Raw genomic sequence first — 72089 nt, 5'->3', positions numbered from 1 at the left:
CATGCTGGGTTGGATCATAGCTATGCCTGGACGTATGTGTCAAGGGCACGGGTAGGGCACGGGTAGGGCACGGGTAGGCACGGGTAGGGCACGGGTAGGCACGGGTAGCCATGTCTGCCTTGGAGCAGAGCCCTCCCTAGAGTGCTCCAGCTCCACCCAGTGTCATGGATTTCGTCAGGTTTGCGTCATCCCTTGTGGCCATCTCTGACCTCCCTGTCATTCTTGCCTCCTGGCATTCAGTTCTGACAATGGAAGCTCTGATGACGCCATCAGTGACCTCAGTAGACTCACAATTGCTCTGCAGGCTTATCTGTGTCACAGCTGTCTCTGACACCAGGGCCACTCCTCCCTGGGGCTCACTTTCCAGGCATTGTGTTCCTGAGGCTTTGTTCTTAACGCTTTCCTCTCCTGCTCTCTTCCTCCCTCCTGGCCTCTCTGCCTTACCTTAACTACAGATCCCACTGGTGCTTCAGTCTCTCCCCATCACCCAGGAGCTACATGGCCAGGGCCTCTTTGTTCACCTCCATGACTTCCGCAGAGGCCAAGCTCAGTGTGTCCTTTAGGCTTTATTGTTCCAGATCTGTCCCAACACCCCCTTCCCTCATACGCGTGGCCGGGACACTTACCTGCTCGGTGCCCCAAGTGAAGATACCACCAGGGGTTTTGTTCCCCAACAGATGATGATGGAGAGAATGCAGTGCATATGACGACAGAATTTTACATTGCCATAAAGAAGAAAAATAGAATCGTGACATTTGTAGGGAAAGGGATACAAATGGAAATCATTCTGCTGGTGAAATAAGCCAGATTTGGAAAGACAAACACCACATGTTTTCTCTCCCATGTAGAACCTAAATTAAAATTATATGTGTGTATTTTTTAAATTTACATTTATTGAATTACTCTATATATGCCTTTTTAAAAATTATGACTATTGTGTTTGTATACAACAGAACTTGCAGGAGTCAGCTTTGTGGATTCTGGTCAAATTCAGGCAAGATGGTAAGCACCTATACCCACTGAGTTGTATCCCCAGCCTGTGTGTGTGTGTGTGTGTGTGTGTGTGTGTGTGTGTGTATGTGTGTGTATGTGACGTGTGTGTAGGTCACAGAATTAGCAAGCACACCGTATGATGTGAGGAAGAGATCTTGGAGGAGGAGAGAAACAGAAAGGTGACAAAATACACATAGGACTGTGGAGAGAGTGAATCAGCTGAAGAGGGGAGGGGGAGAGGGTGGGGGAGGGGAGGGAGGGAGCTAAATGAGCACAAGATGTGTCTGAAATTGCTGTAGTGGACCCATTGCTTCATACATTAACCTAAAAAGTTAATATAAGAAGCAGGTAGAATATATAATAAAAACTTGGCCCCTTCTTCTTGCTTCCATTTTGTATATACACTTGTCACCAGCCACATTATCACCCACACCAAATCTCTCTCCTGCTTGCCTTATTTCTTCTCCACTTTCAGTGGGTTTCTTGTCATTCAAATGCTGTAAACAGTCTTATAATGAAAACCCTGTACCAGATATTGGGGTGAACGCTGAGAGATCAGAGAAGCAGAGCAAGCCACAGCTAACCTCACCTCGCCAACTCCTCAGCCGATCCTGTTTCCACAAATCCTCAGACTGAAAGCCTCTGAGTCCTCACCCGAAAGGCCTCAGCCAAAAAGAGCCTTAGTTCCTGTCTCCTCACACCTTATATACCTTTCTCTGCCCTGCCATCACTTCCTGGGGTTAAAGGCGTGTATGCTTTCCAAGCAAAGGCATGAGATCTCAAGTACTGGGATTAAAGGTGTGCGCCACCACTACCTGACCTCTCTGTCTAATCTAGTAACTGGCTCTGTCCTCTGATCCTCAGGCAAGCTTTATTAGGTTACACAATTTATCACCACACTTTCCCCAATTCAGTTACCACATTCCCATAGTTGGCTGGAATGGTCCCTAGGATGTCTTTATGTTCATCCAATGAGCAGAACTTTTAACATAAAACTATGACGGTGTGCCCTTTCTGCCTTGATTTCTCCAAGGCTCCCTGTCTCCTGGAGATAAACTCTAAAATGCTTGGCATGAAGGCCAGTATGATCAAGTATAAGTTGAGAGTCCATAGCTTTTCTGACCTCACTTCCTGTCTTCATCCCATCCACCCACACTACACACCAACAATACTGAACCACATCTGAGGGCCAGTCACACCCTCCCTTATCTTCCTCTCTCTGAAACAAGGTCTCACTGTGTATCCCAGGTAGGCCTCACATGCATGATCCTCCTGCCTCAGTCAGAAGGGACTACAGGCATCTACCAGCATGATTGGCTTCATCTCAGAATCTTTACCCCATCTCTCTTCTGCGCGGTAACTGGTCCAGCACCTCCCATGCACCCCTTTTCCTCATCCTCCCAGGCTACCTCTGGTGTCCCTGTCGGCTCATGAGCATTCAGAAGACAACTGTAATGTGTGTTTGTTCCCAGGGCAACAATTCCAGTGCAGGGGCTGGCATGGATTGGCTGTGATTTAAAAAAATTATTACACTCCTTAAATGAAGAATCAACTCGTAGGAGCAGAGGCTCCTATAACTCCCAAACCATTTCTAAGACAGCAGTTCCAACTGTCGGCAGCACTTGGGGTCTAAAGCCAGAGATTTCTGCAAATCCTGGGCATTGAGGCAGACAACAGGATTCACCTCCTCTTGGATCACTGGGCAGGTGCTGAACACCGGTAAAATCACAACTGTTGATGGTAAGCTCCTTAGCGCTTATTGTAAGCATTCGTCCCACAAGCAAGGGCTGGGGGAGCGGAGCAATTTGACGCCCTAATTGGTAGCGGTTGGACTATCCCTTTCTGCTCTGTCTCACTTAAGCAAAAAGGTGATCAAAAATCCGGCTGGGTTAATTTATGTTAGCACCAGCCATTCTGCATTCTCCACAGACACCTTTAGAAAACCTCAGAACAGTCACAGCAGATTAATCCATCCGGCTCCAGGATACAGAGCCTCAACCAGGACCATCCTGAGCTGTTGACGGCAGACCGTCTGTTACCTAAAGTTCCAGCAGACTCTGGATGACCCTGCAACCATTTCCATGCAGACTAGAGGGGCTACCCTTTCCCTGGTGGCCGAGAAGAAACTGGTGTGAGCTGTACAAAGGGGACAACGTGTGTGAGGGATGCTCTTCTCTGGCTGCATAAGCAGCTGTTTGGCTCATTTAGTGAGTGGGCAGGAGACACTGTAATGTGCGGACTCACTCGGTCTTGTAGCAGGAGGCCAGATAAAAGCTTCTCTGTCGTTTGTTTGTCTTGCCTGGTCTTAGTATGGCAGGCGAGCTCATGACGCTCAGGGGCAGCTGGCTGCTGCTGGCGGCAGGTGCGAAGCCGTCCTCAGGCCGGACTGCGAAAGCAGCAAGGAACCTGCTGCTTGGCGGAGACCTTGAACATTCAAGACAGCAGCCCTCGGTGAGAACAGAGGAGATGGCGGAGTGATGTAGGACAGAATCTATAAAGAGCCAGGAAGAAGAAATGGTATGCCATGGCCGCAGAAAGCTAACGGGGAATTGGGCTGAGGGTCTTGGATACCCTGGGCTCAGGAGCCGCACACTGTTGGGTGTGTAGGCCCTGACTCCCTGTGCCTGCACCAAAGGGCTTAAGACCTGGGGCTTGCCAGAGAGCTGGAACACTAGGCGGTGCCATCTGCTGCCGCCACCCTCTGCTGTGGAACACTGGGGGATGCTGAGGAGCTGCACTGGGGGACTTCTTGCCTCTTTGTGATTCTTATCTGAATAGAGCAAAAGAACCAGAAACTTGACTGTAGCAGGAATCTTAAAAGGTCTTATTAATGAAAACAAGCCTGGAGCCAGGTATTGGGTTAAAGCTGGAAGATCAGAGAAGCAGAACAAACCACAGCCACCTCGCCTCGCCAATTCCTCAGCTGATCTTGTTTCCTCAGACTGGAAGCCTCTGAGTCCTCATCCAGACTGAATCTCAGCTGAACTGCTGCTCAAAAGCCTAAAAGCTTAACCAGACTCTAGTTCCTCATCCTCATGCCTCAAATACCTTTCTGCTTTCTGCCATCACTTCCTGGGATTAAAAGCTCTTGTTACCACGCCTGGTTGATTCCAGTGTGGCCTTGAACTCACAGAGATCCAGGCAGATCTCTGCCTCTGGAATGCTAGGATTAAAGGCATGTGTGCCACCATTTTCTGGCCTCTATATCTAGTGGCAGTTCTGTTCTTTGACCCCAGATAAGTTTATTAGGGTGCACAATATTTTGGGGAACACAGTATCACCACACTTGACTCAGTACCTCTCATTCCCAAACCTGTCTCCTCTTCCTCCTTGACAAACCTTGACAGGTCCCAACCAACTGACTGCTGACAATGCCACTCCCCTTCCTCTCCTTTTCTAGGGGTTCTAGGCCCTGGGAAATGCCGCAGTCAGCATTCAAAGGGCAGGAAAGGCTAGCGCGACATATACAAAGGCAGATGAGTCCCGTCCACCAGATATTTAAAACCTTTGGGTTTAGGTGAGAAGTTGAGGCCTGTAAAATGGTCTTGAATGTGACTGTACAGATTTGTGGGCAGCTAGATTCACAGTGTATCTGTTTCATCACCTTCAAAGGAGTTCTGATCCTGGACTCTCCTGGGGAGTGGGATCCTGGTCATGCTGCCAGAGTAACTGGAGTGAGTCCCATCTCAGTAGGACAGACTCTGCAGCAGCTGCCGTATGTGAAGCTGCCTAGGCTGGACTGGTGCAGGGTGACATTTGTCCAAGACATCCCTGTCACCTAGATGGTCACAAACTCATCCCCCAAAGAGGAGCCACCTGAACGGATGGCATGGCCTGCAAGCTCGAGTGGAAACTGGCACCAGATTGATTATCTCATTAACTCCAGCCTAGAGGGTTTGTGTTTATGGCTGTTTGCAGCCACTGATTTGGGGCTAGCAAAGCAGAAGGGTGGGGGTGCAGAGAGTAAGAGACTGCAGAACCCTCAGCCCTAAGTGGGAATACACACATGCGCCTTCTCCTCCAAAGACTCGGGATCCTTGCAGAAGAGGGTCGGAAAGCATGTGAGAGCCAGAGGTGACAGACTGCCACGAGAAACCCGTCTTCTGGGCAGAGCAGGGCAGCTGCGTATGTGACCTCTCAGAGCTGCGACAGCATGCACAGGCCCATGCAAGCCTAAACCAGACCAAGTCCCAGCATGGGAAGGGGAGGGGAGGGGAGCACACGATTCTGCCCCTAACCGAGGCGCTCTTGGCAATGTCAGAGGCTGGGAGAGGAAGTGTCAGTTTTCTGTTAGCATGCGGCCCTGATAGGTTGCCCATGCTCCTGTAGAAGGCCACGCATCCAAGAACATTTGGGCAACAAATTGGCCTTGATGGGGGTGAAAAGGAGCACAAGGTTGGGTGAGAGGGGAAGGAGGTTGGATCTGGGGAGACTTAGGGGAGGGAGGGTGAATATGACCAAAACATGTATGAAATTCTCAAAGAACTAATGCAGTTATGTTTTTAAAAATAAGAAACTAAGCAACAAAGAAACCCCCCCACACCCACACACACACACTCACACACACACATCGGGTAGCAGTATCTGTACTCAGATTCCCGTGCTGTGGCTCTGCAGCTCGTTGGCACTCAAAGGCACAAGGCAACAGGGAGGGAATCCAGGAGTCCTGCTCACAGGTCAGCCAGCTAGAGAGAAACCGTGAACAAAGGAGCGGACTGTTACCCATGAATTCAGAGCTGAGAGTGATGGATAAACAGCTGTGGTCCTGCCTGCAAACACTCCAAACCTCCCTCCATTCCCTTAGGGGCGTCCAGTGCAACCACTCCTTCAGCCCTGTTCTAGGCAAAACAACAAACAGGGTTTTGTTTTGCAGTCGGGGAGGAAGTTCACATTTTTACAGGAAGGTAGCCTGAGTCTGAACACAGAGTGCTTGCTCAACTCGTAGAGTTTAAGGCGCCAAATGGGAACAGTGAGAGAGAGAGAGAAAGTGGAGGTGGAGTGAACCCACGCCGAGGTGCCAGGGTGGAGTGGACCCATGCCGACGTGCCAGGGTGGAGTGGATCCACGCTGAGGTGCCAGCGTGCAGTGGACCCACGCCGAGGTGCCCGTGCCTCCTGTTCTCAGGGGCAGAGCAGGAGAAGCAGCAATTTGCTCTGGAAAGGCCAGGGGACAGAATGTTAAATATTAACAGCTGCCTGCTTTGCAGTGGTCTGGCCGGGAAGGCTCCAGGACAGCGGCAAGTCACAGAATTTTGTGTCTGGCATGGGTCTTGGAGGGTTGTCTTGTGGGAAATCTCTGTTCTCCACTTGAAAGCCTCATTTCAGGTTTACAGTTACATCACATTGTTCAAGTGATACCTGGATATACTGTTGGAACAAAATAGTCAGGAGACAGACATGTGCCCTCTCTGCAGCAAGTGAGCATCCTCCCAGCCTGGCCCCCATTTATCAGCAGTCATCCAAGATGCTGACCCATGTTCACAGACTGACCGCGGCACACAAGGCGTGGTCACGGGAAATAGCATGTTCTCAAACTCTCTTTCCTCAGGACGAGTGTGTTCAAAGTCTCACAGAGGACAAACTTCTACCCAGCACCCTCACGTGCTTGTCCTCAGACATCTCAGTCTTCCTGAGACCAAAGGGAACCACTGGTCACAAGTCTCCCACACCGCCCCACACTCTTGTGGCTTTTCCGGTGTCTTAGAGCGGCTCCGGCTGCCAGGACCTTGGTTAGTTCTTTCCCTCTTTCCCTTCATGTGCGGGTCTTGTTGGCTTCACCTCAAAGCCACATACCATTTGTGTCAACTTTGCTGATAACCACACTACTTTCATTTTGGTAATTTACTTCATCTCCCCCTGGACACCAGCAGCTTCCACGGTGGCCTGACTGCATCGTTCTTGCCTCTAGCAGTCAGGATAAAGTGCATTCTGACTCACAGAAAGGTCCTAGCTGGAGAAGATTCTGTCTGAAACCCAGCACAGAATAATGTTACCAATATGGATGAAGTCTCCACGGGAACCTCCCTGCTGTCTCTTGCCCCCTCTAAAGGTTGTTCCTGTCTTTAATTTGTGGTTGTTATCACTACCCCACATCTTTATGCCTTTATACTTTACACACACACACACACACACACACACACACACCAACACACACACACACTAATATTTACTATCAACCTGATTGAATTTAGAATTGGCCAGAAGACACACGTCTGGGCACACCTGTGAGACTGTTTCCAGAGAGGTTTACTGAGTAAGGAAGACCTCACTTGAATGTGGGTGGCACTATACCATTGGGTGGGGTCCCAGACTAAATTTTAAAAAGTGAAAAGGAAATGGTAGCTGAGCACCAGTGCTCAATACCCCTGCTTCCTGGCTGAAAGTGCGGTGTGACCAGACACCACATTCTCAGCACCATGATTCCCCATCACAATGGACTGTACCCCCAAACTGTGAGCCCAAATAAACCATTCCTTCCATATATTGCTTTTGTCAGGGATTTGATCCAGCAGGTGCACAGGGGTGACATGATACACACATGTTGCACACACAAATACAACATTTTGTTTTCTCTGCATTACAGCTCTCTGAATATACCACATGGCCAGTCTGATCTGACTTTGCATGACTTAGGATTCCCAAGGTTAGACCTCTGTCAAGTCGCCTCCCATCCTTCCACCTGACGGTTTTCTGTGTGGCTGGGGTTTTCCTGGGTGGCTGTGAGGTGCTCTTCCCACTGGCCCTGAGCTGTCTGCATCTGTACCTGTAATCTTCATCAGCTGAAGAGGGCCTTTGAGCCTCACTCTGGGTTGACCTCATTCTGGCCTCTCTGGCCTTTTCCTTGGCTCCTCCCACTGCTTTCTCTTTGACTTTATATGAACTTGTGTTCATGTGTCCGTAAATTATTACATTTTAAAAAATAATTGGGCAAGGTATAGGTAAACACATAAATGACATTTTCCAGAGAAAAGAGGAGAGAGTGATAGACTCCTCACATGGTGGTAAACTGAATTTTTTTTTTTTTTTTGCATTCAGAATTCTCTGCAACAACTGGCCAGGTCACCTTGGACTATCACAGAGGCTAATCTGATGTTTTAATAACATTTTAGGATTAACTGCATTACTCAAAACTGCTTTAAAGGAGAATGAACCATAAACCAGCTGCTCAAACACCTTATCATACAATGTCATCATAAAGACATCCCTACTCTGCATTTGCACTGGGGTAACAGGAGGATCGGGGACGCAGAACGCTGCTCTCGGGATTCATATTTAGGTTGTAGCATTTTTAAAGTCATCTCTCTAAGACCATTAGTTACTTCAAAGGACTCGGCTTTGATCTTCAAGGAGAAAAGAGGCACCATGTTGAGCTGAACCAGAAGACAGCATCTCCACAGGACAGAGACTATAATAATGGGTTTTTGATGGGACAGCGGCCAATACCGGAGGAAGATGAGGCTTCTTATCTCTACATTGCTTCAAGAAGAGGGCTTGGCAGGAGGGCTCACTTCAGTGACAGCAGGAACTTGCTCTCAGCCGTGTTTGGGCAAAGATGCACTTTTTGGCTGAACTGGGTGCTTTGCAATTTCGTTCAGCCTTTGTCTTTCAGCAGGGGATTCCCACTCTGTCTGTGAACTCTGCCTTAGGCCTCTCTCGAACCATAGGAGTATGCACAGCTCTTACATAGAGGCTCCAGAAGTGCTCAGGAACCAATATTACAAAGACTGCACACACGAACACACATGTACATACTCCACATGTGGACAAGCACATAATAAATAAATAAAATATGGGCGGGGCAGATGTTGCATGAACATATGGTCCTGAGTAGTGCCCATGTAAAAAGCCAGGTGCAGCAGCTTAGTGTCTGTAATCCCAATGCTGGGGTGGTGGATCCCCAGAACTCAGCTGCTTTGCTAAATCGTAAGCTCCAGGTTCATTTGAAACACCCTGTCTAAAAAAAAAAAAAAAAGTGGCCAGGTGGTGGTGGCGCATGCCTTTAATCCCAGCACTCAGGAGGTACAGGCAGGGTGATCTTTGTGAGGTTAAGGCCAGCCTAGTCAACAAAGTGAGTTCCAGGAAAGATGCAAAGCTACACAGAGAAACCCTTGTTAGACCCCAAAGTTTAGGGTCTCAAGTGGGTGCCCCAAGAACCCAGACTCTAGTCCAGTTGATGCAACAGCACGAGGTTTTTATTGAGGCTTCTGTACAGACGGGCTACTCTTGTCCTGAGAGCAAGAGTCGCATCTTACTGCAGCCACATGGGGGCTTTTAAAGGAAAAACCCACAAAACCACAAGGTTACAGTTCCCGTACAATTTCGTTTCACAAGATCATGGTCTGATCACAGAGTGGGTACAGTCACGTCCGCATGTACTTTCTTCCAGAAACCTCAAGGGGGGTATCAGGGCAGGAGTGGAGTTTACACAAAGGTCACAGTGGTCCTTCCTGGAACACCTGCAACTATCCCAGTCACAGTTGAGCACATCTCTTAACAGAAATCTTTTTACATTATTGCAGGGGTGGTTGAATAATGGCTGAGTCAGGTTGCCCTTGGAACTAGATTTCTTTTTAGTTCCTTATTCTCCTGGGGCTTGGGGAGTGTAAGCCCGAAAGGTTAGGGTCTTCCACCCTGTCTTGGAAAAACCTAAATAAATAAATAAATTAATTAATAAATTTTAAAGTGAAGAGCAGCTCAGGAAGACAAATAATGTTGACCTCAGCCACATGCATGTGCACACACATGTACACACATACACCAATAAATAAATAAATATTAGAAAATACTAAATAGAGTAAAAAGTGTTTGGGAATTGGTGGGTAAGCACCCTGTCTTTCCTGTGCCAGAGTCAGTACAAAGCCACAGTAGGGTCCAGCCTTTGGACGTTGTCGTCTAGGAGCCCACATACCATGAAATTAGAGTCACACAATCGGATAACGCTCTAAGGAAGTTCACCATTTTGTCATGGGCTGCATTTGTAGTCATCCTTGGCTACATGCAGCCCACTGGCCACACCTGGACGATTCTCCAGAGGTCCCCAGCAGGACTGCATTCTAGAAGCCACAGTGGCTTCTTCTCCTTCCCTGTCTCACTCCTTTTCCCCACCCACTCTGAATCCTAGGCTTACCTCCCAGCTAAACTTCCGGACTAGAACCCTCGTCTTCCTGTCTGCGTGCAGAAGGACCTACACCTGTGCACACCCCGTGACTGCTCGTTTTTGTAACCTGTTTGTCTTAGTCACTGTTCTATTACTGCAAAGAGATGCAATGACCAACTCAACTTTTTAATTTTGACATGGGGGCTTTCAAGACAGGGTTTCTCTGTGTAGCCCTGGCTGTTCTGGATCTCTCTCTGTAGACCAGGCTGACCTTGAACTCAGAGATCTACCTGCCTCTGCCTCCTGAGTGCTGGGATTAAAGGTGTGCGCCACCACAGCATGATTAATGTCCCAGGTAGATACTCTTCTGTTGTTGTTATTGTTTTGTTTTCAACTCAACTCTTGTAAAGGAAAGCATTTAATTGGGAGCTGGCTTAGAGTTTCAAAGGTTTAATCCATTATCATCATGGCGGAGCAGGGCAGCAGGTGGGACGACATGGTGCTGGAGGAGTAGCTGGGAGCCACATCCTGATCCACAGGCAGAGAGAAAGTGGGCCTAGCATGGGCTTTTGAAATCTCAAAGCCCACCCCCAGTGACACACTTCCTCCCACAAGGCCACACCCACTCCAACAAGGCCACACCTCCTAATCCTTATAATCCTTTCAAACAGTTCCACTCCCTGGTGACTCAGTATTCGAATATCTGAGCCTGTGAAGGCCGTTCTCATTCAAACCACCACATTGCTCTAACCTCTTAGGGGAAGTTGGTACCTGGCTATAGGAAGGCTGTCCTCAGTTTACCTCCGTAGATGGCGTATATTTATATAATATCTACATGTGGAGGCTCTGACATGGTAACCAGGCTCATCTCTCTGGAGGCAAAGACAGTCATCCAAGTCTCACACTCTGCCACGTCATCATTTGGTCCCCTGAGGAGACAGAGTTAGTTTTGGTGGGAACATCCCTGGGGGAGGGATGTGTGGCTTTCAAGGGCAGCTTCCTTATCTTCATTTATTCTACTTGGGCTTTTTTCTTTATTTTTTTAAGTTTATTTACTTTTACTATGTTTGAGTTTATTTCACCTGCATATATGTAAGTTCATCATACCACATGTATGCCAGAGAGAGTGTCAGATCCTCTGGAACTGTTACAGGTGGTTGTGAGTCACTATGTGTGCTGGGGTCCAGACTCCTGTCCTCTGCAAGAACAATGGTGCTCTTAACCTCTGAGTCATCTCTCTAGCTCATGTTTGATTTTTTTTCCTAAAGGGCTGGAATAGAGTCTTGATGCTAATTAAGAGAGCCACCAGCTACACAGGCTTGAGGACTCTGACTGTTGCCACTCAGGCTCTCAGCCTTCCTCCTGAATGAGTCAGTGGAAGGAATTGAGCAAGACTGATCCATTCTGGCATCTTAAGAGTTAACTGGAGTGACATTCACAAGAAGTGAGCAGAGCAGCACAGCATCTGAGGTACCAGATGACTGACTGCTGCTAATACAGTCCATTTTGCCTTTCATATTAACTGTTAAATATGCACCTTATCCTTCACAGTTCTGAAATTCTGGCAGTCCTATTTGAAAGGCAATATTTTTTAGCAAGCATTAATGCTCATGAGTTTGGATTCCACATTCTACTGTTCCTTCTTACACAGATTTCCAGAGACCTCAACTTCCCATTGGCCAGTGATGGGCAGGGTAAGTAGCCTGTCTTCTTGCTCACCAGGCTGCATATTCTGAGAGAGCAGGGATCACACACTTGACTCTCCTCTGTATTCTTAGATATACAGACAGTGCTTGAGGCTTCATAGGTACTCAGAGAACATGGGTTGAGTTTGTTGACTTCCCTCAAGGTCAATCAGCCATCTGCAGAGGGCATCAGAGGCCTTGAAAGAGAGGGCACTTCTGGAAGGGACAGAAGAACTCTTTCTGAGTCTGAAGAACCCCAAGTCTAAAGTGTGGATGGAGAAGTGAAGATGTGCAGATGTCCCTATTCTTGGGAATTTATTCCTGTGACATTTCATATGCAGAAAGAAGCCATGGAAAATGGGGAAGATCTCCTAGCTCGTGTCTGCAACTACTCAACACAGTGGACCTTAATGCTAGGAGTCCGGGTAGTTCTTGAGCTAGGAGGAGGAGGGCCACAGCCCCTGTGCTCAGCATCCTCCTGTCCCCTCTCCAGCCCAGCTCAACACTGGAGATGCTGGGAAGACAACAGCGGGTGGCTGGACACAGAATTGATGAGGGCAGCAACCATTTGACTCGACCTTACCACCTGTCTGGGGAGGCTGTGCTGAGCCAGCTTGGGAGGGGTCTGTCAGGAAGCAGAAATTGTTGCCCCAGGACCTGGGTAGGCTCACTTTTCATTTGGATCAATGAGAAGGTAGGCATGATTTATGTGGAGGGAGTGGAGCTTGAAGAATGGGACAGATGTTCAGGTGTGTTGGCCCTTTCATGTTCACATCAAATGCTACTGGTGAGTTCTGGGACATGGGTTCAGGGAGGGGGAACCAAGGGGTGGGCAGCTGCTGCTCTGAATCAGAGGTAGAGCATGTGGATGGAGACAAAGCTCAGCTTGTCCAGCAGACAGCTGGCTGCCAATTCTAGGCTGGGATTCCCTAGGGCAGACAGGTAAGAGTGTTCCTAGATGAAAGAGGCATGGCCGACGAGACACAGGGCAGAAATGTGGCGGGGGCACCTGTTCCTACTTATTTGCTCATCCATTACCTTCATAAGCATCTACAGCCTTGTCCCTGGAATCCTTGCTCACGGGCCAGCAGAGATCCACCTGTCAAGCCCGCAAGCCCTGCGGCCCACCCCAGCCCTGCCGAAGCACGGTCCACCTCACTGCGGGTGGCTGGACACAGAATTGTCCAGAAGAACCCGTGTCCCAGAAGCTCCAGGGGCTCTCAGCCACGTGGAAAGCAGAAGACCTGGTCTACAGGAGAGCTTTGGCCCCTGAGTAGGGCTGCCCACAGGGACACTGGCAGGAGCACCTGGCAGGCATTGCACTCCACTGTGAGTTGACTGGAGGGGGCTGGGCCAGGTGTGCCTCCTGCAGGTGCCACCTCTTAGAAAGCCCCACTGATGGATGTCCTTCAGTGTCATCTGCCCAGGTCAGGACTCATGACAACAGCCTGTGCATTGAAAATGCTGCCAGGGAGACTGGAGGAATCCCTCTCCTTGGAGTCTTGAGAAATGGAGTAGTGAAGGGTCACAGTCCCTTCTCTGGTAGCCTCCCTTGGGCCTTGAATCTCCCAGGATGCTTGAAGGCATGAAAACCTTCTCTCTCTCAAGGGGCTCTTCCAGGAATGTCCCCTCCCCAGGAATGCCAAACAGCAACTGCCCAGAAGTGGTGCCAACTGGAATGTGGATCCGATGACAACCCTCCCAATCTGGAGCCCCGGGAGTCTGCAAGTCTCCTCAAGTACCTGCCTCCTGGATGAAGAGACAGACACCGAGCTGCTGTGGGAGGTGAATTCGCTGCCGAGGGCTGCATGGAGCATAGTCATCTGGGGGTGACTCTCTCTTCCCCTGGGGAATCCTGCTCACCTAGCTCTCCCCACTTGGAAAGTTCCAGCTCTCCCTCTTGGGAAGTACCTCAAGTCAACTCCTCAGCCTGAAGTGTTAGTCAACGAAAGCATCATGATGGTCAGAACAGAGGAAATGCTCTCTGACCCTTTAGTCTCCCCTTAGGGTCTTCAGGCTGCAGGTGCTATGTAGCCTTTGAATGATCTATTTTGTTGACAGAGGACAGACACTCTGACACAAAGTGTGCACATCTCATGGACCAAACTGAGAAATAGAGAGCGAGGTTACCCACTGTCCATGCTGACGATGCTCCAGGTCAGGGATGCACAGAGCCCACACACAGTCCTGGTAGCCTCGGATGCAAGGATCCTCCAAGCCGCACCATGGGTTCAGGCTGGGACACCACCTACTGCTTGACAGAACCCACTCAGGCTTGGTAGGTCAGAAGCCCATTCCTGGTTCCAATCCCTGTTCTCTTAGAAGTCTCTTTTCTGGGTTCCCAGGAGGCCCCAGAGCCCTGCCATCTCTTCTGGCAGGTTGCTCTTCCCCATTGGCCCCGGCTCTGAGTGTTCCAGATGGGAAATGTACCCCTTTGATAAACGCCCATGTTAAAAGGAACTTGGGAGTGAAGCCTTGGGGTGGGGCAGTGACAATGTTCAGCCGAGTGTCCCTGGGATGGAAATGGCAGGCAGAAGGGCAGAATGGTGGAGTTTGCCTAGCATACATGAAGTCACAGATTCCATCCTCAGCATCCCAGAAACAGTATGGCAGCACACACCTGTGGGAGGGTCAAAGTTCAAGACCATCTTTGGCTACATAGAGAGTGTGAATCTAGCCTGGGATCCATGAAAGCCTGTCTCAAATAACAGAAGGGGTGAGAGAGAGAGACAGAGAGACAGAGACAGAGAGAGACAGAGAGAGAGAGAGAGACAGAAAGACAGAGAGACAGAGACAGAGCACTTTGTGGAGGGAGGAGGCTTGGGAGTCTGTCTTCTTCCTCAGATTATATAAGAGTAAAGGTCGGCTGTGGGAGGAGACTCTCCAGTACCGTAGCTCTCCAGAACTTTTGAGAACCTAGGAGGAAGTTTTCAAGTGACAGCTGCCTGAGTGTCCCCATGCTCCTGTGAGTGACCCCTTACTCATTGTCTTAGTTAGGGTCTCTATTGCTGCAATGAAACATCATGACCAAAGAGCAAGCTGGAGAGGAAAGGGTTTATTTGGCTTACACTTCAGCATAGCTATTCATCACTGCAGAAAGACAGGACAGGAACTCAAACAGGATCTCGGAGGCAGGAGCTGATGCAGAAGCCATGGAGGGGTGCTGCTTACTGGCTTGCTTCTCATGGCTTGCTCAGCCCACCTTCTTATGGAAACCAGGACCGCCAGCCCAGGGATGGCAACCCACCATGGGCTGGGCCCTCCCCCACTGATCACTAAATGAGAAAATGCCTTACAGTTGGATCTCAAGGAGACATTTCCTCAACTGAGGCTCCTTCCTCTGATGACTCCAGCTTGTGTCAAGTTGACACAAAACCACCCAGTACACCCATGTTTCTGCAGGTAACTCTAGTAAACTCTCTGCCCCACCAAGCTGGGCTTAGATGGGATGACTTCTCTGGTCTAACTGTGCTGTGTCGGGGGTGAATAGGCACTCAGTGTGTCTCCTGGGAAAAGTCGCACAATGCTGTGTCATCAGAGAAGTGGCTGAAAGGCAAACCTCAGAACCACTGGACCCCCTCACGGATGCCTTCCTGACTCCTTTCCCTTACCCCAAGAGGATATGAAGACAGCATCTCTTGTACCGAGTCAGGCAGAGCTCTCTCTGAAGATCTTGCCAGTCTGGTCTATTATATATTTTCCCTTTTTCTTTCTAAAAACAAATGTTTTTACTACTTTATTTTGGAGGAAGAAGTATGTGCTTGTCACACACATGAAAGTCAGAGGGCAACTTACAGGAGTCAGTCTTCCACCAGTGGGTCCCGGGGATTGAACTCAGGTTGTCAGGCTTGGCAGCAAGCACCTTTAAGCACTGAACCATCTCACCAGCCCTTCCCCCTTTTCTCATGTATCTTCCATTGGTATTGAAATCGCTGCTTCCAAACTGTCAAGATGTTATTTATTTATTTATTTTTAGTAAAAAGAAAAAATTAAACAATAAAATCTGACACATAAGAAAACATTCATTCCCATTTCTGAGACACTAATTGTGGATTCTCCAAGAAGTGTAGGTAGGTCAAGATGTAGCCTCAATCCAAACATAACACAAATGCTATCAGAGCCAAAGCCACTGGCCATCACTGGGGGAGAGGAAGTGGGTGGAAATTTCCAGGGATTCCCTTGGTGAATCCTGCAGAGGCTTTGCCTGGAGGAGACTGACCCCAAATATAGCAGGTGCAGCTGGCCCCAGGCTGGAAAGCATTCTGCACCTGTTCCTCACCCCAGGCCAAAAGGGGCTCTGCCTGACACTGTCCTCTCTTTTCTGCTTTCTGGATCGTCAGGGTGACATAGTCCAAATCGTCCCTCCCACTTTGTTAAAGCAAATTGCTGAGCATCCTCACTGTTCAGCTCCCCTGATGATTGCCAAGGACACTTTGGGCTCCTCTTCTGTAAGTCTGATCCGTGCTAAATACTCTAAAACTCCAAGCAGAAGGCTGCTGTCACAAGAGCCCACCAATTAAAGCCTGCCTAGTCAGGGCCGCTGAGGATAACTGTCACCAGACGCCTCTGCTACAGAGATGAAGATGGCTCAGAGCAGCCCTCCAAGGATGTCCCTCCCATCGCTTCTGAAGCACCCTGGGCATGGTCCTTAATAAACGAAGAGACAACAGCCTGAGGTCAGTTACCAATCAATGTAGTTAGCATTGACGTGTGCGGTGGAAGTTCAGAAGGGGGGCCAGTGCAGTGCATTGAGCACCGTATGTGAGTCCTGCTTAACAAGCTTCTCTGGAAAATAGAAAAAGATTGGCTTAGGTATGAAAACGTTGTTAGAAATAAAGGACATTTTATGTGTATATCACACATGCTCATATGTGTGCGCACACACATGGGGCGGGGGTGGAGAGAAGTGGAGAGAAAGACAGAGGAAGAAAGAGAGGGGGAAAGACACACTTACTGACAGAAAGACGGCTAAAATGAGGGGGAAGGAGAGAGGCAGAGAGAGACCTGAAGAGAACTAAGTCAAAACTAACACAGAAGAGCACAGATGGTCCTCTTTTTAATGACAACAGCAACACTTTTGCTGGGCTTAGAGATATCACAAGACACAGTTCTCTGTCTTGTGGGCCTGACTGACCTTGTTTTGATGAATGCTTGGAATTATTTGCCATACAAAACAACCCACAATGTTTGGACATGACATTTCTGACTTTATCCTTGTGTGAAGCTTACCCAGACCTTCACTCTGTTTTTCCCTTTTCATGCAATATTGGATAAATCACAGGAGATACTCATTAACTCATGAGCTGTCACCCAACTGACTGCTAAAATAAATACTCAGCATATCGAGCTATGCTGTTTGGTGACATAAACAGATTCAATTAATGTTCAGCTTATGAGCTGGAGAAATAGCTCAGTAGTTAGAGCTGGCTGCTCTTGCAGAGGATCTGAGCTCAGTCCCCAGCACCCACATCTGGCAGCTCATAACCACCTGTACATCCAACTCCAGGGGATCTAATGCCCTCTTCTGGACACTTCAGGCACTGCACACATTCATGGCATATACAGACACACAAGTGTACACAAAATTAAAATAAATATTTAAGAATAAAATTTCAACTTACAATATTTGCAAAGAATGAAATATGAGTTGTTCAGAATGTAGCCCATTGTAAGTCAAAGAGTGTCTTCAATAGTAATAGATGATTGAAATTAAAAGCAGCATTTAAATACCAAAATGTAAAATATTTTAGGTACAAATTATAAAAAAAATGTTCAGAATATGTATCCTAAAGACTACAAAACACTGATGAAATAAAGAATTCTAAATAAACAGATACATTGTATTCATAAACTGAGATAACTGGAATTAGTTTACACAAAAATTCTATCCAAATGGATCTATGCATTCAGTGCAATATCAGCAGACAAAACAATCTCAGAATACATTTTTAAATGTAAAGAGTCTAGAAAGGCCAAACTGATTTTGTGAGAGAACAAGACCTGTCACTCACCCACCAAATGCAGTACTGTTCTAGCTTTGCTCAGTTGCTGGGATAAACACTCTGACCAAAGCAACTCAAGGGAGGAAGGGTTTGTTTCAGCTTCGAGGTCACAGTTCACCACTGAGGGAGTTAGGGCAGGAACTCAAACAGGAACTTGAAGCAGAAAGCATGGAGGAACACTGCTTACTGCCTCCCTCACAGACTCTAGCTTCCTTATAGAGCCCAGGACCACGGCCTAAGGTCCAGTGCCACCAGAGTGGGTGAGGCCTTCCTGCCTCAATTAGCAATCAAGACAATCCCCCGCAGACATGCTCTCAGGCCAGTCTGATTTGGGCAACCCCTCAGCTGGGACTCCCTTCTCAGGTAGCTTTATGATGCCTCAAGCTGACAGCTAAGCTAACTAGGTCAGACAGTGACGATGAAACCGCAGTGCGTGTTTGTGAATATGTAAGCCTGGAGATCAGTGGGACAGAACAGCAAGACCAGAAATATATCCAAATGTGGCTGTCAACAAACCTGGTAGTCTTCTCAGCAAAGGGTGCTGGGACCATTGGACACTCATAAGCAAGCCAATAAAGCCCATGATCCATACCGCACGCCATAGGTGAAGGAATCCAAAATAGATCACTGTCTCAATTGTAAAACCTAAAACTTCTAGAAAAAATACAGAACCATCAACCACATGTGAGTGGATCTATTCCTGGACATTTGGGGGGAGGTGGGGCATGTGGTTTAGACAAATACTTATTAAATTCAAGTCCACCAAAGAAAACCATGCAGGTCTGTGAAGATGGACACTTGCTCTGCTCTTGTGGAGGATCTGAGTTCTCCTTGGGCACCTGCACACATGCATGCTCCTACACACAATATACACATATGCATGTGATTAAAGCATAAAGATCTTGAATGCTGAGTGAGAGACCAAAGGAATAAGGAATGGGACAGAGCACATTTAACTACAACAGGCAACATTCATAACTTAACACAACTAGAGTCACTTGAGAAGAAGGAACCCAGGGTGAGGCATTGCCTCCGTTAGGTCGGCCTGTGATGTGTCGGGGAGGCATTTTCTTGATTGTCAGTTGATGTAAAAGAGCCCAGCCCACTGTGGAGAGTGCCATGCTGGGCAGGTGGGCCTGGAGTGTGAAGGAAGCAAAGCAGGCTGAACAAGTCACGGGGAGTAAGTCAGACAGTTGTGTTCCTCCAGGACCCCTGCTTCGGCTCTTGCCTCCAGGGTCTTGCCTTGCTTCCCTTTATGATGAACTGCAAGTGTAAGCGTAACTAGATCTTTTCCTTCCAAGTTTCTTTTAGTCATGGTGTTTATCACAATGAGAGAAACCAAGCTAGGAGACAGAGTAGAAGGAATCTAGAGGCACTATGGGCACTGTCGGGCAATTCTGCAAGATATGTCAAACACAAACAGACACGAAGTGTGTTCTCCTTAAAACAAACAATTCTGTGTCTGGGAAGGTGTCTTGTGGGCACCCATACAAAGTGCATACACACGAAGGGAGCAGGGAGTTTGCAGGCACCTGTGGCTGGCACGTTTGCTGCGGATATTGGTGAGACAGACCACAGATGCCCTGCTCATGTCTTTTACTATGTGAACACCTGTCAGACCAGGTTTCTTCCAGTCTGAAATACGATGCAGCTTTGAAGGTTGCCCTCTCTATACTTGGGTCCAAATATCTTATTGGGTCTGAGTCCCTTATTGGGATTAAAATTCAGTTACCAAGAATGGTGATAAGCTTTATGACATAGCTGTCATTCACTCCTTTCCTGTGGCACTTATTCTTCATTGTCAACTTGATTTTTGAATCACTTAGGAGACACACCTCTGGGCAGGGATGTGAAGGTGTTTCTAAGGAGATTGAATTGATGGGAGCAGACTAACCTTCACAGTACATGGCTCCTTCCAGTGGTTAGCCCAGATACACAGAGGTTTGGAGAAGAAGCAACATCACTGTCCTAGTCAGGGTTACTGTTGCTGTGATGAAACACCATGACCAAAAAGCAAGTTGGGGAGGAAAGGGTTTATTTGGCTTATGATTCCACATCACTGTTCATCATGGAAGGAAGTCAGGACAGGAACCCAAACAGGGCAGGAACCTGGAGGCAGGAGCTGATGCAGAGGCCATGGAGGGGTGCTGCTTACTGGCTTGCTCACCATGGCTTGCTTAGCCTGCTTTCTAATAAAACACAGGACTACCAGCCCAGGGTTGGCCCCACCCACTGTGAGCTGGTCCCTTCCCCATCAATCACTAATTTAAAAAATGTCTTACAGCCAGATCTGATAGAGGCATTTTCTCAATTGGTGTTTCCTCTTTTCAGATGACTCTAGCGTGTGTCAAGTTGACATAAAACTAGCCAACATACTCACCTGCTGGCCTTTGCTTCTTCTTCAGCACATGTGTCTGTTGCTGCTACTGTTGCAGCTGCTACCAGTACCCTTCCCTGAAATCAGACTCCAGCATCTTCTGTCTTCCAGTGTGCACTGAAGACCAAAGACTCCCTAGGAATTGTTGGAGGCCTCCAGTGCCTGGTTGGGACTACTGAGGGATCCAGATTTGTGGACTGAACAGCTACAGTGTTCTCAGCCTTCACATCATGTATATGGCCATTGTTAGACTGACTATCCCCTACTAGAGAACTTTCTCTAAGCCAAAACTTTCTTCCCCTCTTGATCCTTCACTCCTGGGATTACATCTTAAAGGAGGCAATTTTGCTTGCATGCAGGTCTTGAGAGATTTCTTCTGTGAAAGACAAATCAAGACAATTGATTCTCTCTTGAAGAAGGTGCTGATTCTCAAGGACCTGGTGAGGACCACCATGGAAAAGCTTCCTTTTCTGTGACCATTGATCATGGGGCCTTGGCAAGTTTTAATGTCTGTTGCTATGATAAAATACCCAGAAAAGTAACTTAAAGGCAATTATTTCATCTTATAATTTCAGATTACAGCTCATCATTGTGAGGAAGTCAAGGCAGGAACTTCAAAGAGCTAATCACATTGCATATGCAGTCAAGAACGTGAAATGAACACATGTGTGCTCACTCGCTTGTATGTGCCCAGCTCAAGATTCTCTGCCGAGGGAATGGTGCTGCCCACAGTGGGCTGAGTTCTCCCACATACATTAACTTAAGATAGTCTCCTACAGACACACTCAGAGGTCAACCAAATGTAGACAATCCCTCATGGAGACAGTCTTCCCAGGTGATCCTACACTGTGTTGAAATGACAAAGCTCACACTCACGGGACCATAGATGAGGGAAACATAACTGTTTGAGCACATATGTGGAACAAGCAGAATGTGGAAGAGCAGGATGTAGGCAGGTCTTGCTGATGCCCGGGATGTTAATCAGTGCTGTCATTAGAGTACCTACTTCATTTACACTGCTGCTTAGTGTTTCTCACTGTCCCTGCCCTAAATTAGACAAGGACCATATGGGATTCCTGGAGGCAGACTCTCTCAGGCACCACTGGTCCTTGCTTGGAGATTGAAATTTCACATTGGAATCTGCAGCTTGTGAGCAACTGCCACATAAGTTGGGTATTAATAATTTGTGCCCCTTCTACGACCACAAAAGAGGCCTGAGAAATTGCTGCTTAGGTTATGAATTTTAGAACACAGAGGGTCAATTTATCTTCTAGAGTTACTTGGTCAAAGCAGCTGCTGTTTGTAACAGGGAAGATAAGATTTTTCATAACCCAGAGCAGGCACGGTTCCAAAGACACACCACGAGTTTGCAGCATCTGTGGGTCTGTTGATTTAAGATCTTACCTTCCCAGACACCGCAGGATTGGTTTAATACGGGCTGTGGAGACCCTTTATTAGGAGAGTGATGCAGGGTCAGCGCGGTCACAGAAGACACCGTGAACCACTGCAGCATCCCTGTGTCCTCACCATCAGCCACGTCTGGGGAAAGGCATGTCAGAGGTTGTCTATTAGAAGTGGGCTTGTCCCAACTGAATGGAATGTCACCAAGCCACCTGCCAGGCCAGCCCCACATTGCATTGAGATAGCTTTCTAAGACATAGCCCGTGGAATGATTAATGAGCACCATTAGCTGTGTGGCTTGACACCGGAGGCTGTGAGGACTGACGGCAGCCATGGCGGGTGTGGGTAGGTGGCAGGCACTCATCTCAGACATTCAGTTTATTCATGAGCTGCAGAAATGACTGTCTGGAAGAATTGACTTAAAAGGGAAATTGTGATTATAGGAGATAATTTCTGTGACTTATTGGCCCCACGTTACCCAGACACGTGCCACCTGATAGTATTCTTGGAGTTTGGAATAGTTTCTGCAATATGTAGAGTGCCCTGCAAGGGTTTTGGTCACAGATCGACACAAGTTCTTGCAGAATGAGTTCCTGTAGAAAGCTGCATGGACACAAATCACTTGCACATTTGTAGGTTGTGTGGTTTGAGCAGGTCCTGTCACTCATCCACACGCTGGAAACAATCTCAGAAGCAACCGTGTTGATAGGGGGGGGTCTGTGAGAGGTGCTTAGCTCTCCTGGGCTCTGCCCACATGGATGCATGAGTGCTGATGTTATAGGAGTGAGTGGGCTTGCTACAGAAGTCAGTTCAACCGACTCTCGCTCTCTCCGGCTCTCTTGGCCCTACGTCTGTGGGGTCGTGAGGCAGGAAGGCTTTCCCAAGGTCATTTCTGTTGCTGTGATAGAATCGCCCAACAGAAAACAACTCGAGGGGGAGAGGGCTTATTTTCCTCACAGTTCCAGGCTACAGTCTATCACAGCGGGAATTCAGTTAGTCACATCCACAGCCCTGAGCAGGAGGGAAGGACGCACACACGCTTAGCCTTCAGCCAGCTTTCTCTACTCTTGCAGTCAGGGTCCAACACAAGGGAGTGGTGCCACCCACAGTGGGCTTGGTCTTCCCACAGCATTAGCATCATCAAGACGCCCACCCCCAAGGCTGTCCTGATCTAAACAACCCCTCACTGAGACTCTCTTCCCAGGTGAGCTTAAATTAGGTCAAGCTGACAATTAATCGTCATAAAGGTTCTCAACCAATGCAGTCCAGCTTCCAACAAATAAACTTCTGTTGTTTTTAAGTTACCCAGTATGTAGTGTTCTGTTATAGCAGCAGAATAACAGGCTAAGACACCCTTCTATTTAGTCTGAGAAAGGCCATAATGTGGTGGTATTCTAATTGTACTGAAATGTGATTTTGATTGTATGTTAATAAATAAAGTTGCCCGGGGGTCAGAGCTATTAGAGCCATAGACAGAGTGTGGCGGTGGTGGCACACGCCTTTAACCCCATAGATTTCTGTGTGTTCAGGGATACAGCCAGCATTGGAGACATATGCCTTTAAGACCTAGGGGGCTGTACATTCAGACAGTGACGAGGCAGTCACGTGTTTGGGTTTACAACCAATGAGAAGGCAGAATGACTGGAAAATCGACTTACACACAGGAAATAGCTCTCTTTCGGGAAGCTGGGACAGCAGGAGGAAGGGTGAGATTTTAGCTCTGAGCTCTGACCTCTCGGCTTTCTCTTTTACATTGTTTCTGTGTTTCTTATTTAATAAGACAGTTGGTTACATCTACACCATAAGTTCCTGTAAAGCATGGTTCTCAACCTTCCTAATGCTGCGACCCTTTAATACAGTCCCTCATCTTACTGTGACCCCAACCATAAAATTATTTTTTTTGCTACTTCATAACTGTAATTTCACTACTTATGAATTGTAATGTAAATATCCGTGTTTTCCAATGGTCTTACCCCAAAGGGATTGAGACCCACGGGTTGAGAACCACTGTTGTAAAGACTATTGCTAATTAAACATCAGAGTTACAGTATTGAATGGTGTTTCTGACATCCATGTGGCAGAAACTAAAACATTTTGGAAGACTGAGGCCTTTAAGAAGGTCCCTCAGTGGCCAGGTCTTTCTAGGTCCAATATTCATAACTCCCTTTTCACAGACAACCTTTGGGGGCTAGGAAGAGACCATGTCTCAGAGGAGATGGGCAGCTTTCCTGAGTCAGCTCCTTGGCTGGTCCCCTGGCCTCTCTGTGCATGCACACACACAAGCACCTGTGCACTGACATGCACAAACACCCACCCATCAAGCCACCTGACCTTATTTCCCCTTGGGGAGTACAGTTGCCTTTGCACTGATGGACTTCTGCCCAGGCTGCTTTTCCCTGAGACATCTCACCTTCCCACATTGTCTCCTCTCTTCCCCTAGACGAGACAGGGTTTCTCTGTGTATCCCTGGAACCCACTCTGTAGTCAAGGCTGGTCTTGAACTCAGAGACCCGCCTGCCTCTTCCTCTGCTGGGATTAAAGGCATCACCACTGCTTGGCCCACACTGTCTTCTTTAATGATGCTTTTAAGAAAGTATTCCCAGACTGCCATTGGCAAAGTTACTCCTCTTTTTCTGGCCTCCTCACTGGATTTTTTGGCTTCATAACATTATAATTCCTTGATGTTATACTAGCTACCTGTTGTACTTGTATCCCTCAACTATAATAAAGCACTGGGGCTGGAGAGATGGTTCAGTGGTTAAGAGCACTGGCTGCTCTTCCAGAGGACCTGAGTTCAATTCCCAGCACACACATGATGGCTCACAACCATCTGTAATGAGATCTGGTGCCCTCTTCTGACCTGCAGGCATACATGCAGGCAGAACACTGTATACATAATAAATAAGTCTTTTAAAAATATATAAAATAAAATAAAGCGCCGGGCGGTGGTGGCGCACGCCTTTAATCCCAGCACTCGGGAGGCAGAGCCAGGAGGATCTCTGTGAGTTCGAGGCCAGCCTGGACTACCAAGTGAGTCCCAGGAAAGGTGCAAAGCTACACAGAGAAACCCTGTCTCGAAAAAAAATAAAATAAAATAAAATAAAATAAAGCACCATAAGGTGGAACCTTACTGACATTGCATCTTAATGAGTAGGGCTGGGCTTGGTGCAGAGAGATGTTCATGAAATTGTTGGGTGAATGAATAAAGGAACAGACTGTGTTGTTGTGGAATATTTGTGTACACTGTGTGAGGATATATTGCTATTACTGGTGAAATAAAAAGCTGAACTGCCAATAGCGAGGCAGGAGGTATAGGTGGGACTTCTGGACAGAGATAGAGAAACTGGAAGGAGGAATCTAGACACGAGATTTTGCCAGCAGACTCAGAGCAAGTCAGATGTGCCGTACTAAAAAGAGGTAACCAAGCCACATGGTAGAACATACATTAAAAAAATATGGGTTAATTAAGTTATAAGAGCTAGTTGAGGAAAGCCTAAGATAAGGCCAAGCTTTCATAATTAATAAGTCTCTGGGTCATTATTTATGGGCTGGTGGTCCAAAGATAGTCTGACAAGAAAGCTTGCTACACTGTGTTCATGTCTGCCATACACCATGAGCAGCAGAAGGGTCCATCCTCACCCTTGAAGGGCTCCACCAGTCCAGTTAATGACATGGAGGTGCCTGGAATTGCCAGTGGTCCAAAGCGAGCATGGAAGGACTCCAGAAACCCCTTGTGCTGAGTGTGAGTGGAGATTTGCACTCAGGTGCTGAGTGTGAGTGGAGATTTGCACTCAGGTGCTGAGTGTGAGTGGAGATTTGCACTCAGGTGCTGAGTGTGAGTGGAGATTTGCACTCAGAGTGAACCTTGCCACTGTCTGTCTCCTCTGCTAGTTCGCACCTCCTGAGATGATGGTGGCCATGGATGACACACGCATCTCTAGTGGAGGCCCCAGGAGTGAGTCCCCATCTCGAGGACTTCCTCCTTCAGGATTGACCCTACACAGAGAGAACTCTGACATCAGCACAGACCGTTGGTTTACTCAGAGCTGGGCTTCTCAGCTTTCCTGCTTACCACCTTTTCACCTGAGAAATGTTCACATGGCTCCAAGTAAAATAGGAATATCAGTCAGACACTTCCCAATAAGTCATAGATTTATTTCAAAAGAATTCTTTAGCACATGTATAACCTTATCATTTATTAAAGATGAAAGCAAATTTGCATACTAACAAAATGGATGGGCTTGTTTATTTTTACATAAGAATTAAATCTCGGCTGAATCTTGACACTGCAGGATGTATTATATCTGCAGTGCTCCTCAGAGTTGATTCATATTTTGATCTTATAATTGTCAAGGCCAAGAATGCTGGTTCACATAAACCCCATAGTACAAAATATTTGGGGTCATTTCAGAAACTGTTGGAAACTCTGTCATAATCCCAAGACAAATTTCATTTAACAATTTTTTTTTTTTTACAGAATCAGATCAGCAAACTCAAATTTGGACAGGAAATTTAGAAGTCAAACATTTTAGCATTTTAGTGTGACCCAATCCAAAGACAGGCTAATTTGATACACACTGAGAACCAATGGTAGGACAAGATTACAAATCTTTTGTTTTTCTATAATTAAACCATTGATGTGACTTAGTCCAGCGTGAACTCAGGTTTTCCCACAGCTTTTGTTGGTGCTCCGTGATGTGAGGGGAATTCACAGTGCAAGGTGTATGTGTGTTCGGAGCCAAGGCTGCAGTGAAGTCACGTCGGGTAGCACAGGCTGGCAGGGCCAGAAGCACTCGGGACTCTTTGTGTGTCTGATTCTGTGTTAACTTCAGGTCATGGCACATCCAGAAACCTTTTACTATGTTGTGTTTTTGTGAGTCCTGCATTCAGGCACCCATGGGTTACCATCCATAGTTGAAGAATTTTGGATTTAGGAAATCATTGTGGCCAGCATAAGTGGAGGTCACAGTTATGGCATGAACAAGCCATTTGAATGTGAAGGTGGTTTGATGAATTATTGGAGTATGAAGAAACGTCAGAGATTGATTATAAGCATAGAAAACTGAATTCATCGTGAGCAAAAAAGATCAGTCATGAAAAATGGAATCAGGGAGTGAAATAAAACCTACTGATCCACGTGGAAAAGACTCCATTAATATGAGGAAGGGCATGTAGAGCTGATTATGGGGGTGCGTGCCCATAATCTCAGTATGCTTGAGGCTGAGGTGGGAAGATGAGGAGTTTGTTTGGGCCACTTAGAGACTGTTTCAAAAATAGTAAAACACACACACACACACATACACACACACATACACACACACACACACACACACACACACACACACACACACATAGTAAGAACAAAAACAAGAGACACACTCAGAAATGTCTTGTCAAATTCAGATCATTTTTAAGAACAAGGGGGAAATTGCAAGTCATTACACAGATGAAAACAACAATGTTCAGCACGCTGACAGCTTGCTTTTTTTCTGCAACTCTAAGGATCAGCGGAAAGTGGGACATGGTTACAGACAATAAGTAATACTCCTGGGGGAGGTAAATGAAGAGAACTTTCCAGAAAGACAAAGTTTTATGAAAGAATGCAGCCCACTTCCATTCTTCATTCTGTTTTCTGACAGAAAAAAAGAAAAAGGTAGACCTGTGGTGTTAAAAACATCATAGCCAGATGCAGCGACTCACATCTGTATTCCCAGCACTTGGGAGGTTGAGGCTGGAGGACTGATTTGAGCTTGAAGCACACCTGGGCTAAGCTTGGGCTAGAGAGTGAGACCCTGCCTCAACCCCTTAACCCTACCCAAATCACAATCATCCAAAATCACTCATGTATGAGGAGAAAACATGATGTAGAAGAATTATGGCTTCCTGGTGTGGTGGTATATACCTTTAATCCCAGAACTTGGGAGGCAGAGCAGGTGAATTTCTTGTGAGTTTAGGCTAGCCTTGTCTGCATAGCAAGTTCCAGGACAGCCAGGGCTATGTAGGGAGACCTCTACTCAAAATAAATAAATAATCAATTAAGTGTGTCTTCTCCTTTCACACTCTGCCCTCCTGTGTTCTGCCCGGCACACTCTCTCACCATGTCTTCCCACAAGACTTTCAAAATCAAGATTCTTGTCAGGAGACAATAGCAAAAGCATTTCACCCCAACAAATTAGAGTAGAAACTGCTAATAAATTCAGGTGAGCTCCAAGAGATGGCACTGGAGGAGACCCTGCCGGATCTGTTAGGATTTGCACACACTGTCCTGATGGCCATCCATCCATCAACACAGGCAGCTGGACAGGTTAGATTTGGCCATATCTACATTGAGGCTCTGGTTTGTTGTTGCTATTCTGCATGAATGGATTGGTTGGTTCCATATAAAATATGCAGAGTCTTTGAAAAACAGAAAAGAAATATAGCAAAAGATAATGGATGAAGCTTAGGGTTTGGTTCGCTGAGCAAATAATTGTAGTTAACTGTATAAGGAATGATTTGAGCATAAACATGGAAAAAGATTCATAATAATGAATCTTGTTCTGTTGTGTAATTATATATCTTGTCATAAAATTGTTATGAATATTTTGAATAAATTCTTACATTAAATAACTACTCCAATATTTTTATCTTGGATATATAAAAATATTAGTGGATATATATATATATATATATATATATATATATATATATAGTGTGTGTGTGTGTGTATATAGTGTGTGTGTGTGTGTGTGTGTGTGTGTGTGTACACATGTGTGTATGGGTACCTATGGAAGACCGAAGAAGGCATCAGATCCCCGGGAACTGGAGTTACAGGTAGTTGTGAGCCACCTGACATGGCTTCTGGGAACCAAACTTGGGTCTTCTGCAAGAGCAGACAGCACTCCTAACCACTGAACCATCTCTCCAGCTTCTGAACTTGGATTTAAAGTCAAGGTTGTGATTAAAATAAACTTGAGAAGTTGAGAGAGAGAGCATTGTGGGAAAGAATGAAAGTGCACAGATAGCTCAGTTTTACCAAGAGCATCCACATACACATACACACAAGTGCACATGCTGTGGGATGTCTTTCTGTATGCTGTGAATGTGTTGCTCTGATTGGTTGATAAATAAAATGCTGATTGGCCAGTAGTCATGCAGGAAGTATAGGCGGGATAAGCAGACAAGGAGAATTCTGGGAAGAGGAAGAGCAGAGTCAGGAGTCACCAGCCAGACACAGAGGAAGCAAGATGACAAGGCAGAACTGAGAAAAGGTACCAAACCACGTGGCTAAACATAGATAAGAATTATGGGTTAAATTAAGTGTAAGAGCTAGTCAGTAATAAGCCTGAGCTAATGGCCCTACAGTTATAATTAATATAAGCCTATGTGTATTTACTTGGGGGATGCAAGTGGGAGAGATTTGTCCCAACCACCAGCCGGCCAGGACACAGGAAAACTTCCAACTACATACACAAGTGTCATGCTTGATATAAGTATGATGACAGAAACCCCAATTATCTAGAACTCCAAAGTGTTTCCATTATCCTAGTAAAAATAGCTCCCACAGCTTTCAAATAAATTGGATAAAAAATGCAAATACAAGCCTGATATGGTGGTGCACATCTTTAATCCCAGGACTCCAGGAGGCAGAGGCAGGTGGATCTCTGTTAGAGGCCAGCCTGGTTTGCTTAGAGAGTTCTTAGGACAGCCAAGGCTACACAGAGAGACCCTGTCTCAAACAAAACAAAATAGTACAAATATGCACACACATATAAGCACACACACAGGCACACTCAGAGACATACACACACAGACACACATGGACACACACAGACATACATGTACACACACAGAGACACACATGGACACACAGATACACACACTCACACACATGTAAATGCACACACTTATTGCACAAATAAATGGTTTTATAATAAAAACCTGGAGCCAGATATTGGGGTAAATGCTGAAAGATCAGAGGAAACAAACCACAGCCACTTCTCACTTCGCCAACTCCTCAGCTGATCCTGCCTCAGACTGAATCCTCAGACTAAATGCCTCTGAGTCCTCAGCAGAAAGGGCCTCTAGTTCCTGTCTCCTCACACCTTATATACCTTTCTCTACCCAGCCATTTTACTTCCTATCTCAACCTTCCTAGTGCTGGGATTAATGGTGTGTGTGCTTCCCAAATACTGGGGTTAAAGGTGTGAGCCACCACTGCCTGGCTCTTTCTCTCCTAGACTGGATCAATCTTATGTTGTCCAGTGTGATCTTGAACTCACAGAGATACAGATAGATGGATCTCTGCCTCCCAAGTGCTAAGATTAAAGGTATGTACCACCACTGCCTGGCCTCTATGTCTAATCCAGTGGCTTGTTTTGTCCTCTGATCTTCAGGCAGATTTTATTAGAGTACAAGGAGGCCTCACCACACACACGCATTTGACAACAGGTAGGAAGAAAAAGGACACAGCTGTAAAAACAACAGTGAAGCTGGGAGAAGGGAGAAGAAGCCCGGCCGCTGGCACAGCAGGCATAATAAAGAGGAGGATGAAAGCAGAAGTCACAGAGAAATTAAAATACGCCGAGTAAAGCAGCAAACCGGACAGGCGGGAAGCACCGCGTGTTTAGAATGAAGGCTCTTGGGGCACTTGCCACCACGGCTGATGACCTAAGCGTGATCCCCACAACCTACTTCCTAGGTGAGGAGACCCTTCCAAGTCGTCCTCTGGTCACATGTGTGGTGTGGCAGATACACATACACACAATAAAGAGATAATATTTTCTTAGTGTGTCGGAGAGGAGGTAGAGAAAGGTGGCAGGGGGTACAAGGGGCATGAGAGCGTCTCGGGATGAGCAGCACTCGCCATCCTGTTGGTGGGTTTAGTTTTGCTAGTGTGTCACATGCATGGAAGTGTTAAATTGCACATGTAAATATGCACAGTTGATTGTGGGTCCATTTGACCTCAGTGGAGTTGTTTAAATGCTTTATTTCTTTCCCAGCCTCTAAGTCCCTCAGATCACAGCACCGCACCCATGGGGTTTTGGTTTCTCATTGTATGTATCACGATCTAAATATATGTATGTGCTAGCTGTTCCCATCCGGCTGTTTTTCTACCTTTTAACCCATTGGCCCCCTGCTCCCCCAGGGTGTGTCTGCTGCCCTAGTTCTTTCCACAATGTGATTTTGTGACTTTTGTTTGCAGGCTTAAATTGCATAGGTGCTTTTTGTTTGGGATCACTTGATCCTGCATGTGGGACTCCAGATCCTGTGTGTGTACCTTTGCCAGGTTCTTTGTTTTCAATACAAGGTCTCTCTGTATAGCTCCGACTGGCCTGGGACTCACCATATAGACCAGGCTGGGCTTGAAATCAAAGATCTGCCTGCCTCTGCTCACATCATGAAATCAAAGACAGGCACCACTGTGCCCCGGTCTCTGCCAGGTTCTTTAGGAAACGTAACTTTTTGGCTTGTAGGTTGGCCACACCACATAGAATAAACTTGGATCTAAATCCACACAAAACTGTCTCTCCAGCTTTCATCTGTCAGGAGAGTGAGTGCCAAGTATGCAAGCAGCAAGTGGGTCCTGAGGGTCAGAGGGGAAACCTCCCGACAGGCTCCAGCGTTTGAACAAGGTTCCCAGGCAGTTGGTGCTGTTTGGGGAGGTGGAGCTTAGAGCTAGAGGAAGTGGGTGAGTGGGAGGTGAGCCTTGAGGCTTATGTCCTGGCCCTGCTTCCTGTCCGCTCTCTGATTCCTGGTCCAGGGAGATGTGAACAAGCAGGCCGGAGCTCCTGCTGCTTCAGCATGAGCCAAAGCAAAGATTTCCTCTGCTCGGAAAGCAATTAACACAGTTGTACCATGTTTTCTTTAATGAGTGATTGGTTCAAAGGTGGCCTAAGAGCTGGGCCTGGCACAGGAGCTGGGTAGGGAGGCTTCCGGGGACTTCTGGGTAATATGACGTGAGAGCATTGCACACCAGCACCGTTCTCCGCCTGTCTCCTCCCCACCCCACCACCTTTGGAACAGAGGACGAAGGTGTGACTCGGAGGTTGCTACAGCCATCTTGTCGACCTAACGCTATGGAAAGGTGTTCTGAACAGGCAAAGTCTGTGACCTTCATGACATGAATTGTTGCTGAGGTTTTGTTCCTCCTAATTTCTTAAAGTATATTTATTTTACTAAAGAGCCCAGAGTCAGAGGCCCAGGTATCTGGGAATTCAAAGGGGCCCAATGTGACGCCTAGAGTGCCTGGGGAACCATGAAAAGGGCTGCCTGCAAGCCCGGGGACACCTGTCCAGAGACGATAAGACCCAGATCTTCAGTCATGCACAGGAGCGAGCCTGCCTGTGCCTCAGCATCTGCGCACAGTCCTTGGCTCACATCTGCACAGGGACCTGGGTGTGTTTTTGTCAACCAGTACTGACCATCAGCTATGTGCCAGGGATTTTTAGCATATGCTTTAGGGCAGGATTCTGTGTGTATATACACACGTGTATGTGTACATACATATATCAACTATTTGAAAATGCTGTATCGTGTATTTTGATCATGTTCATCCCTGCACCTCTCTTAGTTCCTCTCAGATGCACCCTCAGCTCCCTTCTACCCCTCAACTTCATGTCATCATATTTCCCCCATCAACTCCAATTTGTGCTGTCCATATCCTCCTGGGTGTGAGCTGTTCACTGGAGTGTGGACAACCTACCTGAGGCCACACACTTAAAGACAAATGGCTTCCCCCAGACGCCAACAACGATCCCTAGCTCCTTGGTCAGGGATGGGGACTTGTGAGCCACTTCCCCGTCTGTGCTAGAATCTAGCCTGGCTTTGCTGTGTTCAGGCACCCACAGCTGCTGTGAGTTCATGTTCGTAATGGTCCTGTCGCAACAGAAGACAATGTTTCCATCTTGCCCCCCCAGCCTCTGGCTCTCACAGTCCTTCTACTCCCTTTTCCTTGATGGCCCCTTGTTACAGAATATGATTTTAAGGATTGTTACTTTTGTTTATGCTGTATTTGTTTAACTCTGTGAACCTGTGTTACTTTGCCTATCTGAAACACCTGATGGTCTAATAAAGAGCTGAACAGCCAATAACAAGGCAAGAAAGAGAGAGAGAGAGATAGTTGGGGCTGCCAGGCAGAGAAAATATATAAAAGGAAAAATCTTGGAGGAGCAAGAAAAAAAAAGAGATGGAGGAATGAAAAAAGAAGGAGCCAGAGAAGAAGGACTCCAGGGGTCAGCCATCCAGCTGCACAGCAAACCATGGAGTAAGAGTAAGATTTACAGAAATAAGAATGAGAAAAGCCCAGAGGAAACGGGAAAGGGGATATTATAAGTTAAGGAAAGCTGGCAAGAAACAAGCCAAGCTAAGACTGGGCATTTATAATTAAGAATAAGCCTCCATGTGTGTGATTTGTTTGGGAGCTGGGTGGAGGGCCCCAAAAGAGTAAAAAACAAACAACAACAGCCCCTGAGCCGTGTGTGTGTCTGCATGGGTGCATATGTCTGTGTGTGTGTGTGTGTGTGTGTGTGTGTGTGTGTGTGTGTGTATGTGTCTCTATGCATCTGTGTGTATGTGTATGTGTGATTAAGCCTTTTTGAACTTCTCCCATTTGATGATCTCTTTTCTCCGAAGAAATCTTATGTGATCCCAGGTAAATATGTACATGAAACAGACATATAAATGAAACATTTATTGATAATAAATCACAAAGTAATTATATTTTTAAACAACTTGTATAATGCAACTTTTGTTGGAGAGGAAAGTAAATTTGCAAATCAATGAGATGAAGGGGCCTGTTTGTCTAATATGATACAATCTAAAGATATGCTCATCTGATGCTTATGTGCTTAGGAATAATGGTTAGAAAATATTAAAAGTCCTAGTTTTCCACATGTAAACAATTATGCTTCTGTAAGGGTAGGAGACTTTGTATGTAATGTGTAAACCCCACAGTTCACATCATGCAATAGTCTCAAATCCGAGCTGAGATGATTCAGGTGGCACTCTTGGTGTTGTGTGGTGTGAATGTATGCACAGCGCAGACTACTTGTGTCATATGTTCAAGGCTGCAGTGACCTGATGCTGTGCAACACAGCTGAGCACTGCCAGGCACACCTTGGATTCATGCTATGTTTTGAATTTGAATTAATTTTTGTCTGTTGTGCATTCTGAAGCCCTTCATGATTGCAAAGCTTCATGACCTGCCACGTCATCACATAAACCTGCAGTTTTAGAAGCTTGTTTCAAGTCAGGGATCAGCAAACCTACAAAGAGCCAGATATTAAGTATTTTGGCTTGTGGGCCATGCAGTCTGTTGTAGCCTGAGTCCTGCTGTAGCAAAAAGGCAGCCTCAGAATATGTGTAAACAATGGCTGTGTCTCAATAAAACTTTATTTAAACAAGTGGTGGCCTGGATTTGGCCTGTGAACCAGTAGTAGTTTTCACTCACTCTGTTAGCTGCAGCATGCTGTGTTAGAGATTCTAAAGGAGCTCACTTCCCAGCTTCCTACAGGGAACCTCCCATTACAAGTTTCAAAATACCTCCTCTTATTTTAATTCAACTCCTGTGAGTTTTCTGGAGAGCTATGTTGATGTTTGGAACGTCATTCACATAGCAGGGTCTCAGCCAGGCTCAGGGGCAGTGCTGGGTGTAGCCTGGACCTGGGCCTCTGAAGCCTGTGCCCATAGGCAACGCATGGCGCTCACAGGACTTTTTGCAAATGACAATCTTCTGGTACAGTGCTGGTGGGAATGTGGGCTGGCCCGCCCGACCACATTTCAGACATTCCCCAGGGAGCGAGGCTCCTGCAACCAGGCAGTAACACAAACATCGGCTCGTTTAACACATTTCCTGCACACACAACACCAGCTTCACATTGTGGGTGGGAAAGGAAGGCGCAGACAATTGGAGGAAAACAGAGAGGCATGAGGCTGGGAGGAATTCCATAGTAGAATAGCCTAATTATAGAGTCTCCTCTCCCGGCCTGAGAATCCAGTGAGGCAGGAAGTTAGAGATGCCAAACTCATTGTAGGGAAGAGCCACGCACCCCCTGGAGTAAGGTTTCCTTCTGTGACCCCACTGAGGCTCCATTAACCAACTAGACCCCCATGATGTTGGTATCAAGATTCCGCTCCTTAACTGAGCCTGAGGTTCTGAGAGTTAGCTAGATTGCACTAGGTCCCCCAGCCTGGGGGAAATAACAGACCACCATCCTGCTGCAAAGTGCAGGGCCCTGGGTTCCCGCACTGGGGTTACATGCATGTGCTGCCACAGCCTGCTGTTTAGGTGTGAGCTGAGGATGCATCTGGTCCTCAAGCCCGTGCAGCAAGCACCTGGCCCTCTGCTGGCTCCCTCCCAGTTGGTTTAGATGGTACCTATCCTGAGACCTGAGATGAGTGGAAACCAGGCAGCTGCTGTGGGCTGTGAGGAGGACTAAGGCTGTGGCAGCTTCTTCCTGGGGATGCTTCATGTCATTGTGCTCTCAAGGAAATGCAGCGGACATGTCCACTCTTGTTCTTTGTCTCCTGTGGTGACATGCACACGTGTACCCTGTATCACAGACAGGTGTGAATCTTAGAAGACGTTAAGTAGGGGTGAAAGGCCACAAGAGGCAGAAGGGGAAGAGAGCCAGGGAGGCCACAGCAGTCACTGTTTGCTTTGGGGCTTTGACCCCAATACTGGAAGAAAACCGCTGGCCTTCCCCCTGGTCCGCTCTCCCTGCATCCTCCATCAGGCCGGCTCTGCTCAGGGAAGGCTGTGGCTGCACTCCAGTCCTCCTCACCCACCACCACCTTCAGGTTGACATAAGAATAACCTCACCCACTCAGGCACAAGTGTCTGGGGTTCACAGTTTGTCTGCCCTTCTGGCCGGAGTGCCGGGGCGGAGGCCTCCTGCATGTCTGTTGTCTGTCGCTTTCCTCTGGCCTAGTTTCCCGTTCACCTCTGTCCAGGGCTGTCTAGCAGGCCTGACTCACAGGAAACCACAGCCAAGTCACCCGGTGGTCTGAGTCACTGACCCTTGGAGCATCTTAAACAGTAATAAGAGGCAAAGTACCTAAATAAGTAGGGAGTTTTGCAATAGATTGAGTTAAGAATCTCGGTGCGAAGTTGTTCTGGGAATTCCCCGTGTGTGTCAGGTGACTTATCTTTGGCAACTTTGACAAGCAAATTGCTTTATCTCCTGGCAACCGCCTTCTCTCCGCTTCCCCTTCCCCTCCCTCCTTTGTTTCTACAAATACTTGCTGGTTCCGACAGGACCTTAGAACCTGTGAATAAACTGAACACCTCACTGTGTCCCATGGAAGTCCCCAATTCACACAGGAAGGCATAGTACACAGATTAAAGCAAGCAGGGCAAGTTTGTGGGGCCGTAGTAACCCAGGGTGGTATTGAACTCAGCCGTGGGAGAGTCTTGCTGGACTGTGAGCCAGGTGAGACCCACGGAAAAGACATTCCAAGCCAGGTGAGGTGACCCTTTGCCCGCCCCCCCCCTCTCTCTCTGTGTGTGTGTGTGTATAGGTCAGAAGAGGCGTCCTTCTCTGTCACCCTCTATCTTAGTCCTTTGAAGCACAGTTTCTCACTGAGCCTGGAGCTAGGTGGGTGGGCAGAAAGTCCCAGAGACCTCCTGTCTCCGCCCCTCTACAGTCCTGGACTCATGGACCAGTGTATGACCAGGCCTGGCTTTCTATGTGGAGGCTCAAGATTGGAACTCAGGTCCTCATGCCTGCCCAGCAAGCATCCTGACCCTTTGGGCCATCTCTGCAATTCCAACTGCAATTTTCTCTGGGAGAGAAGCCTTCTTTGGGGTCATCAAGGCTATAAGATGTCCTCAAACACAGGTGTCTCTGCAGAGGCAGGATGTGGGCAAGCCAACAGGCCAGAAGGAAGCTGGAGACTGGTCTTTTTCCTAAGGTTCCATCCTATGACTTGGATGGCAATGAACAGATAATCTGTCTGTTGGAGATCACCACTCTAGGCAGAGCGAGGAGGGACAGGGGACTCAGAAGGGATGGTTCGCCAGGAGCTTCAGGCCCCTGTGACATAGTCACTCACCTCTGACTTCGGTTACCACTCTTGGTAGAGTTCAGTGTGGGTTCACACGTCAACCTGCCTCTCAAGCACAAATGAAGCCCACCCTGACCCCAGTTTGCCCCCTCCCTGAAGCTAGAGGTCAACAGTTAGTTAACTTCTATAGGACAGGGAAAGCTCCACAGCAACCTCTTTAGCCAGAGGACAGATACCCAGCCTCCCATTCTCTGGACGGAACATTCTAGAAGGCAACAGCTGCCAGGTCAAGCCCTGCTGCCCACAGCAGTTACCCTGATGTCACACGGCCAGCGCGCCGTCCTCCTTTCCCTGTGTGGAGACGTCCTCCAGAGACCACCTGACCAAGCTCTTTTCCCCTGCTCTGATTCTGAGGAAGCCAGACAGGACACTGCCCTCAACCTTGAATCAGCCTCCTCAAAGCACCATCTCTAGCATTTTGGAGCTGCCATTTATACCTAAACCAGAGGAGAGGTGAGCTGTTTTTGTTTGTTTGCTTTTAATGGCTTTGGAAACCTTTGGACCCACAGGACACAGCTGTCACCAAGTCAAGCTGTGCAAAGGAGTTGGCAATGGAAAATCGGGAAGGGCAGGGGGTGAGGGGCAGGAGGGGGGGGGGTGAGGGGCAGGAGGGGAGGGGGGGTGAGGGGCAGAAGGGGAGGGGGGGTGAGGGGCAGGAGGGAAGGGCGGGGGGTGAGGGGCAGGAGGGAAGGGGGTGAGGGGCAGGAGGGAAGGGGGTGAGGGGCAGGAGGGAAGGGGGGTGAGGGGCAGGAGGGAAGGGCAGGGGGTGAGGGGCAGGAGGGGAGGGGGGGGTGAGGGGCAGAAGGGGAGGGCAGGGGGTGAGGGGCAGGAGGGAAGGGCGGGGGGGGGTGAGGGGGAGGAGGGAAGGGGGGTGAGGGGCAGGAGGGAAGGGGGTGAGGGGCAGGAGGGAAGGGGGGGTGAGGGGCAGGAGGGAAGGGGGGTGAGGGGCAGGAGGGAAGGGGGGGTGAGGGGCAGGAGGGAAGGGGGTGAGGGGCAGGAGGGAAGGGGGTGAGGGGCAGGAGGGAAGGGGGTGAGGGGCAGGAAGGAAGGGGGGGTGAGGGGCAGGAGGGAAGGGGGGTGAGGGGCAGGAGGGAAGGGGGGGTGAGGGGCAGGAGGGAAGGGGGGTGAGGGGCAGGAGGGAAGGGGGGTGAGGGGCAGGAGGGAAGGGCGGGGGGTGAGGGGCAGGAGGGAAGGGGGTGAGGGGCAGGAGGGAAGGGCAGGGGGGGTGAGGGGCAGGAGGGAAGGGCAGGGGGTGAGGGGCAGGAGGGAAGGGGGTGAGGGGCAGGAGGGAAGGGCGGGGGGTGAGGGGCAGGAGGGAAGGGGGTGAGGGGCAGGAGGGGAGGGGGGTGAGTGAGGGGCAGGAGGGGAGGGCAGGGGGTGAGGGGCAGGAGGGAAGGGGGGTGAGGGGCAGGAGGGAAGGGGGGGGAGTGAGGGGCAGGAGGGGAGGGCAGGGGGTGAGGGGCAGGAGGGAAGGGCGGGGGGTGAGGGGCAGGAGGGAAGGGCGGGGGGGGGGGTGAGGGGCAGGAGGGAAGGGGGGTGAGGGGCAGGAGGGAAGGGCAGGGGGTGAGGGGCAGGAGGGGAGGGGGGTGAGGGGCAGGAGGGGAGGGGGGGTGAGGGGCAGGAGGGGAGGGGGGGTGAGGGGCAGGAGGGGAGGGGGGGTGAGGGGCAGGAGGGGAGGGGGGGTGAGGGGCAGGAGGGGAGGGGGGGTGAGGGGCAGGAGGGGAGGGGGGGTGAGGGGCAGGAGGGGAGGGGGAGTGAGGGGCAGGAGGGGAGGGGGGGTGAGGGGCAGGAGGGGAGGGGGGGTGAGGGGCAGAAGGGGAGGGCAGGGGGTGAGGGGCAGGAGGGAAGGGCAGGGGGTGAGGGGCAGGAGGGAAGGGCGGGGGGTGAGGGGCAGGAGGGAAGGGCGGGGGGTGAGGGGCAGGAGGGAAGGGGGTGAGGGGCAGGAGGGAAGGGGGTGGGGGCAGGAGGGAAGGGCGGGGGGTGAGGGGCAGGAGGGAAGGGGGGGTGAGGGGCAGGAGGGAAGGGCGGGGGGTGAGGGGCAGGAGGGAAGGGGGGGTGAGGGGCAGGAGGGAAGGGCGGGGGGTGAGGGGCAGGAGGGAAGGGCGGGGGGTGAGGGGCAGGAGGGAAGGGCAGGGGGTGAGGGGCAGGAGGGGAGGGCAGGGGGTGAGGGGCAGGAGGGAAGGGGGGTGAGGGGCAGGAGGGAAGGGGGGTGGGGGCAGGAGGGGAGGGCGGGGGGGTGAGGGGCAGGAGGGAAGGGCTGGGGGTGAGGGGCAGGAGGGGAGGGGCAGGAGGGAAGGGCAGGGGGGGGGTGAGGGGCAGGAGGGAAGGGCGGGGGGTGAGGGGCAGGAGGGGAGGGGCAGGGGGTGAGGGGCAGGAGGGAAGGGGGGTGAGGGGCAGGAGGGAAGGGGGGTGAGGGGCAGGAGGGAAGGGCGGGGGGTGAGGGGCAGGAGGGAAGGGGGGTGAGGGGCAGGAGGGAAGGGGGGGTGAGGGGCAGGAGGGGAGGGCGGGGGGTGAGGGGCAGGAGGGAAGGGCGGGGGGTGAGGGGCAGGAGGGAAGGGCAGGGGGTGAGGGGCAGGAGGGGAGGGCGGGGGGTGAGGGGCAGGAGGGAAGGGGGGTGAGGGGCAGGAGGGAAGGGGGGTGGGGGCAGGAGGGGAGGGCAGGGGGGTGAGGGGCAGGAGGGAAGGGCTGGGGGTGAGGGGCAGGAGGGGAGGGGCAGGAGGGAAGGGCAGGGGGGGTGAGGGGCAGGAGGGAAGGGCGGGGGGTGAGGGGCAGGAGGGGAGGGGCAGGAGGGGAGGGCGGGGGGGGGGGGTGAGGGGCAGGAGGGAAGGGCGGGGGGGGGGTGAGGGGCAGGAGGGAAGGGCTGGGGGTGAGGGGCAGGGGGTGAGGGGCAGGAGGGAAGGGCAGGGGGGGTGAGGGGCAGGAGGGGAGGGCAGGAGGGGAGGGGCAGGAGGGGAGGGGGTGTGAGGGGCAGGAGGGGAGGGGGGTGAGAGGCAGGAGGGGAGGGCAGGGGGTGAGAGGCAGGAGGGGAGGGCAGGGGGTGAGGGGCAGGAGGGAAGGGCAGGGGGTGAGGGGCAGGAGGGAAGGGCGGGGGGGGTGTGAGGGGCAGGAGGGAAGGGCGGGGGGGGTGAGGGGCAGGAGGGAAGGGGGGGTGAGGGGCAGGAGGGGAGGGCGGGGGGTGAGGGGCAGGAGGGAAGGCTGGCAGAGGGACTTGCTTAGCTGGTGGATGGGGTTCTAATTCAGCTCAAGTGAAGCTGCTGTGGGATGCTCTTCCCCTAGTTAATAAGGGTTATTTTGTTTTCCAAGGACAGAAGGCTAAGAGGGTCAAAGCCAAGAAAAGATTGGAATAACCGATGAGGCTGTGTGTGTGACTCTAAAACGGCTGTGAAAACTTTTTACATTCATGGAAGCACATTACAGTAAGAAAGCAATGGGATTTATACTTTGAAAATCACGTTAATAGATATAACATGTTTATGTCTTTATTCTCAAGATAACCTGCTAAGTTACTGTCGGAGTGGTTTAGGAAGAAAGAAAAAACACGTTTGGGAAGAGACCCTTTTCATCCAGGTGGTAACTTTCAAAATTCTCAAATTTATAGGGGAAAAAATATTCAAAGATGGAAAGAAACTTGTGTATTTGGCAAGATGTGGTTAACTCCCACCCACATATTTAAGAGATTCCTAATTTCTTTTTTAAATTTTGGGATTGGAGAGATGGCTCAGCAGTTAAGAGCACTTGCTCCTCTTGTGGAGGACCCAGGTTCAGTTCCCAGCACCCACATCAGATGGCTCACAACTGTCTGTAACTCAGCTCCAGAGTATCTGACTCCCTCTTCTGGCCTCTGTAGATACTACACACACACACACACACACACACACACACACACACACACACACACACACACCTTTTTCAGAAATGATTTTTTTGAAGTATCAGGCAAATGCTATTTAATAAGTGGAGTCGATTGGTTGTGTTGGAGAACATGGAGTTTATTCTCAGGGAGAAAAAATGATTTTTTAAGAAGAGCTTCTCACATCACATCAGCTACAAATGAGCACCAAGCCCTTGTTAGGACCTGAGTCATCGCTCCATAGACATTAAAACAGCTCAATAAAAAGTAGTAAAAATACCAAATGCTACCAAAGAGTTGGCAATTTGGGAAACTAGCTCTTATACGTTGTTTGTGGGAATGTAAATCGGTACTGCCCCTCTGGAAAACGGGTTGGCACTATCATCCAAAACTAAGCATGCACTCGTCATGTGGTCCAGAAATTTCATTTCCAGAGAAATCAAAATCTATACTCTCCTCAAAACCTCAGCAATATAGAATTCATATGATCATAGCAGATGTATCTGTAAAGGCCCCAAATGGGAAACAAGCAAAGTACTTCTCCATATTGGAGTAAACAAGCGGCCTTCGTTCATCACCTGCAGTCTCAACCAATACAAAGAAATCAAATATTAATTCACACAACAGACCAGATATTAATTCACTCAACATCACAGAGGGTGAAGAAAGGCAGCCTCAGAGCACTGTGTGGTGTTTGATACCATGAACATCACAATGTTTGACAGAACACAGAGAATGAAGCAGCTTTCAGGGTTGGGGATGGGGAGACGAAGGGCTGGTACTCTCGAGGCAGACTGCGGTGTGGATACACGGTCTACACTGACAGAAAGACCCAGCACTACACAAACTGGTCAGAGCTGCTCTCCTGGTCCTGCCTCACACTGCACTGTGCAGCGAGGGCCCCGGTGGAGATGGGTAAGAGGTGTATGGTCCTATAGCAGGAATCTTAGCAGTTCTTATTAACAAAATCAAACCTGAGCCAGGTATTGGGGTGAACACTGGAAGGTCAGAGAGACAGAACAAGCCACAGCTAACCTCCCCTGGCCAACTTCTCAGCTGGTCTTGTTTCCTCAGACTGGAAGCCTCTGTGTCTTCATATCCGAATGACTCTCAGCTGAACTGTGCTGCTCAAAACCTAAAAGCTTAACCAGCCAAATGCTTAACCAGCCAAATGCTTAACTGGCCAAATGCTTCTAGTTTCTGGTCCTCACGCCTTATATACCTTTCTGCTTTCTACCACCACTCCCTGGGATTAAAGGCTCACTTTCTGGGATTAAAGGCGTGAGTCACCATGCTTGGCTATATCCTTGAGCACATGGATTTCTGCCTCTGGAATGCTAGGATTAAAGGCGTGTGCTACCATCACCTATCCTAAGTATCTAGTGGCTTTTCTGTTCTCTGACCCCAGATAAGTTTATAAGGGTACACAATATTTTGGGGAACACAATACCACCACATGGTCCCTCTCTGTACTCTGCAGTTTCCTGTGGCTATAATTATTTCAAAGTGATTGGTTTGGTCAAGCCAGCCAGCCAGGCTGTAATCCCAGCGGCCTGAGAGGCTGAGACAGGATTGCATGTTCAAGTCTGCCAGGGTCTAGGGAGAGTCTCAGCGTCACCTAAGCAAATTGCTTGAGACCTTGTCTCAAGTTTTAAGAATGCAAAATGACCTGGTGCTTTCCCGGCATGTAGGAGGAACTAAGTTCGTCCATCTTGGGATGGTTTAGTGAGAAGTGGTGTACCCTCACTAGAGGAAGTACATCCCTGGGGGTGGAGTTTGAGAGTCCACAGCCTCACCCCACTTCCAGTTCACACACTCTGCTTCAAGCTTGCTTGCTGTTGAAAAAGTGATCTCTCAGTTACCTGTTCCAGCCACCTACCACAGGGCCTTCCAGATGTTACGACCTCTTGTCCCTTGAAACCATAAGCCCAATACTCCCTCTCCTTGTTAAGCTGTCTTTGGTCACGGTGTTTTATCACAGCAACAGAACAGTCACAAAGACACCCATCAGGCAAAAAGAAAGAAGAGGAGAAAAAGTGGGGGGTGGTTTGTTGGTTTGTTTGGGTTTTTGTTGTTGCTTGTTTTGTTTGGGGGTTGTTTTTGTTTTGGTTTGGTTTTTGATCATCCAAACTCATTAGGAGCACAGAAGAAAGAGAGACCAGAAGAAATCTCCTGAAGTCACCCTGTCTGGCGTAGGAGCCTCCATGGCCTGTGTCTGTCTGCAGCGTTTCCTCTCCTGGCCGAGGAACAGGAAGTGGTGCCTGGCGGGGGTGTGGTGGGGGTGGGTGGGGTGGTGGGTGGGGGGTGGGGTGGGGGGGTGGGGGTGAGTGGGGGGGTGGGGTCCTGTCTTGAGCAAGAGTGAGGACCACAAGATTAAATGCTTCGTCTGTGCTGCTTGGGCCTCAAACAGGTTTGGAGTGTTTAGAGTCCATAAAGTTCAAAGTTCAGCAAACTGCTGCTGAGCAACGGCACACCTCTAGTGCTGTGGATATTGCTCTATATAAATAAAACACTGATGGCCAGTGACCAGGCAGGAAGTAAGTGGGACAAGGAGAGAGGAGAATTCTGGGAAGCGGAAGGCTGAGGGGAGACACTGCAGCCACCACCAAGAGAAGCAGCATGTGAAGACGCCGGTAAGCCACCAGCCACGTGGCAAGGTATAGATTTATAAAAATGGGTTAATTTAAGATAAAAGAACAGTTAGCAAGAAGCCTGCCACAGCCATACAGTTTATAAGTGATATTAGTGTCTGAGTGATTATTTTATACGTGGATTGTGGGACTGCGGGGCTTGGGGAACCTGGAGAGAAGCCCTCCAGCAACAAATGGCGCCCCCCGCCTTGCCACATATACACACACACTACACATACACACTACACACATACATACACACATGCACACACACACATACATGCACACACATACATACACACACACACTAAACATACACACTACACACATACATACACACGTACATACACATACACACACACACACACACACACACACACACACACACACACACACCGCAAGATGCTGGTCTCCTGCTCAGAAAACGTGATCAGCATTTGAGAAAATCCCCTGTGATGGAGAAAAACAATTTCTCAGGAATAAAGCTGGAAGGAGGGATGGAGTGAGTGTGGCTTCCCCCAGTGGGAACAGGTATTGGGGCATCTTTTAATGTTTTACTATTCAATAAAGCTCAAGAGCCAAATATTAGGGAATAAAAACCTGATTGATCCATGGAGCGATGGAGCAAAGACCACTTCACCCTCTTCTCCACCTCCCCAGTCGAAAAGACTGCTCACCTTGTTTAGCCCCTCCTTATTCTCTTTGTCCTTCTACCCCCTCTGAGTCGGCCGGAAAACTCTATGGTGCACTCCTTGGGCGGTCTCTGAGTGAAAATACAAACAAATCTCCCTCGACAAACAGGTTTGTCCATCCCTTTCCTTCCCAGGAACCACGTTGTTCGGATGGCGCTTCTCCTCTGGCCCCCAAAGCCACACTCTGACATACAGCCACCAAACCCAGGGGCTTGTGGCTGTCCCTGAATGATTGCATGGCTGAGCCATGGGGGGCTCATGAGCGCCGCGCCCTTTATGATCTTGAACTGGGAGTGAGATTCAGTTGATATTTATTTAGCCTGGTTTTCTTGAAACCTAGTTATTGAACTCAACTCAGTCTCCACCCAGGCTGTCCTGTACAAGGTTTTACAGAAGTGAACGAGCACACTCTGTCCCTTCAAAGAATGTGTTGGGGAAAACAGACCTTAAACAAATAAAGAAATATGTGCAAGCCCATGCTTCTAGAGCTCTCTGCCAAGGTACCAGTAGCAGAAAAACAAACATGGGAAGCAGGAAGGAGGTCAAGAAAGCTCCGGTAACATGGCCCTTGAGCCAAGAGACTGAAAGCAAGGAAGGACCGCACCGGGCAGGAGAGAAACCACCATTGGCAAGGCGAATGGCTTGATGCAGTCAAAGGGGGGCTGGTTCTCCGCTGGAGAGCGAGGTTTGCCTGCTGCTTCCGATGAGCAGCCTGTTTGCAAGCATTTGCAGAGACCCTACAGGCTGAGCTGTACTTTGTGGGGGTGCAGGATAACGTTCGAGCCCTGCCCTTAGGGAATTCTCAAACCACAAATGAAAAGCACGTCGGACGTCAAGGGGATGAGGCTGTTTTCAGCCTCCAAAATGGGAGCTGCCGTCTGCAGACTGAAAACACCACCGGAAGGGCCGGCCAGGGTCTGCAGCTGTTAGGCATTACAGCTTGGGTCCAGGGGTCTAGCCTTGAACGTCTCTCTCTTTCTCTCCCCCTCTTCCCCTCCCTCCCCCCTCTCCCCTCTCTTCTCTCTCCTCTTCTCCCCCTCTTCCCTACCTTCCCCTTCCCCCTCTTTTCTCTGCACTTTAAAACAGAAGAAAAACATACACACAAAACCCCCTTAAAGGCAGTCCTGTTTACTCTGTGAGATTAAAGAGCTCGGACTGCCTTGGACAGCAGAAGCAGACCTTTAAACGCATCGTGGACAAAGCGCCTCTAATTGCGGGACTGCGAGGCAGGGTTCTGTGATTCTGCGCAGGCGTGTGCAGCCTTGTTCGTTCTCGTTAGAGGCCGGGAGCTAAGTTTCAGCGCAGCTTTTATTTCTGAAGTTATGGATTAAAACACATTCTCCATCCATGCATACCATGGGCACTAAACTTCCCCCTGGAGCAGGATAGTCCAGGGCCCAAGAGCGTCTTTGCAGTAGCATGCTGCACAGGAAATCTGGTGACTGACCAACTGGCCTTAGGTTACAGGGCGAGCGGGATCTGGTGTCGCTGGAACACAGACAGCAGAAGGCGCAAGCTGGAGACTCTGCGGTGGGACCTCGCTCCTGGTATGTTTTTAGAGGTAACTCCCCTACACTGCATATACTAAAAAGATACACACAAACCATGACTACTTCCCCATCCCGGCCTCTACCCACTCATCTCTAGAGAATCTGATGCCCTCTCCTGACCTCCACTGGCACCTACACACACACACACACACACACACACACACACACACACACACACACACACACACTGTGAGTGCAGAGCTAGAAATAAAATAAAATCTTTTAAAAGGATTTACCATTTGTTTGATATTTATAATTCTAGGTTGAATTATATTTGAAATAACTACTTTTTATTAATTGATTAATTGATTGATTGATTTTGTTTCTTTGGGCAGGATCTGAAGCTTACCATGTAGCCAGGTTGGGCTTATACTCATGGAAATCCTCCTGCCTCAGCTTTCCATGTCCTGGAATTACAGGCATATGCCATCACTCCCAGCTTGAGATAACCTTCGATTTAACATATTCATGAATTTAATATTTTAGACAATGAAAATTATTGGTTCTTATGAAAATTTTAACTCAGAAAAATGAGTATTTAAGTTGGAAACTGAACACAATGAATATCTGCTTACAGATATTTAAGAATGTCAAATGAATTGTGTTTGTAAATGGAACCTAACATCATTCTAAGACCCTTTCTAAGATCCCAAGACTTATGAATAGGATCATAACATTTCTAAATAAAAAGTTTAAGGGGCAAGATGGGATGTGCACAAGCATGAGGCACCGAGAGGAGAGTGAGCTGAGCTCAGCCTTCACCTCTCTCTGCTTCCTGAGGGCAGAGGCAACGTGACCAGCCGCCTCCTGCTCCCACGCCCTGCCTTCCCTACGTGAGGGACCGTCCCTTAGACTCTGCTCCCACACCATGCCTTCCCTAAGTTGCTTTGTCAGGAGTTCAGTCGCAGCAATGAGAAAAGTATCTAATACCACCAGGCCTCATTCTAGAAAAAATATATACCAGGAACAATGAGTCTAATAAGTAGAAACCAGAAACCAGAAAGAAAACTAAAAACTGATGTGCCCCTTGTCATAGTTAGCATGAACTGTCAACACAGCCTAATCACCTGAAAAAAAGTATCTCAACTGAGTCATTGTCCTCATCAGTTTGGTCTGTGGACATGTCTACACGGAACCGTCTTGATAGTTCATGGATGCAGGAGGGCCCAGTCCACTGTGGATGGCAGCATTCCCTGAGCAGGTGGTGCTGGACCAGACAAGAAACTGCACAGCATGAGCCTGAGCTGTCTGGTGAGCACAGTTCCTTCGTGGCTTCTGCTTCAGGTTCCTGTCTTGGGTTCCTGCCCTGACATTGTGTGATGGACTGTGACCTGGAAGTGCAAGCCAAATAACCCTTTCCCTCCCCTAGTGGCTTTTGGTTGCAGTGTTTATCACAGCAACGTAAGGGAAATAAGGATGCCACTTCATCCAAGAATCACAAGTGAGATGCCTTTAAAAACAACAGGAGACTCTAAGTAAACAAAATTTTGTCCACACAAAGTTCATGAGAGACAAGCACACTTAAAAGCAAATAGTGAATAAGTGTTGATTCTGATTATGTTCATTCCAACATGCATCAGGAAAATACAAGCAATGGGAAACCACCACAAAAACTGAACTCAAGACTGAGCCATGAAGTGGAGAGTACCATTGTTCGTGACAGGTGGTGATCAACTGTCGTCTTTGGGTGTTAAGATACACCAGAGCAAATCACAGCGACTGCAGGTTTCTGTTTATCATCACTCGATGTCATTAAGGAGCTAGAACTACTCCACAGTGAAAAGGTTTCAGTATCACAACGATATACTGGTTTAGTAGCTCTGTGTGATTTTATTCCTCCCTGAAAAACATGTTTTAGCACTAACATACAGTGCTGGTGGGACCGCCCAGACAGCAGAGAGCTTGCTGCAGAGTTCAAAGAGCAAGGTGGTGGTTCCTAAGGAACGGTACCCCAGGTTAACCTCCGACCACCACACGCACACATTCAACATACACACGTCTTAGTCAATTGCGTGATTGAGGCAACTCTTGTAAAAGAAAACATTTAACCGGGGGCTTGCTTACAGTTTCAGAGCTTGGTTCGTTATCACCGTGACGGGAGCGTGGTGGCATGTGTGGCTCTGGAGCTGTAGCTGAGAGCTGCATCCTGGTCCTCAGGCCAAGAGAGAGACACTGGGTCTGACTTGGGCTTTTAAACCTTGAAGCCCATTCCCAGGGACAAACTTCCTCCAACAAGGCCACACCTACTCCCTCAAGGCCATGCCTCCTAACCCTTCAGCTCATCTACTGGGGACCAAGCAGGCAAACTATGAGCCTATGGGGCCATTCTCATTCAGACCACCACACACGTGTCCGCGGGAAAGCTTACACAATGCACAAGTACTTACAGCTCTCACTGCTGGACCACACTCTCGAGTACAGCAGCTGGCTTTGTTCTTGCCCATACCCCCTCCGAGAATGAGGAAATCAAGGCTCGATGTACTAGGAGGGCACAGGAAGGAAAAACAGATGAAATCTTTGTTACAGAATGTCCATGTTCTGGAAGCTTCCATGTGCTATCCACATCTCCTGAACACCCCCCACACACACACACACACACACACACGCTCAGCACAGCCCTGGGCAGAGGTGGTCCTATCTTACTGGGCAAGGACACGTGTCCTTACTGATCTGTCCCTGAGCTTTAAATTCCCCATCAGCTCCAGCAAACTCCATTCCTGCCCTATCCCAGGAAGGAAGCGTACCTGCTGCCCTCAGGTTCAAGGCCAGGTTCCATCCCTGGAAGGCTCTCACCCACATGGGTGGTGAACAGAGGCCGCCACACTGACCCACTTCCCTGCAGTGCTGTGAGACGAACTGACTAATTACAAAGGCTAATAAAATATTTACAGAGCTTACAGCACGCTTTGGAAGTGTGAGGGCTTACTTAATGAAAGTGACGGCGTGTTAGATCAACACGGCTCGGAGCCCAGCGCCACGCTGGAGAAGAGCAAACAGCCACCAGGGCAATTTCAAGCTCTATTAGATGCCTGCAGCCAATATCACTGTTCTCCAACAGGAGACAAACTGTGTCGTGTAGGAAATCTGCACGGAGACCACGGCCCAGCCATGCGAGCGACACCATTTGATTAAGATGATTGGTGACCTTTCATGCAAGCGCCACTCTCTGTTGGTCTTTTCCAAATTCTTTTTTAAGCTAGATGTGAATTGACTTCAAGCGACCTTGGGCTCAAACTCCAGGGCACTCTTGATTTGTGAGAGTCTCGTCTCTAGGAATCTGAAGTTCAGTCTCACTTGGGCTGGCCAAACCCACGGGAGGGAAGCCTTGGTGACAAGTGTGCGGTCATTTGAACCCTTTGGGGACCATGTAAGTAGCACAATCTGTCTTGGTAACAAAAGAGGTCTAAAATGTGAGAAATTCAGACAGGGAGAAGAATCCATGTTGGCTGTTCGTGGCAGGCACTGGGGTGCTGCAGAAATGCTGAGCTGGCATGCAGGAGTCCGCAAGTGACCCCATGACTGGCAATGGTTAGGGCTGGATGAGCCAAGGTGAGGGAACCAGAACTCCACCTACCAACAAGGTGCCACCACTGCCAGAGAGCTGAGCAGAGAGTGGCAACGGCGGAACTGTCCACCTCTTCCCGGTGTCCCACCTGCCTAGCCCTCCACCGACCTCAGCAGCCGCTGGCAGAGCAAGAGGCGCAGGAAATGCAGCAGGCGCAGGAAATGCAGCAGGCACAGCTGCCGCCTGTGATCCAGGCAGAGCAGGGAAGGGCTGAGGGCTATAGCCAGATGCTCCACCCACATCACAGGCACTGGAGGTGGGACCAAGTAAGCTCCCATGTCACACGGGGTGTGAGATTCTTCCTGAGCATGCAATGGGGCAGACTGACTGGTCTTTAAGCAGACTTCTCCTTCTTGCATTCTGGAGAAACAGCAGAGTGGAGCAAGCTGGGAGCTCTGGACACCCGGATCCCAGTCCACTTATGACCCCTCCTCTGCTGAGCCCGGACCCAGCTGCATCCCCTCCCAAGAGAACAAGCCAAACCTCAGAGAGTATGGTTCTAAGACTAGGAAATCCCAGTGCTGGCCACACCTAGGGGTTGAATTAGCTTTTCCTGTGACTTAGAATTCTGACCTTTTAATGCCTCAAAGGCCTCATGCCAAGGGCTACCCATCTTAAACATGGGATACCCAGCTTAAACATGGGATACCAAACTTAAACAGACTCTTTGTACCACATAGACATAAAACTCTAGTCAGAAAAATTCACCTCCCCATCCACCCCAAATTACCAACCCCAACAGTACCCAGTGGGTTGAAAACATCAAAACATGTCAATTAGCAGGGCGGCCCTAGAAAGTTAACTTATTTTTCTTTCTCAAGAAGAATGTTTAAGATGCAAACTTTTTTAACAATCAAATGAGAAGCATGAAGCTCATGGGTGTCATGGGTTATGGGGAGCTGGAGAAATTGTTTGCCAGAAGATTGCATGATTTATTAATATCAAAACCAGAGACAAGAATCAAGGACTCCAGGCCGGGACCATGCCCATGGTGACACAGGATGAGCTCTTGGGGACCATATGTAGCTAGAGTTTTCCTGCCTTGCCCATAGTCAGGACAAATCTTTGTCACCCACCAGTCCCACAGCCGCTCAGACCCAACCAAGTAAACACAGAGACTTATATTGGTTACAAACTGTATGGCCGTGGCAGGCTTCTTACTAACTGTTCTTATATCTTAAATCAACCCATTTCCATAAATCTATACCTTGCCACATGGCCCGTGGCTTACCGGCATCTTCACATGCTGCTTGTCATGGCGGTGGCTGGCAGTGACTCCCTCCACCTTCCTGTTTTCTCTGTTCTCCTCTCTGTTAGTCCCACCTATACTTCCTGCCTGGCCACTGGCCAATCAGTGTTTTATTTATTGACCAATCAGAGCAATTTGACATACAGACCCTTCCACAGCAACCATGCCCGTGTGACACAGAATGAACTCTTGAGTTAGTGGTGCCCTTCTTCCCTCCATGTGCTGCACAAGTTCCTTTTCTTCGCCAGTGACCAAACAAGTAAGACCCTGTTCCTCGGACTGCACCCAGAGGGGACATAAATAAGGCCACAGCCTTCTTACAAGGCCCCAACAACAAACTAAAGCAAGATTCCACGAAGTTCACCCTGGGAACCAATGAGTTTATTGGACTTAGCTGCAGAGCATGGGTGCAGATTTACTCACAGGAAGGTGACCCTACAGTAGCCTTGCTGAATCGGCTCTGTCCAGCATGGATGACGGCTTCCCCATAGCCTTGGAGATGGAGGACCTTCAGTTCCCAAGGCTATGTACTCTTGCATCTCCTGAGATCACATGCAATTAGGGCAGAACTGCACACAGCTGGGTAGAATGGGTGGCTGGAACCTCAGGTGAGAGTGCCCTGTGCCCCCCAACCCTTCTCACTCTGAGGGAATGTCAGTAGTCCACAGGACCTGTGGCCCTGACCTGCAAGTGGGCACAGTCTGACAAATCTGATGAAGATGGGCTGGGAGGATAATCCTGTATGGCTGGTGTGACTATGATCAAAGTACATGATCTGCAGGTGTGAGAATGTCACAAGGAAGCCATATGCGCCCGATGTGGGGACTGGGGCCTGAACTCAGGTCCTCTGCAAATGCAGTAAGAGCCCACAGCTTCAGAGCCGTCTCTCTGTCCCTTCCTTCCATGTGCAAGTGGCCGACCCCAGCAGTCAGTTCACGATGATTGGCAGCCGTCTGGAAGCACAGGCCCCTCCTTTGTGTCCTCACTCATTTTTCCCACATTCCCCTCTCCTGGGAACAGGCAGCCAAGCTGTGGAAAAGATGAGAGCGTGGCTGGCCTTTCTCTTCTCCCATCATTCTGGAGAAATGGTACTTCCCTGCAGGACTGTGTCATGGTGATAAATGACATTTTTTGTCTGGGTTATTTTTAATCCTTCTATTTACAAATAGCATATGCAAAACCTAGGCTGGCCAGATGTATCCCTCTAGGATCTAAATCCATGAATACTTGCATGTCTGATAAAGCAGTAGAGGTGGGGTTTTGTTTTGTTTATTAACTTATTTATTTTTATTTTATTTGCATTTTATTTTATGTTCACTGGTATTTTGCCTGCATGTGTGTCTATGTGAGGGTGTCTGATCCCCTGCAACTGGAGTTATGGACAGTTATGAGCTACCATGTGGGTGCTAGGAGTTGAACTTGGGTCCTCTGGAAGAGCAGTCAGTGCTCTTAATCACTGAGCCATCTCTGCAGCCCCTTGTTTTATTTTGTTTGTTTGTTTGTTTGTTTGAGACAGGGTCTCTTATGTAGCCATGGCTGTCCTAGAACTCACTATATAGACCAGGCTGGCCTCGAACTCACAAAGATCCTCGTGCTTCTTCCTCCCATAAGTGCTGAGATTAAAGGCGTGTACCACCATGCCTGGCCATAAAGCTGCAGAATTTTAAATAAGGCCTATCACATGGGCCAACCCATAATATCCATATGTGATAAATTTGATTTCTCATTTGTTAGTTTTCCTAGGTAGCCCAGGCTGGCCTTGAACTTGTGATCTTTCTGCATTAGCCTTCTGAGTGCTGGGATTGCAGGCATAGCCCATCATATCTGGCTCTGGGCTTTGTTTTTGTTTTTAAGTTGATTTTATTTTTAAGTTTTAGGATGCTTCAATCAGTGTCATTTTACCAAATGCAATTCATATTAATATTTTACACTTTTGCTTTTCTTAATAAAATGAGGGCTTTGATTCAATAATGTAAAAACAACGCAATTAATATAGACACTTATGCAATGATTGATTGAAACAGATTATTGTAGTTTATATTAGATTCTATTGTGACATGTGGTGTTAAAATTTAAAGCATTCAATGATTTTATTGTAAATGCCATCATTTTTTAATGACAAACTCCCCTCTGTCTTGTTGCATTGTATAATTATCTGTAAGCAGCCTGAGTTTAAATTAAATATTTAAGAATGATGTGTATCAGTAATCTATGGAGTCAAGGCAGTTATTATTCATGAAACAGTAATAACCACCTCCTAAGTCAGACAGTTTTGTTTTTAAGTAAAATCTAGACTGAAATGTATATAATGCTGAAAAATATACAAATCCTAAGGGTTTATTTCAATGAATCTTGATGTTTAAAATTCAATTTAAGTGGCATCCAGTTTTTGTGTTACCCTAATATACTCTAGAATGCCAATAAAATCAGACCCTACTGTGTGTCAAAAACACAGAGAGATGTTTCTAACAAATTGTGTTATTGTTTATTTGTGTAGCTTGAGTTTTAGTGGCCACGAGTTAGGAATTACTAGCCCCAAAGCCTGAGTGCATGGGGGTAGGTGCCCAGGACTCCGGGAACTGTGAACACAAACAAAGCTTTCCTTCACTAACTGCCTCTCATTGGCGTTGTCTGTGCCCTGGTAAAGGTGACTCTAGAGATCTCACCTTTCCCAGTTTCCTTCCTTTGACTCTGATGAACACCAGGACCAAAGGCAGTCTGAGAGGAAAGTGTTCCTTTGCCTCACAGCTTACCACTCTCCGTGGAGGGAACCCGCTTACTAGTTTCTCTCCACGGCTTGCTCAGCGACCTTTCCAACACACCCAGACCCACCTAATTAGGGATTGCTCCGCCCGCAGTGGGCTGGGCCCACCTACATCAATCAGTAATCAAGAAAACAGCAAGCAGATATGCCCACAGGCCAACATGATTGAGGCACTTCTCAACAGAGATTTCTTCATCCCAGGTGTGTCCAGGTTTGTGTCAAACTGACCAAAACAAAACAAAACAGCTCCCTATTCAAGCTCACACACCTAGATTGTGGCCCAGACAGATTCTGACTGTGAATTACCAGGCTGCAAGGACCCTGCCCGTAACTGTGTGTGCCTCCTGCTCCTTCCTTGGGGCAGAGACCAGTCTTGCCTTGCCACTGTGTGTGGTTATCTATACTGCATCACTCCCCAATGACATGGGAGGTAGGTGCTCCTTCTCATTATCCTTCCTTCTTGGCTAGGAGCCTGGGGAGTGGGGGGCTGGTGCAGAAAACCCACACAGAGCCTGTCACCTGTTGGCTAAACTCTGGGAAGGCCAGTGAAGGTGATGTGGTCTACTCTCCCGTCACTGTCTGGGGTTTGCACTCAGCAGCAGCTGTGCTTATCCCTTATTCCCACCCTGCTGGCAGCCTCCTGTCTGTCATCTAAATCCCTTCTAAACGAGCTCCTCCGACAGACCAGGCCCTGGTGTGCCACCATGAGCAGCTGCCTCTTCTGCGCCGGCCAGCAGGAAGTGTGCCCACAGCGCTGAGCAGCAAACGCTATGGAACTGAGCACACGGGCTCAGTCCCCCTTTCTGGGCTGGGCACCAAAGCAGACTGTGGTCGCCTGTTACCTCCGCAGCAGAAATCCCGCCAGTTCCAAGGTGATTTATGCTGTGAGCTGCCTGCCAGTCTCTGCACAAACCTTCCCTTCATTTCCAGTACACAATAGGTGGAATCCATCAACAAGGCCGAATGGCAGATTAAATGTGCAGATTTGGATGCCGACTCTTCGCTGAATGGAAAAGATATGGCCCATGCTACTTGGGGGACTTCCAGAATACTGCTCCGAGGCCTCATCAAAATGAAAAAAAAAAAAAAAACAAACCTACATCCAATTTCCTTTTCTATAGACATGGGGGTGGAGAGAATTTAACTGGCAAGTCTTGACCACCATTTTCAAAATGGGGGATCTTAACAAAATGGCTGCCTGAAGGCTGCATGAAGATGAGTTTAGTATGTGACAATTTGAGGTGCATTTGGGGATGAGACAAAGATTCAGAGGTAACATGCTCACCCAAGTTCATGTGCTGGAGGGTCATAAAAGTAGAATTTGAACCAACGTCCACATGACTCCAAAGTTTATGCTGCTTGCAGCCCACAGGCAAGATCTTCTCCTGGAGGCCAGGGAGATGGCTGCCGGGAAAGCGCTTGCATGATGGCCTGGCTTTGAGTCATTGGCTCCCACGTAGCCTGGAGGGTGGGGAACGGGTTGGGAGTGGAGAGACAGAGTCCCCGAGGCCTTCTGGTTAGCCAGTCTAACTGAGAAGGCAATCTCCAGGTTCAGAGACGCTGTCCCATGTGGTTACCTGTCCAAGGCCCGTCCAAGATCAAGCCAGTCAAAAACTCAGCACGGAGTCAGGAGGCAAGGCACGCCAGAGGCCTCTCCTGCAGCTGGGGGCAGTTGGTGGCTGGGGCAGCAGGAAGGGGGCCAGGTCGTTAGGTGTTGGCCCCTGGCAAGTGCCACACGCCCCAGTGGATATCCCCACAGCCATGCGCGAATGGACAACACTGTTGGACGCCACGCGGATCACCAAAAGAACAAAAAGAGCGCTTAAAACTGGGAAGGAGACATGGTAAGCAGTGGGGCATGAGGAGCTGGAGGGAGGGAACGGGAGGCAGGCACAATCAAGCTGCACTGTATGCATCTATGAAATTTCCAAAGAATAAAAATAAACAGTAATAATAAGGTAAAGCAGTGATGGAGGAAGACACCCTGAAGTCAACCTCTGGCCTCCACATGTTTGAGTGGGCGTGCCCTCCCGTGGGCATGCCCCCCCATAGACAGACACGCAAAAGGTTTTACTAAGTGACCTACAAAGAATGGTTTTCTGAATTATTGCAATAAATGTCTATAACTTTCAGAAACACCAAGCGTGCGTGCGTGCGTGCGTGCGTGCGTGCGTGCGTGCGTGCGTGCATGACACACTGTATTTTGAACATTTGACATGTGACCAGAGTTTGAGATAGTGAACTGTCTGTTAGGAAGCTTTAAGCTTCATCTTTGACACAGCCTATCTTTAGGGAACCATCGTCACCTGACTTAATGGAAATAAACTGAGTCAAATGAAGCTGAACAGGGCAATGCTCCACTGTTCCACTTAGTGTGAAATGTTTTTCTGACCAAAGCCTACAAGCAATAGGGTCATCGAGGGGACAAAATTAACCATTAACTTGGGACAAAAGTCAATAAGAACACATTCTTTGTACCACCCTACCCACACTCTAGCAAACATTAGCAAATACAGGCAAGGCTACTTCCCTGTGGTTGTACCGGTGTTCTTTCTTTTTTCTTGTTGTATTTTTTTTCTTTGTTGGTTTAAGTGTTTCTCTATGTAGCCCTGGCTGTTCTGAAACTCACTATGTAGGCCAGGCTAGCCTTGAACTCCAGCTCATGGAGATCTACCTGTCTCTGCCTCTGCCTTCCCAGTGCTGGGACTAAAGGCATGTGCCCCATGACTGGCCTACATGTGTGTTTTCAAAACAGCAGCTATGGAGAATTGTCTAATGCTAAGTCCTTCTGGTACATCTGACCAGAAAAGTGACCTATATAAAGACACCCAAGTTGTTAGAACAGGGGCTCCAATGGGGAATGGTCCCCAGAACCATCATCACTTCATCCTGGGTAAACATTTATCTTGGTTGGGTAGTGCCCACAGTGTGACTGCTTCTAATGATAGGAGTGATGAGCACATGACCTAGGTTTGTTTGGGTCTGTAATCATCCTGATGAGGTTGAGAGAGAACGGACCAGATGGAGCTAAGTCTGTAAGTGAGCTCTTCCAGGGGACAGTCTCCTCCTGAGCCTTGCTAATGACATAGAAATAACTGATAGCCAGTAACGCCTGTATGTGACTCATCACTCAGACTCTGGGGTGACTAATTTATTTTTTATTTTTATTTTTATTTAGCATTTCTCTATGCAGCTCTGGCTGGCCTGAAACTCTCTATGTAGCTGGCCTTGAACTCACAGAGATCCTCCCGAGTGCTGGGATTAATCCTGACAAGATGGTTAATCTTGATCGTCCAAGGCACTGGATTTAGAATCACCTAGGAGACACACTTCTGGGCATTACTAGAGATGCTCTGCTGAGGTGAGAAGACCCGTCCTGAGTGTGGGCAATATTGACCCTGGGAGCAGGGTGCTGGACTGAATAAACAGGAGAAAGTGAGCTGAGCTCCAGTGTCCATTGCTCTCTGTTTCCCGATGGCAGGTGCATCACCGCAACCAACCATCTCACATGCCTGCCCCAGCTGGAGTCACTCCTGACATCACATTGTTCCCACTGTGATGGGCTCTACCCTGTAAACATTAAGCCCAAATAACCCCCTCCTCAGCTCCTTCTGCTGTGGATCTTGTCACAGGAACAAGTAACTAATACAGAGATTTCACAAGGAAAAGGTCATCTGAGAGGAGGGCACCTCGGCTGAGAAAACACCTCCATAAGAGCTGGCTGCAGGCAAACAAGAGAGCATGCTCTTAATTAGTGATGATGCGGGAGGGCCCATACCACTGTGGATGGGACCATCCATGAGCTAGTGGCTCTGGGTTCTAAAAAAAGCAGGCTGAGCAAGTCATATGGAGCAAGCCAGTAAGCAGCATCCCTCCATGGCCTCTGCATCAGCTTCTACCTCTAGATTCCTGCCCTGCCTGAGTTCCCGTCCTGGCTTCCTTTGTTGATGAACAGTGATGTGGAAATATAAGCCAAATAAACCCTTTGTCTTAGTTAGGGTTTTATTGCTGCGAACACTGCGATTTTTATAAGAAGAAAATATTTAAGTGGGGCTGGCTTCAGTTCAGATGTTCAGTCCATTATCTGTCAGGGAAGCATGGCAGCGTGCAGACAGACATGGTGCTGGAGAGGCAGCTGAGAATTCTATACCCGGATCTGCAGGCAGCAGGAGACAGAGAAATGCAGACAGGATATGAACAGGCCCTGCAGAGAAGGCCAACGAGGCACTGTATTACTATGCAAGCCGGCAAAAATGCCCACAAGAGTAGGTATTCTGTTGTCACAGACTGACAAGAAGTCATCCATCAGGACAAAAGGAAACAGGACAGAATGACAGACCTCTCTTGTCTGGTGCTACTCCATTGAGCAGGAGTGAGTGATGAGTTGATGTGGGTAGATGGGGTCAAACAAGACTGTGTGGCTTTGAGTGACTGTGATTGACTGTTGCCTCAGATAGGAAGTGGTGTGGGCTTCCACATGATGCTATGGATGGTAACCCAAGAGGGTCAAACAACTGAACTCCCTGGGGTTAGAACCACCTTCCACGTAGGAAAGGCAGCATGCCAGTTGTGGTAGTTCGAATGTAACTGGCCTCCATACGCTCAGAGAGAATAACACACGGGGAGCCATGGCCTTGCTGGAGAAAGTGCGTCACTGTGGGGGTGGGCTTTGAGGTCTCAGATGCTCAAGTCACACCCAGTGTCTCAGTTCACTTCCTGTTGCCTGTGGGATCAAAGATGTAGGACTCTCAGCTCCTTCTCCAGCACCATGTCTGCCTTGTCCCACCAGGATGATAATGGACTGAACCTCTGAACTGTAAGCCACCCAATTAAATATTTTCCTTTATCAGAGTTGTCATGGTCATGGTGTCTCTTCACAGCAACAGAAACCCTAAGACACCAGTCTGGTAGCAGCCCTTGATGTTTTCCATAGGGGCAGGTATGGGGGGGTACACGGGGCTGGGGTTGGGGGTGCAATGTGCATGGCAGCAGTCTCCAGGGGAGTGAATCATCCCTTGCTGTTTAAGTGCTGGGCACAAAGCCACAGAGTCCAATTAGGGAGTTTGTGTGGGGAAAGGGACAAGGGGGTGAGAACTGTGATTTAATCTGTAATCTTATTTGCTGGGACCTTCTTTCCCGCTGGTGTTACTTATGAAAACTCTGTCTCTGTCTCTCTCTCCCCCTTGTGTGTGTGTATGTGTGTGTGTGTGTGTGTGTGTGTGTGTGTGTGTGTGTGTGTGTGTAGCAGATTCGTGTGCATGTGTAAGGAGGCCAGAGGTTGATCCTGAGTCTCATTCCTCAGGCATCATTTACCTTTTTTTTTTTTTAAAGACAGTTTGGCCTGGAACTTGCCATGAGGCTTAGCTGCAGTTTGAGAAGGCCATTGAGCCCCAAGGATAGGATCCACCCCTCTCTGCTTCTCCAGCATTGGGATCTCAAGCATGCACCACCGTGCCTGGCTTTTGTACATGACAGAACACAGGGATTCTGGGGGTCAGAGTTGGGTCCTTGTGCATTCAAAGTGAGTGGAGAACTGACTGAGCCACCTCCCCAGCCTGAAAAGTCCAAGCTCCCCATCAGTTCCCTCAGCCAGACTCTGAGCTGCATAGGGCTTACTTCTGCTGACTAGGGAGCTTCTGTAAGGTGTGTGTGTGTGTGTGTGTGTGTGTGCACATGTGTGTGTTGTGTATGTGTGTGTGCACACGCACACATGTGTCACCCCTCCCCACCATACAAGATGTTCTAGCTCAGTAGCAGAATGCTCCTTGAGTCTTCACACAGGAAGGTCTTGTGTCTATAGGGAAGGCCACTGATGAGAGACCAGGAAAGGGAGCTCACCCTCCATTAGCTTAGCCCAGGATCCTGAACTGCTAGCATCTGACACCGCAAAGCTGCAGCCTGCCACCCTGTCACCAGATTTTTGACCAGGACTGCCCTTATTTGCATGATCCTAATTTGCATGCCTCTGGTTGGCATGGCTCCTATTTGTATGCACAGTGGTTCACACTATTCTCCTACAACTGTACACTGGCTGATCTGGGCTACCTCCTTCACACCCCATGAATGAAACACAGGAAACTGACCACAAGGAAACTCACCCAAACACAAAAATCTCCCTAATGGGCATCCCCACCTCCCATCACCGTTCTACAGATACGGTCCTCTAGCTAATACTGCTTTGGTTTCATAGTCTATCATTCATCTCCCTTTCCTGTTTTCAAGTGAACCATCTATAGGGAAAAGGGGCTGACTAAAGAAACCCACCCTGACTCTGGAGCCCAGAACTAGGGAAAGAAGGCTCAGATCAGGGCAGAAAGAAACACAGTGTGGCTCAGATCAGAGCCAACTCTGCCCCTAGCCAACTGACTTGTGAAACTGACCAATCACAGAGCAGGACAGTAGCACCCTGGCCCTGGAGCCCAGGACCAGGGAAAAAAACACAGCCTGGGTTTGGGACCTGAGCCAGAGAAATTAACACTTTATCCCCAAACCCAGAACCAAGGAAACATGCCCTGACTCTGAAACCAGTACCAAAGAAACACTCTTGGTCCCTAGAATCAGAGTCAGTGAAAGAAATGTGCTCTGGCCTTAGAATTAGTGTCAAAAAGCCAAGAAAAGCCAGTGAAAGAAACACAGTTTGGCTCTGAATTCAGGGCCATCTCTGACCCTAGCCCACAAAACTGACCAATCCCTGCGCAGGAAAAAACTAGCCAATCCCTGGTTGACTCCTCTTCCAAGACATCCTATATAAACCGCCCTGCCTGGTCAGTTGTGGGCTGTTCTCTCTACCCTGGTAGAAGCAGCTACTCTCCTGGACTCCTCCTTCCCAAATAAATCTCTTTCTCAAAAGAGTTTTGGGTGTGAAGATTTTCATTCACTGGCATAGAGAAGAACTTTGCTGAGACATCCCTCAGTGGACAGAGCAAGAGAGAGCTGAAAAAGTAACACTTTTCTCCGGAGCCAGAGGAGATTGCTACATTTCTGCTGGGGTTTCCCCTTTTGCAGAGAGAAGCAAAAGAAGCAACATCTTAGGCCGGAGAAGCAGAGCTCTGCTGCTGGGAAGCCCCCTTAAGTGGGGGCTGAGCAAAGCTCAGCTGTAGCCGCTCTCCAGGAGAGGAACAGGATTGTGATATCCTTTGGAGAGACCATCCCCCATCACACCAGGTATAGCCTGACTCCCGAACAGTCAGGATACCCTTCTTGTCCCAGCAGCTGCAGGCCTGACTCTCCGGAACAGTCTGTTGTCTTTTGTCCCCTGATGAATTGTCCCAGCAACTCCAGGCCCGACTCTGCTGAGCAGTCAGAATAACTTCCCCTCCAGGGCAGAGCTGTCCTAAGCAGCTTGAGGTATCCAGGATACCTAGCCCTCCAGGGCTGCTGTTTTATCGCAGCTCCAGCCTCACCTGACGCCCCAAGTGGTCAGGATGCGGCTCCCCCAGAGTTACAAAACTTACATTGTTGGTGCTGAAGCCTGGGACCAAACCCACGGAGGCGGAGGCGCAACAAACTTTCTCACACCACCATCCCTTTCTACTGGAGTTACCCTAAGCCCAAATGGGGGCTGTCACCCAGCCTCTAGTCTCCCTCAGCCTCAGAGTTTATTGCTGTTCCACATGCCTGTGATCTCTCTGCTTCCTGTTGCCAGGCCTTCCCCACTGTGATGGACTCTAATCCTCTGGACCTGTCATCAAAAGTAAACTCTTTAAGTTACCTTTGGCCATGGTCACATCACGTCACAACAGCAGAAAAGTAGTAAAAACACCACCTTGGCCCCTTTTCTGCTTCACGCAGCCTTTAGGTTAGAAGGCTGGTATGCCCGACCCTCCCTGGAAGCTCCTGAATCTGCACCCCTCCCCCAGGCCCCTCTGTAGCGGAAATCCCAGCCCCCACTCCCACAGAGCAGCTAGGGTAGATGGCTGGAGTTCCGGTGGATCCCGCCACACTGTGGGACCAAAAGCCTGGATTTTATTCTCACTTCCCACAAGAGAAGTCTCCAGGTAAGGCACCAAACTCAGGTCCTTGAGGACTGATCCTTTCCCCTGTAATCACTGTAGAAAACAGCGTCTGTTTTACAACCCTTGCGTGAAAGCCCTTCAAGCCAGGGTTTTCCTGGAGCTTGCTGAATAAGATGGTCCCCAAGGACTCCAAAAGAAGCCAGCCAGGCAGAGCTGGCCAGGGGCTATGGCACAGTCACCAGTAGGGAACCTTCCTCGTAAACAGTGTGGTCACTGTCTGGCCCACTCCATGCTTCAGGAAGACCTGGAGAGGATGGCTCTGGGAAGTGCCAAAGGCCATCTCAGCGTCCCAGCCCTCCAGTGCCTCCTGGTTTGGATAAATCCACTGGTTACAGTGGGGAGGGGCTATACTCAGTCCCCCACATGCCAGTCCCGAATTACGGAGGGCCTGTGACCCGGACTCTGCTCTCCGGGCAGGACCAGGGTAAACTGCTAAAATTCCTACAGTGAGGTGAGGCCACAGAACCCCTTCTCCTTCCCTCACAGTACCGGAGGTGAGCCGCTCTTTCCTTCACCTCCAACTCCCTTCCCCTCAACCCAACTGCCCATCTTTTCTGCTCTTAGCTGTGTGTGTGTGTGTGTGTGTGTGTGTGTGTGTGTGTGTGTGTGTGCGTGCGTGTGTGTGTGTGTGTGTGTTGTGTGTGTGTGTGCGTGTGTGTGTGTGTGTGTGTGTGTGTGCGTGTGTGTGTGTGTGTGTGTGTGTGTGTGTGTGTGTGTGTGTGTGTGTAGAGATTGTTTGAAGACAAACTCCAGCAACTCATTTAACCATATTCCATTCCTGCCGAACACTGTCCTGGCTGTGTGTCTTAAAGAGGCATTCTGGGCGTGGTCCTACTCAATCTCACTCCTGTTAGCAGACACTTGATAAGCTTCTGCAAGCAGGTTCGCTAGTGAAGAGGCCTCTGCATGTTCAGAGTTCTCTGAAGCTCCCAGGGACCATTTGCCTGAAGCTGGGAGGGGACCTTTGTGATGTCCCAAAGCAGACACTCTTGCCTATCTGACCCCCATCCCACCCCACCCCACCCGATCCCATCCCACTCACCCCACCCCATCCCACTCCACCCCATCCCACCCCACCCCACCCCATCCCATGCCAACCCATTCAAGCACCATTTTGTCCCACAGAATCCAATCTCATCCCATCCAGCTCCGTCTGCTTCACCCCACCCCACCCCATCCCGTGCATCCCTTCCCCCTCACACCCTCACCGTGTCATGGCTGTGGCTGTCCAAAGAGCAGCTTTGGTCGGAGCAAATCATCAGAGAGGTGTGAGCACCTCACAAAACACAGCAGTCCCCCAGAGCTCTGGGCTGTTTGGCCACAGCTGACTGGCCAGCTGTCCCTGTGTCCGCTGTTCTGGCTGCCTTCCTTGAATGGCCCCACAGAAGGTACTCACCCTGAGACCTTTGCTTCTGACCTCACCCGGAGGCCAGACCCCTCAGTTACTTTACTTTATCCTCTCACTTCCGAGAACATCCACGCCACCTCCTCTGGGTGCCTGGACTTTTAAACCACTTTGGATTGGCAGATGTGTGCTATTGGCAAAGAGATGAATGAGGCCTCCACAAGGCAGAGGGGGTCAAGACGATCTTTCCTGTATTTGGAAGCCCACAGTGATGGCAGATTCCTAGACAGCAGTGGTCCATCTTCAGCAGTGCGCTTTTCTGTATCAGTCCGGAGCTAGGTGTTCACTTGATGTTCAGTCATAGGAACAAGGCCTATTCAACTTTACCATGGGCTGTCTCAGATACATCCCAGCTCAGCACAGAATAGGATCCAACTCTCAGCAAGGGTTTATCATAACCTGGGTTCTGTTCCTGAAGCTGCTGGGAACTGTGGGCTCACAGCCATTTCCAATGCAGTCCAGACAGGTTACACTCCAAAATTAAAGATACCCAACCCTTCACCTGAAGTCTGTGGAATTATTCCTAGCCATACCTCTGTGTAGTTGAAGTGGGGCTTTCATTTAAATATAAGTGGAGGTTAGGAATAGATATTTTGCTGTTGCTTTGTTGTTTTGAGACAGGATCTCACATAGCATAGGCTACCTCCAAACACACTATGTAGCTGAGGATGGCCCTGAGTTTCTTTGACCCTCCTCTTCCCCTTCCTGGGTGCTGGGATTACAGGTGTCCATGCCACCGCACCTGGCTCTGCAGAGCTGGTGATGAGCCAGGGCTTCTTGCTGCTAGACAGGAATGCCAGCTGCCTAACTGCTTCTCTGGCCCTGGAGTGCGCTCTGCGGAAATACCGACGCCTAGAAAAAGGTGCCTGGCTGGCGTGAGAGAGGAGAAGAGAGGGGAAATGGGAAGGAAACTGGGGGTCAGGAAAGAAGGCTGTCTAATGTAGGATGATGGGGTTGAAGTGACTAGAGAAGAGGTTTACGGATGGACCAGAATATCATCACCCAGCAGAACTCACTGAGGTGAAAACATTCTCTGTTCTGTTCAAAAGACACAGATGAACAGTTAGAATATGCTCACCAGAAATTGGATTTTTCATGTTATTTTATTGTAATTAGTTTTCATCTAAATGACTATCTAAGCCTAAATAAAGGCCATACTGGGCAGTGTGGGCTGAGAAGCTGGCAATCTGGGGGAGGGTTTGGAAACAAAGAGATATTAGGGCTGAGTCATGGGTGGGGGACCCACATGCTGTCTAAAAGTGCCTCCTTCTACCATAGGAGAAGGGAGTGTGAGAAATAAAACCAGGGTTGTTTTTTTTTAAAATGAGAATTTTTGTATATGTATGAGTCTTTTGCCTGTGTATGTCTGTGCACCATGCACAAGCCTGGTACCCACAGAGGCCAGAAGAGGGCATTGGATCCCCTGGAACTGTATTTACAGATGGTTGTGAGCCACCATGTGGATGTGGGAACTGAACCAGGTCCTCTGGAAGAGCAGTCTTGACCCTTGGCTGGCTCTCCAGCCTCTGATAGTTCATTTTCATAGGTGCCTTGAGCCAGCTTAGGTCCAGATGCAGATGCACAGGGAACTGTGGACACCTGCTAACAACCTGCTCGCTAAGCCACACCCCACAACCCAAACTGAAAGCCTAGAGCAGAAAATTGCTAACAGCCAAGTTTGCCACAAGGTCATGTTCCTAATAGCAGGATGCAAAATGCAGATGAACCCACGCATGGTTTTATTGAGAAAAAGACTGATATAAGCTAGAGAGAGAAGCTAAGGCCTAGAAACCAGGTTAATGAGGGAGCCTGGGAGGGCATTCTGGGCTAGCAACCAGTTTTGCAAGGTCATGAAATACACTGCCTCTCTTCCCCACTCTGAGTCCCTGGGGCTCTTATTATGAAGTGAGGATTGCTGTTTCTCACCGGGCCCTGTCCAGTTCTGCTGTGAGCCACCATCACTGAAGACGGGCAGGGGTGGGGTGTGTGTGTAATATTCTGGGAATGGTAAAGGAGGCCAGTGAGTTCTGGCTTTGTTAGCAGTGAAATGGGCGCTTTCTGGCCCTTGCCTGTCAGCCCAGGTCTGGGAAGGAGTTATTTTATTTAGAGTTGATTTCAGTGTGTGCTAGAGACCATTTCGTTCTCTGAAGATAGGTGGGGAGACCTTTCCATTCAGCCTTCCTCAATGAAAAGCTCCCCTCTGTGCTAGGCACAGGATAAATCATGGAAAGTAGGAGGAAGTCAGGGAGCTCTCTGTCCCTGGCCTCTCATTCATGACTGGATTTATATACAGATGGTCCCACCGTATAAAGGTTCAGCTCAGGAGTTCTCAGCTCAGGGATGATGTGGTGGCCATGTGCTACAGTGTCCAGAGTCAGCCCTGTAATATTCCCTAGGCAAACAGAGTGTGACACTGATCAGCAGTGAGCTACAACTCCCTGTCAGTCATAAGACCATGGGAGGAACATACCAGTATTCTGCAGTGCTCTGCTTGGTAAGTCATTATGCTCAGAAGGTTAAAGCTACCAAATGCACTGTGTGTGTGTGTGTGTGTGTGTGTGTGTGTGTGTGTGTGAGTGTGTGTGCATGTGTACCTGCCTGTGGAGGCCAGCACTCAACATTAGGTGTCTTCATCCATCACTTTTCACCCTACTTTTGGTGACAGGGTCTCTCATGGAACCTGGGGCTCACCAATTAGTCTAAGCTGACGGGCAGTGAGCTCCAGAAGTCCTCCGCTCTCCAGCTCCCCAGGGTTGGGGTCCTGGCCCGCATCACTGCATCCTACACAGCAAGCAACTTTGTTGACTGAGCCATCTACCTTGTCTCAATGAATTCATTTTGACTTATGATTTTTACAACTGAAACAAACTTATTAGAACATAACTCATCAAAAGCCAAGGAGTATCTGTCACATGTATGTTGTGTGCACACATATGTATGCATGACTATTCGTGTAACACAAGATAAGTCCTCTTATGAGTAAATGTGGAAGTTGTGTTGGGGACGGTGCATTCCCATTACTGTGTATTTTTAGACTAACATACCCTGGAATTAAATGGACATGTTGGGGAACCTCAATTGGGCCTTTCTTTAGTCTTGGCCTGATTCAACTCATCTTGGCTTTCATGAGTTTGTGGTCAGCTAGTAGGTTGATTACAGTTGGCTTTGCCCATGTGAGCTGGGCCCCTGGGATGACTGGGCTGACTCTGCCCCATCCTTTGGCTCACTGTCAATCACATTTTTCTGGATTTGTCGACACAGCAGAAACAGGAGTATCAGTGATCAAAGCATGTAAGGCCTGGGGAGCGGTGTACACGTAAGGATTGGTCTGTTCTTGTTGCTGCTGCTGCTGTGCTGTATCTGAGGCTGGGTAACCACAGAGAACAAAAAGTTATTTAGCCAACAGTTCTGGAGACTGAAAGTCCAAGAGGGAGGCGGCTTCACATGTCCTCACTCTGGCGAGGGTCTCATGGCTGATGACATTATGGCAGGAATGTCGGCATGAACAAGGGGTCAGACACAAGCCAAAGTGGGGGTGGGGGTAGCCTCTCCCCAAGAGCAGCACCCAGCAACCTCTCACCAGCCTGTAACTCTTTCCTTAAAATATTATTAACATGTGCTTATTATGCAAAACAATAGGTTCCACTGTGGCATTACCTGCATATGACATACTCTGATCATATCTGTGCATCACCACTTCCCTTGTCCCCTCTCCTTAAACAGCCCCTTCTGTTCTCATGTCTGGATTTTAAAATCCAGGGTCTATGTGGGAAAGACACGCGTGTGGTGTTTATCTTCCTGAGAACGGCTTGTTTCACTTAATATGACCATCACCAGTCCCAGCCATTTCCCAGCAAATGGCAGGTTGTTCTTTAGGACTGAGAATATCTGTGAACCCATCCCCCATTAGCTGACTCCGTGTGTGGGCTACTGTGATGGGCAGCTCGTCCGATCACAATGGACAAAGTCACTAAAACATGGATGGTGCTGAGAAGTGGGGCCCTCGCTGGGGTAAATCTGGCTGTGTGCTTCTTAGGTCTTTGAAACTGGTTTGCAGGAAGAATGAGGAAAAAGTCAGAATGAACCTCTTGGTTTTTCTTTATTTCTTTTGATGTCATAATGACTGGCACAGTGTCATCATATCTGATTGTTTTACTTATTTTAATTTTAGCTCTTGGTTCTCTTTTGATATGCACTGCTCAGTAGTAAGTAGCTTAGAGCAGTGTCCATAAAGTTGGATAGCAGAGTTGGTTCCTCAAAAGTTCATTGCTGGGGCCTTGGTCCCCTGTCTGGAGAAGGTGGAACCTTCTTACTGCAGGAGGAGGGAACCGGGACACAGGAGCACCAGCCTTGCGACTGGGTTAACCTTGTCATGGGGGAGGGGTTCTGGCTCTCATGAGACTACGTTCAGTGGATTGCTTGGGCTGGAAAGATGACCAGAGGTCCTGAGTTCAATTCCCAGCACCCACATGGTGACTCACAACTGTATATAGTGGGATCTGATGCCCTCATCCATCATAAAGGCGTAAATACAGATAGAGTGTTCATTTACATAAAATAAATCATTTTTTAAAAGAGAGAGAGAAGAATGGGTTGCTCACAGCAAGGCCACCCTTGGAGCATTTGCCTCCTTTGTGAGCTGCTTCATATTCTGTTTCTCCACTGTGGTATAAAGTGTGAAGATATTATGTCATGGCAACATAAAGTAGACTGAGATATGGATAAGGCACAGGGAAGTAGTGGTGGGCGGCTGCAATGTTGAGACGGTGTTGTGTAGAATTTCATAAGGGATGGGAGCTCTCTATGATCAACGCAGGCAGTGTTTGTCCGGGGCTGTCACACTTGCTTCATCACGGGCCTCTGGTTGCCTTGCCTAGCGTGGGGTGCTGGTCCTTCGCTGATTGGCTCATGGCCACTGTCTTCAATCTCTTCCTCAGAAACACCTGCAAAGCATGGATGCTTTGAGTGAGGCACCTTAGCAGAAACAGAAGGGGGCAGCCCCAAGTGACCTCTGGGTTTTGAATGACATCAGCTCCTACCACAATTACCCAGGACTAGCAGGAGCATTTCCTCAGTGGACTTAATGGGAATTTATTTAAACAGATCCAGAAAACACAATTTGAAAACTTGGGATTTGTCTCATCTGCTACTGTCAAATTGGAATCTTTTGTAGAGTGAGAAATGCAGTCAAGAACTGGGGTGTGAACTAAAGTATAAACTGTTCTGGGAGCAGGTTCTCTAAGGCTACAGAGGAAAAGAGGTAAGAGGTGAGGCTCCTGGAACTGGAGTTACAGATGGTTATGAGCCAGCATGTGGGTGCTGGGAACCAAACCAGAGTCCTCTACAGGAGCAGCCAGTGCTCTTAACTGCTGAGCCACGTCTCCAGAATAACAAGAGAACAGGCCATTGAAATTCAATTCAATAAATTTTATAAAAGTAAAATCTATGTAGGGGCTGGAGAGAAGGTTCAGGGTTAGAGTACATTCTGTTCTTCCAGAGGACCTGGGTTTGGTTCCCAGCATCCAGGCAGCTCACAATTCCTGTAACTTTAATTCCGAGGACACTCACGTGCACATAAACTCTTGTAGGCATACACACAAATTAAATAACAAATCAATCAATCTTTAAAAGCCATGTGCAACAGAAAGACAGATTTGGCACACTGCCCAACCGCTGCCAGCAGAGAACAGTCCAGGGTCCTGACCAGAGACGATCTCCCTAACCGGTCTCATCTTTCCCTTCCTAGGCTGTTTCTGTGGCCTCCTAAGGACCTGCCTGGTACGTGGGTAGACGCCGTGGGTCATTCAGACGCCATGCTGGGTGGCTGATTCTGGGTGGCACTGAACTTCTACTTGGGAAAAAAAATAAAGTTGACTACCAAAAATGGTAATCACCTGTGACTTCACCATGAATTTGGGTCAGGCTGCGGCGACTGGAATAGTTCACCTTCGTGATGGCTATAAGAGGAAAATTAGTTAGCTAAATGCGTAGATTGGACACAAAAGCAGGGAGTACATTTAGATATTTTGGGGTATTATTTTTCAATCCCTCTAATGAAGTGCCAGAGATCAACACCAGATGTCTTCCTCAACTGCCATCTATCTTTATTTTTTGAGACAAGGTCTCTCACTGAACTTGGAGCTATATTCAGCAAGGCCAGCCAGGAGGGCCCTGAAATTCTCCTGTGTCGGCCTCTCCAGCACTGGGATTACTTGTGTTCACACCATGCCTGGCTTTTGGAGTTTGAACTCAGGGCCTCAGGCTTGCACAGCAAAGACTTTACTGACTGAGCCAACTCCCAGCCTTAGTTATGAGCTGAGAATCTGGAGCCAGCAAGGGGATGGGGCACTGGGTAGTGGGAGGGAGCGTCTGTACTGCTGACTGCAGACCCACTGGACTTGACCCCAGTCCTTGCTCTGATTGGAAGTTCTCTTGTGACTGCAGGGAGAGGCTGAGCCCAGATCCAACTTCTGAGAGAGGGCAGCGGTGTTGCACACAATCGCTGATTCTTTCCCATGTGGGGTTTCCAAGCTCTGTTCCAGATAAAGGCCCAGGTTGTCTTCGAACTGGGTTTCCCTGCTTCTATCAGAGGGTTACAACAGTCTACTTGGGGCCGTCTGGGATGGTTGCTTCTGTAAAAAGTGAGAGTGTTTTTAACTGACACATTTGTCCCGATTCCCTGAGCCCTGGGCCGCTGGTCCTCCACCAAGCAAAGCTTTATTTACCTTTGACTTACATGATGGGGAAAACACCCCAGTGCCAGCTCTCTGTCCTGCAGACCCAGTCAGACTGCAGTGGTGGGAAATCTCTGGGGACGCTGGGTTTCAGCAGTGAACGAATGGATGCCTTTGCGAGGAGGATCCTGCCCTGTGCACAGGCTGCAGAGTGGAGTTTTTCTCTTTGCCCCTTTCTGGCAGGCAGACAGACCGGGTCACGGAGTTCGAAGGCACGGTGTGTTTTGACAAGCACACACATACTGCTTTAGAAAAGGCCCAGAGGCGAGCGCCTTGGTTGCCCCTGGCCCCACTCCTTCCACCCAGGAGGTGAAGCCCTTTCAGAAGCCACAGGACGGGAGTGGAGCCAGCGCTTGCTTGTACAGTCCCCCGAAAGTACATAACTCCCATTCTGTGGTTCCACACAGCAAATCACTTCCCCTCTCAGATGCAAGCTCAGGCAGGGCTGTTTGTCCGGCCGGGACTGACAGGGAACAAGAAGCTTGGCAGGACTCGTGAGGCTTCTTTCTGTCGGGCTTTGGTTTTCTGGCCAGTTGAACCCAGGCCAGTGACTCTCCCAGTGTTCTGCCAGATAAAACAAGGAGGAAACTTTTCTAGAAGCCTGGCCTTGTGACTGTGAGATGTGGCAGGGATCATAAGCTGAGCAGCAAGGTAAGGAGCTCAAGCCCAGGCCCAGACCCAGGCCCAGACCCAGGAGCTCCCTTCTCCAGCAAGGGTCCGACTCTGCTTTGTGGAATGTGGACCTAGCCTCTGGCTCATGGCTGGGCACCGGGACCACTTTCGCCCTCATATGAGCCTGGTATCAGAACCCCGTGGCTGTAGGTCAGTCTCTGGGATGTGGGGCGAGCATTTTCAGCAAATGAACCTCATCTGTATATAAAGTAATCTAGCATGCTTGAAGCCCTGGGTTTGGTCTTCAGCACTGCATAAAATGTAGTGGCTAATGTCTGTAATCCTAGCACTTGGGAGATAGAGGCAGGATCAGAAGTTCAAGGTCATCCTCAGCCATGTAGTAGGTTCAAGGGCAGCCTGGGATGCATGAGACCCTGGTCAAAAATAAATAAATAAATAAATAAATAAATAAATAAATAAATAAATAAATAAATAAATAGACAAACAAAGCATTCTAAGCAGAATTCTACGTAGAAGCAAATGATGTCTAGATGAAGAAAGACCCCATCTCCTCCCAGAATATTTCCTGGGTTTCCTTTTCATAGCTTTTAACTCATTAAGAATCACTACAACACTGTTCCCAGAAAGTTCTCATTAAACACACATTTTAAATTCTCAATTAAATCCTAGTTAAAGTGCAATGTGTACAAGCAAATTTGAAGTTCTGTGGAGACTTCATTAATGGAGGTCTACTGACTACCTCTGCCTTTCCTGTCCATCGCTGCATCTCTGACAAGGGAAGCCGGGGCAGGCCTCTGCTCTGGGACCTCCCCTGGAATGAAGGGCCTCGTCCCATCTTAGACTGACCATGTTCTCGTAACTGAGCCAGCGTGCTCACACCAAAGCTACTGGCATCTGATACTTAAATACGGAGATTCTGTCTCCCTGGTGATGTAGCAGTTAGTGGATATGGGACCCCAGCTCCCAAATGTGATTTTGTAGATGTGAGAAATGATGGAAACTCAGAGGGGTTTTTCAAATATCAGTGCACAGTATTGTTGGGTTTTTGTTTTGTTTTAAAGAAATGTCTTTGCAAGCCTCATACAAAACATCTGTGTTAGTCTACAGAGGTTGTGGGGGAGGGACAGAGTAAGGACAGAGCGCAGGCTGGTGGTCACCAGAGGTGCTGACTCCTGGGGTCACTTCAGGTCCTCGCTATTGGACAGTCCTCCTGTTCTGACAATTATTTTCTGACCACAAACTTCGACTTCTAATGCTTGAGATCTGAGCATTTCAGTTCTACCAAGTCTGGGCCACACATATTACTGTTTCCAAGTTTTCTCAAGCCCAATTGAGGAATAGTGGAGACCCACAGCCTTGGATCGATACAAGATGGAAAGGCTCAAATTCTAAGTCCTGTCTCTGGATAAATATGTAAAACTGTAATTTTTAAAAATCCTATGTGCTGGTCAGGTATGATGGCACACCTTTAATCCCAGCACTCAGGGTGCAGAGTCAGGCAGATCTTTGAGTTTGAGGCCAGCCTGGTCTACATAGTGAGTTCCAGGACAGCCAGCAGCCAGTGTGTGTGTGTGTGTGTGTGTGTGTGTGTGTGTGTGTGTGTGTGTGTGTGTGTGTTCCATCATGTGAAGGCCACAGGGTAGCCTTGGATGCTGTTTCCTGGGTACTCTCTACTTTTCAAAGATTATTTTTAGTTCTGACAGCATCTCTCATTGACTTGTAAGTCACCAAGCAGGTTAGGCTGGCAGGCCAGCCCGTCTCCAGCATCTGTCTCCACCTCTCAGCACTGGGACTGCAAGTGACCACCACCATCAGATTTTTAATTTTTTAAAGTAGGTTCTAGGCTTAAACTCGGGCCCAGTTTGCAAGGCAAGCACTTTACACACTTAGTCGTCATCTCCCCAGCCTCAACTTTTATTTTTTATATGAAGGAAGTCTTGTCATGTGATAAGACATTTATATGATGGAGAAGTGGGATGAAGAAGGCTATGAAGTACACACGGGTGTGGGAGGGCTCAGGACCACTGCCGCCCATGGCCTGACAGAGGCAAAGTTGGGAGTCATCTGCACTGTCCAGCTGTCAACACGGGCCTCTGAGCCCAGTGACTCATGCTGGCAGTTCTAACAGTTTCCGTTCTAGGACCGGAGATGACCTCAGAGACAGAGAGGTTCAGGTTGAAACTTGTTAGTGGGCTCAGATCCCACGGGCAGAAGCAGAGGTCAAAATGGCGGCAACAGCAAGGGCTGGGGCTTGGAAGAGACAGTGAACACATGTCCAGCAGGACCCCAATGCGGACATGACAGGCACGGGCTGGAAGGCTTTCTTACCAGCCCCCAGCTGTCTAGGGCGAGGCCAGGGAGGTGGTGGGGCCCACAGGCAGCTGTTGAAAGCACTAGAGTCGG

At 48.8% G+C, this 72089-nt stretch overlaps 1 long non-coding RNA gene across 1 annotated transcript; it reads left to right on the top strand.

Annotated features, from left to right (window-relative positions):
- The first annotated feature begins 36785 nt into the window (after positions 1-36785).
- Positions 36786-42719, top strand: LOC121831158 (uncharacterized). Its single transcript, XR_006074560.2, has 3 exons — positions 36786-37052; positions 39903-40015; positions 42588-42719. It is a non-coding gene; the product is annotated as an uncharacterized LOC121831158 (long non-coding RNA).
- Positions 42720-72089: the final 29370 nt, after the last annotated feature.

The sequence above is a fragment of the Peromyscus maniculatus genome, chromosome 7 (genome assembly GCF_049852395.1).
Source record: "Peromyscus maniculatus bairdii isolate BWxNUB_F1_BW_parent chromosome 7, HU_Pman_BW_mat_3.1, whole genome shotgun sequence".
NCBI classification, from domain to species: domain Eukaryota; kingdom Metazoa; phylum Chordata; class Mammalia; order Rodentia; family Cricetidae; genus Peromyscus; species Peromyscus maniculatus.
The sequence above is the reverse complement of the archived record's forward strand: the minus strand, read 5'-3'. Positions and strand labels throughout refer to the sequence as shown.